The sequence below is a fragment of the Sinohyriopsis cumingii genome, unplaced genomic scaffold (assembly GCF_028554795.1).
Source record: "Sinohyriopsis cumingii isolate HCF-2022 unplaced genomic scaffold, ASM2855479v2 utg000622l, whole genome shotgun sequence".
Taxonomy (NCBI): Eukaryota; Metazoa; Mollusca; class Bivalvia; order Unionida; family Unionidae; genus Sinohyriopsis; species Sinohyriopsis cumingii.
Genome location: NW_028315918.1, coordinates 1 through 53,817, shown reverse-complemented (window position 1 = coordinate 53,817; position 53,817 = coordinate 1). Strand labels below are relative to the sequence as shown.

The window sequence follows — 53,817 nt, the reverse complement described above, 5'->3', positions numbered from 1 at the left end:
CGGATGCCCCGTCTGTTACCCTGATCGTGGCACTAAAAATCAGTTTTTACAACGAACCATGGAAGACTTGTACCAGGCCACTTGTCAGCGACGCCTAAAGTTAGAACAGGAAGGATACCGAGTGGTGGAAATGTGGGAACACGGGTACGATCACCGTTTGAAAACCGATCCCGAGTTTAAACGCCTCGTGGAAAGTTACCAGTTCATGGACCCCCTGAACCCGAAAGATAGTTTGTACGGAGGAAGGACCAATGCCACCTGTTTGCTGTACCAAGCCGACGAAGAGAAAGGAGAAGAAATCAAATACTTGGACGTGTGTTCGCTGTATCCCTACGTGTGCAAATATTGTCACTTTCCTGCAGGACACATACAATTGCTAACGGAACACATCGACCTGAAAAACATTCGACAATACGAAGGCTTGATCAAGTGCAAAATTTTGCCTCCCACGGACTTGTACCATCCCGTCTTACCTCACCATTGTCAAGGCAAACTGATGTTTCCTTTGGGCCGTACTTGTGCCGAAACGTGCAACCAAGATCAACCTTGTCAGCACACCCAGGAAGAACGGGTCTTGATGGGGACGTGGATCAGCGTAGAATTGTTCAAAGCTTTGGACATGGGATACCAACTGTTAGAAGTATACAAAATTTGCCACTTTATCAAGACACAACAATACCACAAGGGTGACCCCACGCAGAAAGGCATTTTCGCAGACTACGTGGATGCCTTTTTGAAAATGAAGCAAGAAGCCAGTGGCTATCCGTCCTGGTGTCACACTCCCGAAGACCAAAATACATTTAAAGAGAAATACTGGGCACAAGAAGGCATCACTTTAGATCACATCGAGAAAAACGAAGGCAGGCGATCGTTTGCCAAAGTGATGTTAAATTGCTTGTGGGGAAAAATGGCACAACGACCGTGTTTACCCAAGACAGAATATTTGACAGAACCTTCCCGCTACTTTCAGATGATTCACGACAAAACCAAATTCATGAAACACGTGGACGTCGTTCGCGAGAATTTGATCTTAGTGAATTACGAAGAAGATCTGGACTTTGTACAAGACGACTCCTTTGGAAATGTCATCATTGCGGCTTACGTGACAGTTCTTGCTCGCTTAAAATTGTACGAAGCATTAGAACTGTTAGGGGAACGCGTCCTGTACTTTGACACGGACAGTTGCATTTACATCGATCACCCGAGTCAACAGCACCCTGACATCGAAGGAGACCGTTTAGGAGCCTAGACAGACGAGCACCCCGACGACAAGATTCTAAGTTTCGCCAGTGGTGGTCCAAAAAATTACGGCTACGAATACCGGGACAAACAAGGAGAAGTGCACACGAAGTGTAAAGTGAAAGGATTGACTCTGAATTATCGTACCAGTCGAGTGGTGAACCTTGACGTATTGAAAGAAGCCTTGCAGTCTAGAGAAGATTAACACTTTAAAGTGACCACCTATCAGCCCAACAAGATTGTACGTTTACCCACCCACCACATCGTCAGTCGACCCTTGGAAAAAGTCTATCAAATCGTGTACCAGAAGCGAGTGCGGCTTCCCAACCACTTTACATTGCCGTATGGACATGTTGGTATAAAACATTGGTTGTAAGAGGATAGCCACCCACCAGAAGGATGACTTCGCCACAGCAAGAATCGAGTGAGAAATCCAGTGAGAACTCCAAGTTCAAACCCTACCATTTTCCGGTTTTCTTGCCTGACTATTGTTATTGTGCCCGTCGATTGGACACGTTTCAAAAATGGCCTACGGATAGGAAAGGATTACCTACTTCGCATGTTTTAGCTAGAACAGGATTTGTCTACTTGGGACCTGAGACTGAATTGGGATACGAAGTGCAGTTTTTCAGTTGTGGCCTGAAGTTACGAATAGATCTATGTATCTATAAAGATTCAGCTATTCTGGAACATACTCGATGGTCTCCGCACTGCCCTTACCATTCTATGCCCTTTCCACCCATTACACTACGGTACAATCATGACGGTACCTTAGAGACGGTACCTTCCAAAACAAGACATAAAAAAGGAACGATGTACAAGCTTGAGACTGCATTGCGACTAGTATAAAAAGGGGCTATGGTCAAGATCGATAGTTCATTGTGACTACCAAGACCAAGCGAACAAGATGAATACTTTCAGAGAAAGACAAAACAAGTTCAGACAGGCACAATTCAAGTTTGGGGCATCTGAAGTGGAATGCGATTGTGAGCCTTGCGATGGGTCGGAACTTTACGACTTTGAAAATCGTCTTCAATCGTTCAAAGGAAAATGACCTAAGTATCTGGGAGGACCGACCCCCGAAGAATTAGCCAGAGCCGGATTTTTCTACTTGGGCGAAGGGGATAAAGTCAGGTGCTTCAGTTGCGGTGTGTCATTTCACCACTGGGAACCACAAGATTCGGCCTACCTAGAACATGTTCGTTGGTCACCGAATTGTCATTACTTACCCTTAGTGGGACCGAGACATTGAAGTAACTTACCATGTCGTTGAAGAAGAAACCAGATTGGTTAGGAGTCAAATGTTGGACATCACCGAGACCAGTATTTAAACTTCATTTCAAAAACGATATTGAATCATTACCTAAAGAACTGCAAGAGAAGATTAACTAGGAAGTTTGGCAGAGGCTTGCCAGAGTGAAATCTCAATGGGTGACTGTAGAACTTTTGTACCGAGAAATTCACAAGAGGAAAGTGAAAAAAAAATGTCAATCAGTGTGTTAGATTTCTCTGGGTCAAGGGTGCATTCATCCTATTATATTACTCTAAACCGTTTACATCAAAAGAGTTCAATGAGATTCTTGGACGTTACCCTGAGTGGCAGTGGTCAGAAATTACTCACTATGTGGATTACTTTTGCTCTAGGAGAAGATTGTGAATTGTATGGACTGACCTATTCATGGATACTTTACAAGAGAACATTCGTGCTTTGCCTGTGGAGTTGAGAGAACGCATTTACCGAGAACTGGTCAAAATACAAGTGAAACGTAAAGAACAGTTGCATCAGTTACATTACCGGTGTCTGAACCACTGGTACCTGAATGCTATACAAGGACTGATTCATTTGAAAGTGTTCCATTGGACAGACATTGATCAACGACCCACTGGTTTTAAAAAGGATTGGTTTGCTATTGATGATTCTATCTGCTACATTGTAAACTTACTGCATCGAATTCCAGAGGAAGAGTTAACGAACTACCAGCATCTTTTACACAATGTCAACTTAGTGAAAGAGGAAACGTCTGAACGAATTGTAAATTAGTGATTAAACGATTTAAATTCGACACTGAAGTAAAACCATGTCTGTGCAAACGGTACATTTCTTGTGTCAGAAAGAGGATTTAGTATGACCTATTCATGGATACTTTACAAGAGAACATTCGTGCTTTGCCTGTGGAGTTGAGAGAACGCATTTACCGAGAGCTGGTCAAAATACAAGTCAAACGTAAAGAACAGTTGCATCCGTTACGTCACCAGATCTTTAACCACAGGTACCTGAATGGTATAAGAGAACTGATTCGTCAGAAATTGTTTCAATACTTCCAAGCCACCGATGATCCACGTGTTGATAGTTTTGGTTACTTCGAGATTCACCTAGTGCAACACATTGAGGAAGACAAGTTAAAGGATTACCAACATATTTTACGTGGGTACGCATTGGCAAAACCAAACGCACTTTCGACAAAGGTTACTTACCTAACTGGACGACCGAATTGTTTCGTGTCACTGGACGAGTACATGGCCGTGATCCTGACGTCTATAAATTGGAAGACATGTACGGAGAAGTGTTCAAAGGAACGTTTTACTTACCCGAGTTAGAACGTGTCACCAAAAAAGAAGACGACGTGTACGACATCGAAAGTATTCTCGAACGCAGAACCCGTAAAGTGGACAAACGACGTGTCAAGGAAGTCAAAGTACGTTGGAAAGGATATCCATCCAGTTTTGATCATGCTCTTTCACACAGACGCAGCTACTACGGCTACCACTCCTTCACCCAGTTCTTCTCTGCAAGATTTACAAAAACAACTCTTGTGGATGTGGTGTGGAGAACGTGTGCCTAAAACGCAAATCGTCTTTTTCTGCCAAACCTTCGTGGTGTATTGTGTCATCGGGGCAGCCATCGCCAATCTGAGTTTGCAACAAGGAGACAAACAATTGTGGACCATTTTATTGAGCAGTTTCATCGGTTACCTGCTTCCCAATCCTTCCCTGAAATTCTCTTCCAACGGGAACAACGGGAACCTTGTGTCCAGTGCCAGAGTCAGTCACCACTCCAACAACAACACCAACCCTATTTTGGGCGGAGACACTCCTCTGACGTCCAGTAACCGCTCGGACAGTCACAGAACTCTGGAATTATGAGTCACCAAAACCAATTTTACTTAACCTTACCCAGTGACAGTTCCATGGAGGTGTTTCCCAAGAACACGTTGTGCTGTTACACGGCCAAATTACCTCAGGCCATCCAATTAGATCACGAAGCCCATTGGGAAGTGGCTTTAGTAGAAATGATTACCCTACACAAATCCAAAACATCACTAAAAAGCAAAACACTTTTGAGGTCGAAATCATGAACGAACAATTGCAACAAGCCATGAATGAAATCGGGTTTTCAGGGGACACAAGACCATCCAACAATTCACCCTTCAGTATCTACACTTTGAAAGTTTCGTCAGGGTTTTATTTTAGTGGCCAACATTTGGTGGATACCATTGCTTACAGGTTCGAGTCAGCCTTTGGCAAAGCCCTGAACAGAATCAAAAAAGTGTCACCCTGGAGTACCATAAAGTGGCTCGTCGCTTACTGATGATATTTCAGGATACCCAAACGTTTTCCATCAGTTTTAATCGTGACTTGTTTGATATTTTAGGTGGAGACACAAAAATGGCTCCAAATTTTAAACCGAAGATCAACAGCAATACGGAATTTTACAAGTTTTTTCGATTCCCTGTAGAACTGAACCAAGGACTGAATTTGATCTTTGTGTACTCCGATGTGGTGGAGTACAACGTGGTGGGACACACCTCCGTACCGTTACTGCGTGTCATTCCTTTCAAAGTGGATAGTGCCACAACGAATGACCAGGAAGGTGGAAACACCTATCACGTACATCGCGAATTTGTAAATCCTCACTATTTGCCTGTCAGTAAGTCGTATTTGGACACGGTCAACATTGTTATAAAAGGAGATCTGGGACAAAATATTCCATTCACCAAAGGGAAAGTCACGGTGAAACTCCATTTTAGAAAACGGTTCTCTCACGATTCGTAAGTCATGTATCCAGTGTACCGAGGGGTTGCTCGACAGCGAGGACACGGTTTAGGAGATATGCTAAAATCGGCCTTTCGTTCGGTGGCCCCAGTCTTGAAACCCATTGTGACACGCGGATTGCACGCCTTGAAAGATGCCGCACTGACGCAAGGCAAAGAATTTCTCCAAAATGTCATCATCGACAAACAAATTCCCAAAGAAGCCTTCATGAGGGCAGGCAAAAATGTCTTGCTGCAAACGGGTAAAGACCTTTTGGGCCGACGAGAAACACCTATAAATGCCCTGCACGCTACCGAGTCAGGCATTCAGCAAGGACAAGGCAGAAAGAGACGACGAAGAAAATACCTTTTCACCAGACTTCACACGTCTAAAGCTAGAAAGACAAAGAAAAGAAGAACCGTCCGAGACTTAGACGTTTTCGATTATTGAGAAACAGAAAAAAATGATGCACCGAGAGTCTTGCGCCTGTTCCAAGTCGGAACTGTATCTGTTTGCCATGGCCCCCACCATGATGACCATGCAAGAATCCCAATGGGTGGAATTTCACCCCGTCTCCTCTTTGACAGATTCCGCTCCCATCGAGTTTGAAATCAAAGGACAGCCCGAAGATTACATCGATCTGAACAGCAGTTACTTGTACTTGAAAGTCAAAGTTCTAGATAAGAATGGAGGTGATATAGACACTGAAGCAGTAGCTTCCGTCAACAATTTCATGCATTCCTTGTTCAGTGGAGTGGACTTCTACTTGAATAACAAACTAGTCATTAGCAGCATGGATACTTACCCTTATCGCGTCTACCTGGAAAATCTCTTGACGTACGGAATAGACGGCAAGAACACTCATCTCGATGCCTGCGTGGTATGGGAAGCTGACGATTCAGGTCAGTTTGAAATATTGGAAACTGATGATAAGAAAGAAGACAATGAGGGATTTGTAGAACGAAGAAAGAGAATCATGGAAGCCAACAAAAGTTTAGAACTGATGGATCGTTTGCATTTGGACATGTGGTTGCAAGAGAAATATTTGCTGAACGGGGTGGATGTTCGCTTTCGACTGAATCGTAGCAGTACCGCTTTCCATTTAATGGCTGATATTGACGATTACAAAACCAAAATCCAAGAAGCCAGACTCTACGTACGCCGTGTCGAAGTGTTACCTAAAGTGGGAAACGACATTAGTCACACGTTGAGCATAACGACCGCCAAGTATCCGATCCGACGCGTGGAAGTGAAAACCTTCACCATTCCCAAGGGGCAACGATCCATGATCGAAGATCATCTGTTCCAAGGACAGTTACCCAAACGTTTGATCGTTGGTATCGTCGAGAATACATCCTTCAACGGAGCTGCCGATAAAAATCCTTTCTACTTTCAAGACTTTGGCGTGTCCAAGATCGAAGTCAGTCGCGATGGCAAAACCTTGTGTACCCGACCCTTCGAACCTGACTTTGACAAGAAGAATTACTTGAGGTCGTACTTGTCCCTGTACAAAGCTACCGGACAGTTAGGAACCAACACCAGTCACGGCATTACGTACGAAGATTATGCAGGAGGCTATGCTTTGTGGGCTTTTGATTTCACTCCAGACCAAGGCAGCGACGAGGGACATTTCCACCCAATAAAATCCGGCCAAATTCGTGTGGAAATTCAGTTTGCAAAACGAGACCCTGATGAAACGGTGAACGTCCTCCTGTATGCAGAATTTGATAATACCATAGAAAACAACAGTTTGAGAGACGTCATTCTAAATTATTAGAAACCATGGAAGACTGTTATCCCTCTTTACCTAGTGGAGAAACTTTGGAATGTGAGGAGACTGTGGAAGAAGTTATCATGATGAAGTCAAGATGGCCAAAACAAGAAGCCCATTTAGTCTCCTGTTTTGCCAAACACTTGGTCGAAAAAATTACGGAACTGATCAAGAAAGATTGCTATGGATGTCAAAACGATCATCCCAGTCAAATTCAACACGATAAATGCCTGATGCTGAGTCAAGAAGGAAAATTGGACGAGTATCTGGACGAAGCTTGGAGTCTCATCTCGGACGAAGTCGTGTTGCATCAGTGGTATAAAGACTTGCGTGAACATTCTTGTCCACCATTAACCACTCAAGAGATCCATCGTATCGAAGCTCTCCTGAATCAGAGTGGGGAGACGAAGCGAAGAAACGGTTATTTGTCAGACATTTTCAAGCAAAAAGTCAGGATCGAATTGATCACTTATCATTACCTGTGAAGAAGAAGAAAAACACACAAATAAATGGATACCTGGGAACTTTATTACCTTTTGAACCACAGCTCGTACACGGCTTCTTGGAATCCTGTCGTCTGTGCTAAAGATGAATTCCCTCATCGCAAACACCAAGACCATCAAGCTTATGTGATCAACACGGACGACAGTCATCTCCCAGGAAGCCACTGGGTAGCCGTCTACTTTCCTCAAGAAGGATGTGTGGAATATTTCGATTCGTACGGATTTCCTCCTTTGGAAGACGATATCATTGACTTTATGAGAAGAAATGCTCAGACCACCCGATTCAATAATGTGAAATTACAGGGCACAGATTCCTTGGTGTGTGGTTAATATTGTGTGTATTTTCTGCATCATCGCAGCCTGAGCTATTCCTTAGAACATTTAGTGACTCATTTTGATCCTCGTTCTTCTTCTAGAAACGATGAAAGTAGATAAATGGTTTTGTGACCATTATGCTTATCTTTTGTCTCAAGCTAGGAAACGTAGTGTCCATCAATGGCCTAATGACTTCCAACAGTGGAAATCACAATTTCATTCACAACGTTGTCAACCTTGTCCAAAATAATGTGTTAGTTGAAAAAAATGTTTATGATTTAAAAAAAAAATGTTTGATGTTATATTGTTGGATTATTGTTAAAAATGTTAGAGTTGTTTGTTAGTGTTAAGTGATTTTTGAATAAAAAAATGTTGTGTTTTGAAAAGAAATGCCTTTGTGGTTTGTTTGGCTATAGGAATCTTGATTCATGCTCTTTGACTTCTTACTATCCCTCTCATGACACTCATTGAACATTCCGGCTCGAAAACCGTGGAGGGATGTTTTCCTTCACGTCCGCGCTTTGACTTTAAAGCCGGGGCAGCCTCCAGTCTAACCATCCATTGTCGACTCATCCTCCTACGAAGATGTGCTCCAGACTAGCTAAGCTAAACGAAGCCTACGTGAATTTTCATAGGGTCAGACACAGTCTGATACCGAAGCAAGCAGAGATAGAGAATGTGAGAATGTTAAAAGTCACTGAAGACCTGATGGAAGAGCTCTTCAGAGAAGAAGTGAACAGGGAGAAAGAAGAATGGACAGAGAAGTACAGACTTCAGAAACAACAGAGAGAGCAACAACAGCAACAACAACAGCAGCAGCAGCAACCTGAACCTGACAGAGGCTTTGTCGACTGTCGTATCGACACCAAAGAGTTCTTCTTCTCTTTCCGAAGAAGCAGACCTATCGTCAGAAAGTCTATCGTCAGAGGACGTCGCATTCTTAGAATATAAAAGATCGCCCTAGCTTCAACTTCGCACACAAAAAACAGCCCTTTTCAGGGCTACCCCAACCTATAGAAAAGAAATAACAATCGATTGCCTATAATAAGTTAAAACATAGAAGTGCGTGTATAAGCACATGAATTATTTATCTTGCTTAGAAAGTGTGTGATTGTAAGCGCTCACGTACGTTTGTGTGCATAGTAGATGATGATAATGTTTTTTGTTGTTTGAAGTGTGGTGATAGTAGATTTGGGTTTGATTTGACTGCTTTACGTATGTGGATAGTATATTATTTTTAAATGAAAATTTTTAAATTAGTAATGGGTAGTCAAAAAAGTGAGTGAGTGTTTCTTTTAGGTCCGCGCGTTGTTTGGTCATGATCTAGGTAATATAAGTTTTGTTTTGGGGGTGTTTTCCTTCACGTCCGCGCTTTTAGTATAAATTGAAAACTGATCGTCAGTTGGGCTCCCCATCGTCGACCTGTTAACAGCAAGACAATGAATACAAGGATTGTGAAACTTCTAGAACTCCAGATGCACCTGGAATATGCCAGGCGTATAGTAAATGAACTGGCCGCTGTGGCCATAGTAGAAGAGGGAAGGATAAAGAAGGAAGAGGAGGAGAGAAGACAGAGGGAAGAGGAGGAAAAGAAAATAGGAGAGAGGATGTCTTACAAGATACCAGAGACAGAGGATTGGGGTGATGAAGCCAATTATCCTCCCTCTGCGCTCCCAGTCAAAAGAAGAGTGAAAGGAGATTGGAGTAGAAGATGTGTGTGTGGAGCCAGGCCTGGAAGGTGCCATCATTAACCAGGTGCCCTGGAGTTCAAAACAAACGGCCCTTTTCAGGGCTACCCAAACTTTTAGAAAAGAAATAGTAATCGATTTGCCAATGTGTGTGTGTAGAGTAGTGTGAATATAAACACTGACTCTTTTTTCCTTGTGTGAGTGTATGTGTTTGTGTTTGTAAGAGCTCACGTACGTTTGTGTGGATAGTAGATTATTGGGTTTTGTAATCAATCACGTATGTTTGTGTGGATATTAGATTTGGGTTTCATTTTAATGCTTTGCGTGTGTGGATAGTAGACTTTGGGTTTGTTTATTGCTGATTCACGTATGTGGATAGTAGATAATATGAAATGAGAAAAGTAGGAATGTTTTCCTTCACGTTCGCGGGTTTTAAGTGATGATCTAGGTAATATAAGTTTTGGGTCTTAGGGGGATGTTTTCCTTCACGTCCGCGCTTTTCGTATAAGAACCCACAGTATTCGTCTTTCAAACCATTCCATGGAATAAACAAAGAAGATGGAGGTGACAAAATTATTCAATCTATTAAGAGATATCTATTTCTGGATAATGGATGTTGAATATGTTGTAGGAAGAATAGAAAAGGAATGGAGTGACGGAGATAGGCAAGACTTGTTAACTATTCAAGTCAAAGGACTAAAGGTAACCAGAGATCTCATCGCAGGGATGATAGAAGACGAAGTCAACAAGTCAAGAGGAATTATTGACCCACCTTGTGTCAGAGTGGGAATTTTGAAGGAAGCACTGATCCATGTCATCCAGGTCAGGTGCTTCCTAGAAAAAGTAATGTATTGGATGGAGTGGCGATACGTAAAATGGGGGTTCGACCAGTTGACAAAAACGGAAGAAGTAATGAGGAAAGTGCTGACGGAAGAGGTAAAGAACATCAAAGAAAATTGGTCTAAGGAAAAGAAGAAGAAAATAGAAAGAGAAAAGAAAGCTTTGAGAAACTCAACAATAACTGGATAAGAATACAGGAGAAATTCCGAGCGATAGGCCATCCTGACTGGATGCCTGAGTCAGAAATAAAGAAGACAGGAATAGTGGCAAAAGTTAGAAGATGGTTGAAGAAGTGGAAGAGTTAGAAGAAGAAAAAACCCAAAGGCCCTTTTCAGGGCCACTCATAGGCCTCTGAAAGACCTTGACTTTCAATTGCCTACCCCTATTTTTTTATTTTTTGTTTAAAAAATAAAAAAATAGAGACCCTCCCTGTTTAAATTTTCGCCTGTTCCATTTCCATAGACCCATATTAAAATAGGGTCCCGACCCTGTTCCATTTTCCCCTAGTCCCTAGACAGTCCCACGATTTATTCCTCATGTTAAATTCCCTTGAGGCTAAACAGACCCAAGATTTTTCGTAATGTTAAATTCCCCTTGAGGCTAAAGTGACCCAGGGGTTTCCGTAATGTTAAATTTCCCATTGAGGCTAAAGTGACCCAGGGGTTTCCGTAATGTTAAATTTCCCATTGAGGCTAAAGTGATCCAGGGTGGTTTTTAATGCTAATTCCCCTTGAGGCTAAAGTGACCCAATTCACTACTAATATTACTGACTAGAATTACAAATAGCTCAATAATAATGGACTAATGTACAAGTCACATAACTCATGTACGCGCTCGAAGTCACTTTTTTCAGCTACATGTGTCATTTTGGAGAATTTGATTACACACACCTTTAAATGGGGGTTATTAACTTTATTTCGTGCCTTTTTGATCAAAATTCTATCGAAGATAATTCCTCGAAAAATGTTTCACTCCACATTCAGTGATAACGTACTTCGACACTTTTAGTCACAGTCAAGCAAGCGGGGTGATTTCTTCAATTCAGACTTATTTTAGTTACATTTTACATCATGTTAAATTATCGTTTTGAAGAAATGTCATATAATAGCTGCCGTTGTTGCGATTCTCGCCACACCCAGACCAACGGTGGATGCAGCGGAGATTCTGCAAATGGCGTTCCAACAACACACGAGTTTTGTATTTTACGAGTAGCGCAGTTTTCGTGGTCATCTTGCAGCTGTTGTTCTGTATAAGGTATTTTTCACGTTGGTTATTTATTAATAATGTGATGGCGATGTACATGCTCGACAGGTTGGCGTACTTCTGGTGCGCCACGCACACGCAGTTCTGACGATTTTAAAAAAAACCTACTAGTGCAATGTTAAACAGTCATAAAATATATCGTGGAAACATTTAAGCTTCCAACAATTATGTGTTGCTGGGGTCTGTCATTACGTTCATATTGAACCATACTGATTACTCCTTCAAATGATGTCCGAAACGATCGTTCTCGTCTTCGCCCCAAACCTGATTCACGGATATGCGTGTCCTTTTTGAACAACAGTCGACATCTTTCTTTTCGTCCCTGAGTCAATGACGGTTTAACATAATCAATGGGAAATGCAAGATTGCAAAACACCTGGCTATGATAACACTCTGTGACCCAACTGTGATGACAAACGCTTTGCCAGAAGCCGAACGAAGCATACCGTACGCCTGTGAACGCTGCTGGGGGGTGGGGGTGGGGGTGCTTATAGGGCTTACGATAGATACAACACCACTTGAACAAAGACGTCGCTCCAGCACGGCAATTACGAGCTACTATGCAAGCACAAGCTACGGTGCAACTGCACGATGCAGCAAAGCGTCAGCAACCTCCACCGTGTTGCTGATCTAAGCAAAAATCGCTTTCAGCGGAAGGAATGGCGTTGCGGGCGGTGTTTGCAGAGATCAAGTTTGCCTACGACGCACTAACGTTTCAGCAGCTTCATCAAGAGGAATTTAGGGATTCGGCAAAAGAAGTTTACGGAGAAGGTTGCCTGATCAAACTGCCGACGGTAGCTGTCCTTCTCCGAGCGAACAGACCGCGGATAACAGCGACGGTAAACTTGGCAGTCATGAAAAGTCTGGGTAAGAAGAATGAGGTGGAATTGCACAGTATGATGATGACATTTCTGAGGCTAAAATGGAACAACTGTTAAGAAAAGAGAACGAGACGATAGTGCTCGCGATAGTGAGCGCGTATGATGAAGACCCAGGGGCAGTCTGTTGAAGCAAGGTGGTAATTCTGAAACCGATGACATCATGTTTGCGTTGCGAGCAACGCTAGTATTGCTAAAGCTGAAGACCAGACTCCGCAGCCAAGTGAGGGACTAGAGAATAGATATTTGCTAGACATTTGTATCTCGAGGACTGTTGGAACGGAGCGTGTATTGGAACAGCGGTCGGTTTAACGAAATCGGTAAAACATTTGTCTGACCACTTGAAAGATGGCAGCACGAATTTATGGCGTCATGATTTTTCATACTGGCATTACCACCTTCCCTAACCGGTTAATCAACGGCTCTATGGTTCTTTTTTTCCATCTGTTGTACAAAGAAACGGCAGAGCAACTTTTACAATAACGATCTTGACTGTACGGATTTAGCGGTAGAAACAAACGATCCTATCGAGAGCTTCAATAGCTCTAGGGACCCAGGTACCTATGTTCGAAAATGTTGCCGAGGCGTTTGCTATAATGCACGTAATAAGCTGCCCGACGCCCACCGACGATCTTTACATGTATGAATTGCCTCATAACTTGTGGCGGACCCTGATATTTAGGATGATTCAAGATTCGTGTTGCATAGGTCTAACAGATTTCTATCCTTGTATGTCGGCGTGAATTTTAGTGGATATTTAAGATTCAAGATCCTTGTCTCTTTCTACGTGTACCTATTGCAAGAAAAAAGAACACATTATTTCTAATTGCTACAAATTGAAAACTAGGCATCAGAATCAGGACAGACCTATTCCAAATGCTCTTATTTCTAATAGGTCAAGCTCATGGTCATGTTTTGAAAGCAATGCATTTGTTGGGTCTAACAAGCCCCAGTCTGATTTTATTATCGAGAATTATGAATCATTCATATCGAAGGGTTCTATATCACTCTTGCGTGATTGAGCCAATCCTATCCCTATAAATATTTTAAGGGACACAAGAGCTTCTCAGCGTATTTTTATTGTCAGGTACTTTGCCATTTTCTGAGAAGTCTTCTTCTAATGAAAGTGTTCTTATTCAGGGAGTAGAGTGCGGCTTTGTTAATGTTCCTCTCCATTGCGTAAATTTGTCATCAGAGTTAGTCTCAGGACACGTGACATTCGGCACAGTGTCTGTTTTACCCTCTGAGATCATTCATTTATTACTAGGCAGTGACCTAGCTGGAGACAAGGTTGTGGTTAATCCACTTGTAACTGACAAGCCTTGCTTGGATCAGAAAGTCGATCCAATTGTAAAAGAATTCCCTAATTTATTCCCAGCTTGTCCAGTTACTAGAGCTATGGCAAAGAAAGCGCTTGAGAATGATGTAGATAAGGAAAGTATTCTTTTAGCTCACACGTGTATTGGTCAGGATTTTGATGAGGTCACTTTCGCTCCTTGTTTGGATAAATCAGAAGGTATTGATCACAATGATCCTCTTTTAACTACATTTTCTCTTTATTTTAAACAGCGTCATAAACGACAATCACTTGTCGTTGAACAGGAAAAAGACCTTGAGATATCATGTTTGTTTCAAAGGGTTGTTAGTGAAACTGAAGCTATTAAAGATCCTGTCTGTTATTTAATTAAAAATGGAATTCTTAGGGGGAAATGGAGACCTTTCGAGGTACCTGCTGGCTCCAAAACCTTACAGGCAGGAAATACTGAGTCTGGCCCACGAAACTCCATTGGCTGGTCATTTAAGGATCAATAAAACTTCTCACAAGATCTTGACTCGCTTCTTTTGGCCAAACATCAAACGTGATGTTGGTAAATACTGTAGATCTTGTCATACCTGTTAAATGGTAGGAAAACCCAATCAGAAAATTCCCAAGCTCATCTACAACCTATTCCTGCCTTTGACGAACCATTTAGTAGAATTATGGCAGATTGTGTTGGTCCCTTATCTAAGACCAAGTCAGACAGATAACCTATACCTGTTGACCATTATGTGTGCGTCAACAAGGTTTCCAGAGTCAATTCCCTTGAGGAATATAAAATCTAAAACAAAAGTGAAAGCTTTGATACAGTTTTTCCCCCCCAATTTTGCCTCCCCAACTCAATGGAATCGGGTCAAGGGTCAAATTTTAGGTATGGAACTTCCCAGCCTATTATGCTTGAATCTGGCACTCAGCAATTCAAGTCAAAAGTGAAATTATGGTTTGGCATAGCTACAATGGAGAGAACTTTTGAGTTTTTTTTAATAATGAAGTTCTGTCTCTCTTGCTAATTCTTCAAAATTTTCTTCAGATTAGATATTACGGCCCTTACAAGGTTAAAAAGAAAATGAATGACTTAAATTATAACATTAGTGCTCCTGTGATCTAAATAAATTATAGGAGCACCAGTAAAGAGATAGCCAGGTTAAACAGGCAATTAGTTTAGTTTTACCTGTCCCACTCAGTGAAGAGTTATGTAAAGGAATATCATCGGATTCTACTGATAGTGGAGTGACAAATCTTCGGAATTCAGAAATTATGAACCATAAACTTTCACATTTGCAAGAGCAAGAAAGAAATTAACTTAAACAGTTATTATTTGAATATGAGCACTTATTTCTAGATGTTCCTACAAGAACCAACAAAATTTTCCATGACAATGAAATTGTAAATTCTAAACGTGTGAAACAACACCAGTACAGATAAACCGTCTCAAACAAAAATACCTGAAAAAAGAAATTCAATATTTGCTGGAGAATGATTTTATATATCCTAGTAAAATGTGACTGGAGTTCACCATGCATACTTGTTCCCAAACCAGATAAAACTTTCCTTATGTGTACTGATTATAGGAAGGTGAATAATGTGACAAAAAAAAAAAACAAAAAACAAACAACAGATTAATTCCCATTACCAAGAATTGATAACTCTATTGATAAGATCAGGAATGCCAAATATGTCACCAAATTTGACCTTCTAAAAGGATATTGGCAAATTCCTCTAATGGAAAGAGCAAAGGAAATATTGTCATTCGTGACTCCAGATGGACTTTACCAATATAAGGTAATGCCGTTTGGTATGAATGTGTCGCCAAGTACATTTCATAGTCTCATGAATATGATTACCTCTGGTCTAGACAATTGTGATGCTTACATCGAATGATGTCATCATCTGCAACGACACATGGAAAGAACATTTGGCAACAACTCTGAAATTCTTTGACAGACTCACAGATGCAAGTTTGACAATTTATCTAAAAGTGAGTTTTGCCGTGCTAGTGTAACTTTTCTTGGACATATCGTGGGACATGGACAAGTTAAACCAATAGATGCTAAGGTCAAGGCTATCTCTGAATGTCCCGTGCCTGTAAATAAGAAAAGCAACTGATGTGATATTTAGGTATGGCCTGATACTATCGAAAATTTTGTTCCAATTTTTCTATAATTGCTGAACACCTGACAAATTTATTAAGTAAGAAAAACAAGTTCCTTTGGACTGAAAAATGTCAGGAGGCCTTTGACAAGCTGAAAGCCATTCTTAAAAGCTCGCCAGTTCTTACAGCTTCAAATTTCAGCCAATTTTTTAAATTGTCCGTTGATGCAATTGATGTTGGGGTTGGAGAAGTTGTGATTCCAGTGTGCTATTTTTCTAAAAAATTAATTAAGAACCAAAGAAATTATTCAACAATCAATAAGGAAAGTTTCGCTTTGATATTGGCATTACAACATTTTGAAGTTTATCTTAGTTCAGCTCCTTCTTCGTTTAATATGTTTAGTGACCACATCCCCTTTACTTTCATCGGCAAGAGTATTAAGGTAGAATTTGTTGTTACAGGAATATAATTTTGACATCAGGCACATCAAGGAAAAAGATAAGTTAAAGCATATGCATTTTCCAGTGTATAACAATGTATTTTTTATGTAGACTGTGTGTAATTTATATGAGTTCATTTTAACCCCACGCAAAATTAGTCTGTGATAAAAACTAAGCTTTATCATATAAATCTTTCTTTTCTTTGTGGGGGAAGTGTTATGTATATTTGATTTAATTATATCTGATTTAATTGTTTGTAAGTTTAAAAACCTTTTTCTCTTAAAAATTTCATTATCTCTCAAATAATGTTTGCTAGAAACTCATACTTTTTTCCAGAAAATAGTTTGACCGTGACTGTTCATTTTAATAAACACCAAATGTTGACCTAGATCCTGAAGTTGATTCAAAATTAGTAGCAGCCACATAAATAAGTTCTATTTTTATTTTAAAATGATTGGTTGTCGAGATCATGATGGGACTTCGTCATTTAGGATGTAAACAAATTTTTTATTTTTTATTTCTTAGAGGAAAATGATTGGTTTTCGTCATGGTCATGTTAGGCTACATGATATAAACACGATCACGTGACCCTCATCGATTTCGCAACTTGGGGATTTTCGAATCTGCGTTTTAGAATACGATATAACCTTTGTTTGGAGAAATATTCTCAGCTGGACTCTTACACTGGAAAGTGTATGTTGTGCCGTTTGGAGTTATTTCAAATTATTTGGATTCAAAAGGATAAATTCTTTTTTTTCCTGGAGATATACGTGTGCTCATACGAAATTCTTCAACGAGGACAGCTCTTATAAAAATATATTCGGATTTCCAAAACTGGAGTGATATTTCTTCTTTCTACAAGGAACTGTAGACTTCAACACACTACAGGTAACATCAACTGTTCTTTCATCTTGGATTCTTCGTCGGGATTCAATCTTGAAATCAATAGAACTTTTTATTATTTGGACTTCTAAAATTGTATTCGGGGATTAGTCTTGGATTATTCTTGGATTTGGTTCTTAAAACCGTAAGTTCATATTTTTTCCCTTCATTTGTACAGTATATTTCCAGGGAAATAAATTATTATATTTTTCAAAGCTTGTTGTTTGCACTCTTTCTTGCTTAAACACGTAACAAAAGAGTATGCGTAGACTCTGGTGAAGGGGATGAGGAATCTGCATAAATGTCCTCTAGTGTTGTTAGATCCTATCTGTTGGAGGTACTGTGCTGCTGAGATGTCAACTGGCTGGCGTACAGTACAGTACGTCAGCTTTATCTTGTTGGCATCGAGGTTGAAGCATGGTGAAGACTCTGCTGGTTAGTTGATAATCACCAGTAGTAAACCGTGTTGCCCTTCGTTGTACTGCTTCAAGTTTGACAATGCTTGACAATGTTTGACAATGTTTGTTTTGGTAGATGGGTCCCAAATGGTCGACACATACTTCAATTGTGTGGGTACTAAAGATTTATATCAAGGAACCTTTACTTGTTTGTAGCATGTATACATATTTCTATGAAGGAATGCTATGGTGTTGATTCCCTTCTTTGTGACAGAGTCATTGTGGCTGTTCCATGACAAGGTGCTATCAATGGTGACTCCCAAATAGTTGGCCTTGGATGTCATCGTCAGTGTTTGACCATGGATGGTCTATATGGCTGGGACGACCCGGCTCTTGTTGGTGATTCGGATGACCTCATATTTGTCAGGATTTAACTCCATTTGCCTGTCGTTTTCGCATCTTTGTAAGCGGTCTAGATCTGCTTGTAACCGTATTGCGGCCTGGTCCGATTCAATTATTCTCTACAGCAGGCTGTCGTCGGCAAAAAGTCTGACTTGGGAATCGACTCCCAACGGCAAATCTTTAATGTAGATCAGGAACAGCAGAGGACCCATGAACGTCCCTGGGGGGTGGGGGTGGGGGGTGTGTGCGCCTGAAGTGACGGGGTTGATGAAGATGACTAGCCATCAAGCACAACCTGTTCGTTTCTTCCATCTAAAAAGCTGTTTGCCCATTCAAGGGTCATGCCGCTTACACCACATTGATGAAACTTGGCTGCAAGGCGCTTATGATGAACTTTATCAAATGCTTTGCTGAAGTCGAGCAGGATCGCACCTATTTGTTGTCTGTTGTTTAGACTGACTGCTAAATCCTGTAGTGTGATTATAAGTTGGCTCTTACATGACCTCTTCTTTCTGAAGCGATGATGTCTTTCGTATAGAACGTTGCCAAAATCAAAGAAACAATGCTTATAGGTACATTGTCCTGTAGTTAATGCTATTCTATATGTGCATTACGTCCACACGTAGAAGACTTCATCTGGCTTTGATCTCTTGCTGCTCCACTTATGGCTTAATGCAGCACGAACATTGAATCCCGTCTTAAAATTCGTTGTTCCGCACAACGGTCATACTCCCTTTGTCATTCAGACACACTCCAACACGTGAAGAAAAGTATTTCTTCCCATAATGACAGACTACACCAGTTAGCAGTTCACCAAAGATTTACAACTATTGGCAACTTACATACAGTTTTCCCGCCAGCAAGGTAGACTCGTGCTTTTCGTACGACCCATGCTTCTTACTCTGGCAATGATATATCTATACTTAACACTAAGACAGTAAAAAAGGAAACAAAATATATACAGGAAAAAAAAGGGTCCCTATCTCCTGTAACAATGAAGTACACCCATTCTTAAAACAATTGGGTTCTCTAATTAGGTATGCAGTATCAGGAAAAAAATCACATATATCACTAAGGTAACGAGATTTGTAACGGTCCTACATTCAAAATTGAGGTCACCCATGATAAGGTTACTTTCAAGAAGTGTATGTAAAAAGTGTTATATTACGATCCTCTTTTTTCGATTGGATAGGGAATGATAACAAATCTTACAATATTGCTTTAATCGTCATACTTCAGGTACCCATTTTTTTGTGTGCGAAAATAAAGACCGATTGAATAGCACGATTGTGCTGGTTGGGAAACATTGAGTGATCCGGATGGACCAGAAAATAAGCTGTGGCCCAGCCAATCGAACATTCCAGATCCGATCATGCGCAGAAGAAGCAGTATATTAAAATGGCGAGTGCGGGAACGAGAGACGAACTGTTACCAATAATTTTTGACTACATCAACGAACATTGCAAAGATATTTCACCAGTTTTGAAAAAATTTAACATTGTAAGTATTTCTAATCGATATACTAGTCTTTAAAGACTGCTTTAATTAAGGAAAACGCATTTGCAAGGGCTAGAACAGTCATTAATGTGGAACACGTGCTTCCAGACTACTATAGGATTAGTAGGACATCGACCCCACGGGTGCTCGACGCGAGCTTGATGTTAAGAAGGAAAAAAAACAACAACAATCATCTAAAGGAAAAAAATCATACAGAGTGACAAAAATACCTTAGATTACCCCCATGACCCGTGCTGACATAGGACCCTATCATAATATACAGCGAAGGTACGGAACTGCCAAATACTTTGCTCCCATGACCCTGATTTCCATTTGCTATTGCCGTCATTAAAGACACACGACCATACTATATGGTTATTTTACTCCTGAGATATTTTTCTAGGCATCAAGCGATCATTGACTTTTCTGCGTTGTACCAAACTGATGTTACACATGTGAAAACCGGTGACCAGTTATATGGACAATGTTTTAAACTATGGTGCGTCCCTTCTTGAATTACAGAACAGTGCTAGATGCAAAAATAAGTTTTTTACTTACCATTAACTCGATTCAACTTTAGGAATCCTGTTCCATGCAAGAATTATACATTGTCTTCTTCACTGCACAACACATCGTAAACATGCATATCTATTTTCAAAATAGGCAAATTATGCGGCACTAACGTCAACGCCAAAATATGATTGGCTCAAAAGGTTATACTTATTATTATAGGAGCACGGACTTGTCTCAGCAGTTAGACTTCGCAAAAATGCCACGTTTCGGAGCCCGTAACTTCAGTTTGGTACAACGCAGTTAAGTCAATGATGGCTTGATGGATAGAAAAATATCTCAGAAGTAAAACGCACCGAAACGCAATAGAAACACTGAAACACACTTAAATTATATTGTTGTTCTAGGGGTTAATGCCACCCTTAAGCACACAATATATACATGGTGGCCAATATTAATAGTGGAGGAAGAACCCGAGAAAACCTAGGAAGGAAAGAACCACAGACCCATGAGAAGCAAACTGGCAAGCTTTCTCGCATACCCACAGTGGCTGAATCCTAGACTTGAACCCATGCAGACAGGTGAGATGGCAGTGATCCGTAACGGAGAGTGCTTTAGACCACTTGGGGCCCCAATCAGTTAAATCATATATACCATAGTGTAGATTGGTTGTGTATGTATAATTCATGTCTGACATTTAATATTAATGATATAATAAATTAATATGTACTTTCTTTTCTGCAAGTGATGTAACATCAAACAGATTTTGCCGACAGTTCATAAAGTAAAAAAATTTAATATTAACAGCGTGTACTGCCATTTATACACGAGTTTAATACTTCAGCTATCAATAATATAAACACATTAATATTGATTCCTTAAGTTGATTATTATATTGTGGTTATTAATAATTACATTTTTCTTGTTATCTTATATATATGTAGAGAGAGAGTATTAGTCGGAATATGAAAATGCTTTGTTAGATTTACGAGAATGTATTTTTATCATGTATATTTTATTAAACACTAATAGTGTCCAACAGAATCTATATATTAAAAAGCATGTCTTCCATGTGGTACAAGAAATGACTGTTTGATAAGTCCTATATTATTTTTGCTTTCTTCCACTAATTGCGGAAATTCAACCTTTAAAAACCAGCCAGCATTCATTCTTGCCTTCCTGCATTGAAATAAAGATTATTTAACCAGTAGCCATTGGAGTTCAATACACTATCATACGTACTTAATCCGCTAATCATGTGGACTTGTACTGCATGTCATTTTACTCAAATATACCCATTAAATATATCTTTGGTGGTATGGTTTTTATTCAGTAATTGCTGAATATAAAGCGGCCACTTTCCCTGTTGTAGATTCATTGCGTCATTTGCATTCAGGTTCTACTAAACACCGAAAGGTTAGACATCTGTACAATTTTTTATTATGTGTATATATTTGCATGCATTTATATATTTATCTAAAGAAATTGGTGTTCATTATCCTTATTGTGAAAAAAATAGCCAATTGAAATTATACATCTTTTTTACATTATAATTTTTTTTTTTACAACTTTGTGTAAAATTAACTTAAAAAAATTTGATGGGAACTACACAGCATTAAAACGTCATCCATCGTATAGGAAGCAGGTCATGTGTGTGGATGGTTTAATGGACAGAGATGTTGCCATTGTTCAGTCTACTGAACAGTATGCTACATTGCGTACTAGGCCCATTATATGTTCGGTCTTTTCTTTCGGTCCACGATTTATGTGATAGTAAGGTTGATGTAATGTACATTTTTGTTCAATGGCGATAAGTACAGTCTGAGACTTTTAATATTAAAAATGAATTCTTTGAGTGTATTTCAATATATTTGAGTGTCTGAAAAAAAAGACGCGCGCAGTCTCCTATACATTATAATAAAAATAATGAAAACGCAATGAAAATACTGTTGTTATTTATTTTGATTGATTTTTTGTAAGAATAATTCAATTTTGTTTATTATTTGAAATAAAGAAGCAGTTGTTACTGAATTAGTTTGAGGAAAATATGATCTTGTTATACATGAAGACAATACTTTTTAATGCAAACTACATTCAAATAGTTTGAAACTTTATTTCATTGAAAACATTTACTAAAATGAAGACTAATTTTATACTAAATAATTTTTAAAAAAATCCTCTAACCTTGATAAAGCCAGTCCAGCATCATACTCATCACTTTCAAATGCACAGGATTTGCGGAAGAATTGTAGTGATTTTAAAGACCAAGATATAAGTTCTTGCTGAGACATATCAATACATCTCCTGTGGTAATATTTACAATAATCTGAGTGCTGAATGGTCACATCCAATTTACACTTGCTACAGGGAAATTCAGCACAGTGTTGTTTCACTAATGAACATAGCCAACTTGCCAAAAATTTACAGAGCTTAAACACTTTTATATGAAGAAACATGCCATTGTCATCAATTCATATTCTGAAATAGCACATATGCCCCGACTGCAAAGTAAACATGCCAATATTGGCAATATTATCCTCCATAATTGGATCTGGAGACGCCTTCATATCATTACACTAGAAATGTGTATAGGATAGGTGATTAGGTTAATAAAGGATGGTACCAAACTCCATTTACTTAATGTTTGAAAGATTAAAGAAGTCAAATACTAATTGTGAAAGAAAATATTTGAAGTAAAGCAAATCATTAATATCTCTGTTATAAATATATAAAGACTATGGTTCAGCAGGCCTTACTCATTATGGCCTTTTGTGCTTGCGAATACCAAATGGTCATTAATTGCGTTTATTAGGAAAATGTGTTGATTGCTATATGGTAACTATGAATTTCATAATCAAAACTTAATGATATAAATAATTAAACGATGTTCATTTTTAGTGCATTATATTTGCAAATATTAATAATAATCTGCACACCTTTATTCATAATTTCCAAGCCGGTGTTTCTCTAGTGGAGATCAAAAAATGTACAAAAGAGCTGGGTAGGCAAGAATATTGGAGCTGTGTTACAGCTCGAGATTAAATATGTGGCTGTCAGAAAGTCTCATAAGATCAGAATATTTTATTGGATATTCAAAAAATAATCACATACACATCTTAAATTGCATGCATAAAGCCAAGTCCAATTATGGAATCAAGAACTGGTGCAGCAATGTAACATCTGTAAGAAAATTACATGAAAGCAATCAAATTTCTTTCTACTGTTGGTCCAACAGCCATAATGTGATCTATGAATAATGCGCATTCATCAAACAGCATACATTTTCTCTTAGGTGTAATGGTTTAAACACAGATTATTTATGTTGAAACAATACGGCAAAGTGTTCATCATATACGTACGTAATTCAAGGAATTTATTTTCAATATCTTCATCTTCAGATGACGTAAAAATGTTTCAGTACGAACACTAATTTGAAAGATACATAAATTATCCATGTAGAAGTTACACAAAATATCAGAAAACAGAAAATAATACTTTATTAAAAGATACATAAATTTGAAATAAAAGCATAAATGATGATGGATAAAACATTACGTGTGAAGGGAAAAAAGCGTCATAAGTATCATATTATCTGAAGTTGACCGATAATCACTTTGCGAAGTTCAGTCTGGAGTGTCTCAGTAATCACTAAAAGAAATGTTAAAAGCGTATGACACATCAAGCTCTGTTGAGACTGGATGCATGGGAATGTGATATGATTGCAGAGACTTGTAGTTGCGTCTCAGTTGGGATTATCAAAGTGTTGTGACGTAATAAATACTGATTATACAGAAAACATGTAAATGAAGTTTGAAATGCACAGTGTGATCGGTGATTATTTCCTGTTACTGACACTGTAGTCTGTATAATAATTATAGTGTGTTCCGATGTCGGTTGACATTGGAACGAATAGTCAATGTTTTAAGTATATCTCACACAACTGGCAAATTTGACTTTTGTTGCAATGTTAGTCAACATCAAAACAGGCTTCATAGCGCTGTTAGTTGGGCAGTAATTTCCAGACACTGAAAACATAATATCAGCGTCAAGCTCTTATTGTAGGACTAATGGTTAGAATGAGATGGAAACCAGGAATGCCAAAATCGGATTAGATTGAAGAAGTTTTCTTTAACAAAACAAACACAAATGTACAAATATTAAAGAAAGTGTTTGGATACCTTTGGTTTTTTCAAGATATTTATCATCCTTTTGACTAATTTTGGCATTCTCAACTTGCATCACATTCCAGAAAACTGAAATATAGGTCAGCAGAACTTGAAAACACGTCCATTTGTGTGAGAATTTGAATTTGAAAAAAATTTCAAGACATCATTTTGGGAGATTCATGTGTTTTGGAGCAGCCATTCTATTTTGTTGAGATCATGTGAGAACATGTAACTGATCATGTTATTTTTAGAAGGTTTCTTGACATCTTTCGAGCTTGTCTAAATCCTTAAATTACTATAACATTATGCATAACAATGACCAAAAAATGTCAAATTACCTAATTACAATTTTATACCCATTCGAAATAACTTGTTTGTTGTCCACTGTCTGATGAATAAAATCGGTGACTTCTTATCTCCATCCACTTCTCATTTTGTTTTTCCTTTGAAGCCCATTAATGAAATAATTATAAATTTTGCTGTTGAATTTAATGACAGTTTCTTGTTTTGTTCTTTCCTAATTTTTATATTGAATAAAGAAAAAAGTAATACATTGAAATTAACGTATTTTTTCAGCAAAAAATTATTTTGGTTCCTTAAAATTTATATAATTTTAGAAATGAAACAGTGTTAATCTTTTCTAACCGTGTCATTAATGCGTCACATGCCAATTGCATGATTTTCGGATTGGTAGAAAACTGCCTTGTTGTTATGACTAAGAAGCTTTAAAAAGAAAACGTACATAGATATTAAGGAAAAGAAAATACTGACATTAAAATTATTGTTATATTTGCCATTGTTGCCATTTCCTGTGATTGTACATTTTTTTCTCATCTTTAAGATGGCTACTAGTGACGCTGTGATCAACCTCTTTGAAACAGATGATGTTATAAACAAGGAGATCAAAACATACTTATAAATAAACGGTCACGGAACAAATGTTTGCAGCCATGAACCGTTTGAAGTATTGAATTTTATTACAGATATAATGATGATTCACAGTGTAAATGAACTTTTATTGAAACGTGCATTGTTTATAAATTATTACATGATTTGTTCTTAAGGGCTCTAAAACCTATACCGTGAGGATACATTGGAGTAACTATAGTCAGTCTGAATCTATGTGGCTTTAATTTGGGGAAAGCCTTCAGTATATGCTGTGAAGTACTAGATATTCTTGAAAATTGTATCTCATTCCCAACTCGTTCAAATTCAGAACACATTACATACAGACATGATTTTTCTCTGTTTTAAAGCTGAATTCCACTTTTCTCTTGACGTGAATCAGATTTTTCTTGATATAGTCCATTTTTTATATCATCTCTGATCTGGTCTTTTAAAAAAAAAACTGTCCACTCCCATTCTGTAGTGACCCTTGTATATTATTTGTATAATGGAAACTGATGGCAATGGAAAGAAGAAGCATGCTTGCAAAATATGGCATCCTGAGTTTGTTGAGACCATGACACGAAAAGTTTACATAAAGGTTTAAAAAAACGTATGGAAATGGGAATGGCTGCAGCAGAAAGTTGATGGACATTTAGTTGGTCATTTTATAAGAAAACTGAATGCTAGAGGACTGACATTTTGTGACCTCTGCAGTAAAGATCTGAATTGCGGTAATCACGGTTGGAAGAGTTTGGAACAGCACCTGCAAAAGAAGCAGCATACAGACAAATTGAAGCCCAGAAGGCATCTGGAAAAAGTGCAGTTAATTACTATAAGTAGAAAGATATCTTGCATAAGAGAGCAGATGTAGCCCTCTGTCAGAATATGCTCACTGCGTGTCGCCAATACAAGCATCAGCTTGAAAGAAAAATGGCTCTTAGTTAGAAGGAAAAGAAACAATTGCACATTGCGCCAAAAAAAGGAAGTGGTGATAAAAAGGAAGGCTAAATAAATCTTTGCCAAAGCCGCAAAAAGAGCTCAACTGGCTTATCAACAGGTTCTGTCCATGGAGAAAAAGACAAGTGAATGTATGGGATTATTTGGATATAGTTGATATACTAGGGTGTTTATTTTACAAATTTGTTATGAAAAGAGAGAAGTATAATATATTTGCTGCAAGAATTGAGAAATTGTGATTTAATTACGATGTGAACTGACATGCACATGAAATAACTTCAGCATCAGTATATTGGAGAACAGATTCATGTGACTAAATATTGTAAAATTATTGAAGTCGAGTTGAACAGTTTTGGCAAGTTTATTAGTTTTTGAAATGATTATTTTGGTTCATTTTATGATCATAAGTTGCACCAGGAGCAGTTTTCTATGAGTGTAGAATACATTTTTGGCTGGCCAAACCATGACCCCACGAGATTAAGCGCGCTGCCCATGAAACCCCCTTAAAAATGTTTTATCTTCTTTTTTATGGAAGATCAAAACCATGTCTGTTCACTGTGCCATTTTTTAGGCATAGACTTGGCACCAAAACAAAAATGTGATGCGTATTACATTATAGGACTACATTGACACCATACACTGCCTAGTTCCACATAAGCCGAGGACCGGTATAGTTCTGTAGTGTAAGTCACTTCTGATATTTGTGGGTTTTTTTTATGGGGGGGTTCTGTTTTGCTGCTAAAATGATGGTGTGCTCTGAGGTTGATTAATGTCAGAATGAAGTCTGATTTTTGAGGAACATATCACACACTTTGCAGCCCATGTCAGTGCTTTAAAAACTCTCATGTTGGAATATTTAATTTGACTTACAACCCAGATAACTAACAACATAAACCCTGATCTGCTATCATATTTTGGAATGGTATATACGGTTTTGTGTTGCTTGCAGTTGGTCCCAATTCAAAAGATTGTAGTGCCTGTGCTAAATCAGGTGGGGGTAACACTTTATGATGTATTAATTTGTAAACTATGCATGATACTTTTTTAAGAAGAGTGGATATGGGGTTTTCAAGAATTGGAAATTTGTAAATAAGTTTGTACAATAACCATCCTGATCTCACACCTTTGATGCCACCTGTGCTTCATGATTTCTTGTGTCCTTATTTTTCAGAAAAGTTCACCCGAGGCTCCAAAGCTGACAGATTTGTACTTGGAATGGAACAAGTAAGTTTTTTTTTTTTTGTTTGGGAAAATAAAATTTAGTCACCTAACTTAAGTATTCACATTCTCTCTCAGTTTCAAAGTCATTATCTGGGAGCTTGAGATGTCAGTCAGAATTGCTTTATAATCTAGAAGGAGCTGTAAATTTTAAATTGTACAACTTCTATTCCTGACAGAATTGGAAGAAGTGGTTGGACAGTAGGGAAGAGTGGGCAAGATTAAATTCAGAATATAAAGGAGAAAATGAAAAATTTGAAAATAAGTATCTGTTTTAAACATGACATATGCTTGACCGCAATCTGCCATTGCACATGTTTGCTCACTTTGCACTAGATTTTTAAGTGATTATGTCTGATAATTGGTAGGTATGATAATTGCTAGTGCTCGCACGTAAATTTTCTCGCCTTAAATGTGGAAGATGAAGTAATATAAAACTTCATTATTTTAAGTTCATTTGATCATAGACCAGAAGAACTTGTGGAAGTGTGCGTGTCCATTATCCATTGGTCTATTAAATTGTCCAAAGTACATTTGTTTGTTAATGCTGCTCTTACACTGGATTGCTGTGAACCAGTTGAACTGAAAATGGTGCAGCTTTAATATCCAATATAGCCACCATGGAAGCTGTCTTGAAAATCATTGCTACTCTTCCTGAATGGATGGTCATTTTCTCAACTGATCACCACATCTTTTTCATAAGGGTTTTCTAACCTAATTTTTTAATCCAGGCATTCCTGACTTGCAGTGTTTACTTGGTCCTAAATGGAAATGGTGCTAATCTGATGTCCAGTATTGTCACCAGCAGCCATCTTGAACTTTTTTTATTGCTATTCTTCCTGAATGGTTTATTATATCAATTTATAATGATATTTTGTTTTCACTAAAAGATTTCTTATAGTGTCTAATTTGGCTGCCATTAAAAACCTTGTTATTGCAACTTGTTCTGCATGGATGGTCAGATCACCATAGTTTTTGATAAGAGAATTGTTGTGTCTGGTTGGTCTCGAGTGAAATGGGGTTGATGTGACTTCCAGTATGGCCCCCACAGTAGCCATCATCAAAATTGTCTTACTGCTACTCCTATTTTTATGATCTTATCAGAGTAGAGTTTTCACTGAAAGACTTCTTTTGACGTCTAGTTGATCCTAAATGAAGACATTTCTAATGTAGTGGTCAGTATGACCAGAACAATGGCCAGCTTGAATTTTTTTATAGCTAGTCCTTTTTGGATGGTTTTATCAACATGAGGTTTTCACCAAAAGACGTACAAATGTTTTTTTTGGTTCAAAATGAAAATGGTGCCTAATAAGTCCTGAAAAGATGGCCATGACAGACGTCTTGAATATTTTGTTATTGCAACTGAAAAGACTTCATGTGATGTTTTAGTTGGTCCAAAATGAGCTATAATTTTAAAAAAAATCTTGTTTCTTTTTGGTTTTATATAAAAATTGGTGCCAATCCTATGTCCAGTTGTATCTGTTCTGATCTCACATGGATGGCTTTATGAAAAGGGTTTTTTTACGAATTGACTTCTTAGGATATAGTTGGTTCTAAATGAGGATGGTACCAATTGTATACCCATCCAGTATGAAGGTTGTCTTTAAAATCTTATAGTCTCTACTGAATGGATGACACTTGTGACGTGGGGTTTTGTTTTCTTTTTTTTGAAAACACTTCTAATGATGTCACTTTGTCGTAAAAGAAAGTGGTACCAAGCTGACAGGTATGTGCACCACAGCAGCTAATTTGAAAATTTTGTTTTAAATGAAGACTATTAAAGAATATTTCAAAATTAATAGTTAAATAGAATTCTTTTTTTCTTCAAAATACTTCTGATTATCACCACTTTTTCATAAATGAAAGTGGTGCCAGGCTGACAGCCAGTATGTGCACCATATCAGCTAATTTGAAAATTTTATTTTAAATGACTATTAGAGATGATTTCATCATTAAAAGTTAAGTAGAAGAAAGTTGTTTTTTTGAATTTCTGGAAATCATTTTTGCATAGTCGGGTATCTGTCATAGGAGTTGTCAACCTAAACACATTTACAGAAATAAAGTACACATTTTGTGTCTGAAAAAGGACAGAATTTAACTTATTTTGACTCAAACGCATGCAGACATACACATACACACACATCCTTTTACAATTCCATACCTGTGAGTGTTTAATATGGCCCGTTTCCTAAAATTGTAAACTGTTAATGTTTCTAGGGTACATGGGAAAAGGAGCTTGAGCACAAGTTCAGCATCACCAGCCAAGAGAGCAAAGAGAGACAACTCCTCATCTGATTCCAGCTCTTCAAGCAGGTGAGGTCTAGGGAAGATGCTGGATCCTTTGGCAAAGCATTATTTTATTTTATTCATTTGCTTCTTGCTGCAGTGCTGATATGGTGCCCATCCACACAATAAAAATTGTACCCTGCTTTTATACTTGAATTTTGTCATCTATGGCCATGCAGCTGTTTGAGAACAAAGGGTTTTTGTTGTGGATCTCAGTATATTTTTTAGTTTTTTAATTTTTTTTATTAACCCCGTAATAGGTTGACCAGTGGGTCGGGGAACCATCCCAAGGTCACCTTACAATTAAACTGTTTGATTGTAAGGATCTCAATATAGTTAGGTATTTGAAAAAAGACAACCTGCATAGGGTCTTGAATCCACAGCTACCAGATTGTTCAAGCTAACCACCACATAGTGATGTCTCTGAACCTTTTGCTATTGTCGAAAGAAGGCAAAGGCATTGTAAGAGCTGCTTTTGCTTGCCCACTTTAAGTGTAATGTTTTCTAATATATAACCAAATGTCATTCTTTCTTTCTATCAGCCAAGAAAATTTGTTTTCAAACATAATACATTAATCAGTGATTTATATTTTCAGTGTTGGTATTTTTACATGATAGCAACCAGGTTTATGGTCAGGTTATATCTTCTGGTTTATAGTCTGGTCATCTTGCAACTTGATTGGACTGGGTACTTCATTTTATCAAGGATTTTGGAGAAAAAGATTAATCTCAAATTAAATTCAATTTTTTACCTCTACTAGTTGTAGACAATAACTTATGATAGCATGTTATTTATTTATGTTGTCTTTCCATCCATTTGCATTTCTTTTATTGTCTGGAGGATGTGCCATGAAACTTGTTCAGCACATTTATCCCATGGTATAGCTGGACCCAATTGATAATGGGAACCATTATCAATTGGGTCCAACTATACCACGGAATAAATGTAATTTCTATATGGTCACAGCAGTGGCCATCTTAAAAATTGTATTGATTCTACTTGACCTGAATGGATGGCCTTATCAAAATATGGATTATACCAAAGGACTTATTGGTCCTAAATAACAATGCTGCCAATCTTAACATGCATTATGGCTGCTACAGTAGCTGTTTGGAAAAAAATTGTACTCACTACTCTTTCAGCAACAATTGCCTTATTGAAATGTTTTTAAAAAAAATAAATCAAAAACACACATTGTGATACCTAGTTATTCCTAAATGAAAATGCCACTCATTCATCCAGTATGGCTGTCTGGAAGATCTTGTCGTTAATCTTGAATTGATTGCCATAGGGCTTTCACTAAACAACACTGATATCTAGTTTGGTCTTGATAAGAAATGATACAGATCACATGTCAGTATGATTTTTTTTATCACTTCAGAATATCTGAAATGGTTTCAGCACTGGGCATTAAAAAAGATATAAGTCATATCCTGGTAATTCTTTTTAACCAGTGGAATGAACATAATTTCTAAAAATGAAATAATTAGTTATAAAATAACTTTGATCTAAAATGTAAATTTTCAGTGTTTGGAGATTTTGCTTTTGCTTTTGAGGATAGGATCTTGACTGCCATCAGGCCTATTAGGAGTTTCTCATTGTTCATTGATTCTTGCTGGGGTTTTTCTTCATCATTTCGCCACCAGTTATGCACAGCCTATCTTGTGTTTAAAAAATGGCATTAAACCTTAAATAACATATTTGGTATGAACAATAACAATATCACAGGATATCATGGTGTATTAACGTAGAGATTCCATAATAACATGCACAGGCAATTCATGAGATGTTATGAAGTTATCAGGAGAGAAAGCTTTTCAAGATATAGTTCACATGTATCATTGGAGTCTGATTAAAACAGAAATTACCAGCTTAGACTTCTTTTTGAATTTTTTCTATGAAGCATATTTTTTGCAGTCCTGAGCCATACTTGAGCTACACCTGATTTAGGTTAAAGACATAGTTCTTGTCTGTGTATTTAGTTCACTGTATGTACATTTGAGAATTGGCAACAAAAACTGTTGAAACTTACTGTTGTTGTGTGCACGAGTTTTACTGAATTGAAATCCAGTGTATAGATGCTGTAGATGAATATAGTGTAGAAGTAAGAATAAAGTATTACTTGGTGACAAGGAGGAAATTGAGATTTTGATTTAATACATAGTAGTGAATAACAAAATTGTCAGGGTTTTGCACTTATTTAAATGTTGTTATTTAATAACAGTAAGATACTACCCTTTAGCCAGCCCAAGCTAAATATTCCCGCATCCATTAGTGATTGGAGGCCAGAAAACAATAGAACAATGTTCTAGTCTGATTCCTTAGTCGTATCTTGAGACGTTTTCTCTCTTTTTGACCCACATGCTCATACATGTGTGTCAGGACACTCGATGAAATTTACCTTTGTTGCTGTCTTTGGCTTGGGGCTAAGCATATCCTTTTTGGTGGTGTTTTAATCGTTTTCTTCCCAGTTCTTGCTTTATTGGTGTGCATCTGTGACCCTTTTTTTAATCTGTGCCTGTTATTTGTATTTATCCATGTCTGTCATTTGTGTGTACATGTCCCTTTTTGTACATGTGTGTCTGTGTTCCTTTTTGTATCCACATGTCCCTTTTTGTATCCATTTGTGTTGTGTATATCAGTGTACCTTTTTGTATCTGTGTTTGTTATTTGTGTGTATCAGTGACTTTGTTTGTCATTTGTGTGTGTGTCCTTTTTGGATCTGTCTGTTATTGGTGTTCAATTAATGAAATTACTCAAGCACCACTCTTTCAACCAGTTTGATTGATTAATCAAGTGCAAATTCAAGATTTCTTATGGTACCAATAAATTTATTGAATTATTATTACTACTGAGTTTGAATAATCCCCAAATAAATATATAATAGTTATCAAAATTTATAGTATAGACCGTACAAAAGTTTTAACAATACAAAGAATATTTTGTTTGATTCGTGCTTTTTATACTTTTCTGAAGAAAAAAAATTCATCTGTAATATAAGCTACCCACTTTAAAAATGGTAAGCAGAAGTCAAAGTGAACATTCTGAATTTTCTGGAAGAAACGATAAAAAATGGGAGCCTGCTTTGGGTTCCAGAGGAAAGGAAATGGTCCAGCAAAAATAAAGAAAATCTTAACTTGATAAGTGATTTGCAAGTTGCAAAAACGAACATGCATTCATTCAGGTTAGTAGAACACCTGTGTACATGATCTTGAACAAAATTATTTTGATTTTACGATCTTATCTTGGTGAGTCTTGCCATGTTATACATAAAAAAATCAGCATAGATAAATATTGTATTTTTTTATTACAAATAAATATTGTTTCGTATTGTAATATAGGCCTAAAGAGTCCATCACACTGCATTTACTTAACCTTTTTATAAAAACGATCAGTAGAAAGTGTCCAAACAAAAGAAAATTTGAGTCAAAGGGAAGTTTTGACATGTTTTATATTCATTTCATGGTTTGAGTTGGGCTTCAGATAAATTAAGTTCATTGAAGTGGAATCCTCTTCCTTGAGGATTTTCAGTCAAGCAGGCAATCTTTAAAAGCAATCTCGAATTAAACCAGAAAATGGATGTGATTGTTTTCCTCCATTAGAAAATTAAGTCAGACAGGCTTGCTCCAAATGTTGATTGAATGACTTGGCTGTACTAATACGTATTACCTTAGTTAACATGTTAAAGACTCCTCAGTTCAGTTTTGAAAATTACAGAATTTCTAGTTACAAAAGACTACTGTTAATGTTAATTAAATCTCATCTAATTATAATCATGGCTAGATGGTTCTAGTAATTTATCTACTTTCTAGTCATTTACATCATTTACACGAAAAATGATTTTGCCTTTTCATCTGTTAAGTTCTTGTCAACAAGTAATCACAGTTTGTTTTTTATTAACTTGTTCTTGTTATAAACAAATTACACAGTTTTGATATTTTCTTTTTATTTAAGAAAGTCTTATTAACCAAAACTTTGACTATATACCAGTTAGACCCTAGCTAAAATTGACTATTTACTTTGGTCCTATCATATGGCAGCCATATTTAATCTATTGCTAATTGATCATTTATTGGTTTATTAATCAATAATCGATCATGAAATTTCAGCCAATTCCCAACACTAGTATCCGTTATTTGTGTATATCTGTGTATCTTTTGTGTTTGTGTCTGTCATTTGTGTGTATCTATGTCCCTTTTGGTATCAGTCGTATTTGTGCATTTATATCCCCTGTTGTATCTTACCTGTGTCCTGTTTGTCATTTGTGTGATGCGTCCCTTTTTGTGTGTCTGTGTCCCTTTTTGTGTGTCTGTGTCCCTTTTTGTATGTCATTGTATGTATCCTTTTTTGTATCTTTATCCGATTTGCATGTATTTGTGTACCTTTTTGTATCTGCATTAATTGTATGTCTCTCTTTGTATCTGTCATTTGTGTCTATCCATCCATTTTTTGTCATTTTTGTACGTGTCCCTTTTTGTATCTGTGTTATTTGTGCATTATGTGTCCATTTTTTATCTGTGTCATTTGTGTGTATCAGTGCCCCTTTTTGTATGTGTCCCCTTTTGTTTCCTGAAGGAATGTTGTACCTTACCGTGTGATTTTTTTTTTTTTTCCTTTTAAATTATGTCACAAGATTTTCAGGAGGTGTTTCTTCGTGTCCACTTCTTTCTGGCCTTTGGAAATTGGTCTGGATTAGGAGGCAAGTCCATTTCAGGCCCTTTCATTTGGCATTGCTGTGCATGTGGAGCCTTTACTATGGTAACAAGAGTAATGGCAATTGTCTTGAATTCTTTAGTAGTCCCCCATCCTTCAGTACTTTGATTGGTCATTGCACAGCATCCTCAGACATAGTTGTCTCAAGGACCTGCTTCTCTGTCGCTCGGTGATGATTTGTTAGGGTTTGATCCTCAACCCAGGTAATTCAGGTCCTGTCCCTCATCGGGACTTGTGCCTGGAGATAAATTTTCTAACCAATACGTGGATGGCTTGCATCTTCTTGATTCTGTTCCTGATAGGAGGGTCTTTTGCCTTGATTTTCTTTTTGCAGGCATAGAATTTAAACAAATCTTAAGCTAGAAGAATTAATAGATTAGAAATTTACTGGTCTTGCTGAATCTTCATGAGTCTTTCTCACAAAATATTTTGGGACAGCCTAAATCTTTCTAGCCATTGGACTATTTTAATAGGAAATTTACTGACCTGGAGCTGCTGATTTGCTTTTCCCTCTTTCTCTTGTGAGCTCTGAATGAAGCTACAGATTTGGTTTCCCTCGAGAGATTTCATTTGTTTCCTGTCCATTACCTGCTTATACACAAAGATTTAGAACCTTCAGGCCTAGCTCATAAGAAATGATCCGCCAAGGTTTCCAACTACATTGCCCAGTTGTTTTTGCTCACTGGAGAATCATTTGTAATTGGCACAGAAAGAAATGCATTGATCCTATTTGTCCCCCTTCAGCTGCAGTTGCAGATTTTTTCTTTCTTTTTGAGGCAAGTGAACGTTCTCTATCCACCATTCAGGGCTATTGGGCAGCCTTTTCTTGTACTCTAAAGTTTTCTAAGCTGACTACCATTGGGTTGGATCATTTGTCTTTCTGCTTTCGTAATGCATTTTGAGCTCGAAAGATTCATCATATTGTTAAAGTGCTATACCCTCAGGATGCTTGCATGATTATAGTTGTAGCTTTCTTGTGAGTTAATTTCTGTTCTTTTTGTTAGCAGTTCCCTAATGTTTCCTGTCGCTATCAATGATTGGGGTAAGTCCTAGCCTTGTTATTCATCTCTTGATTTGTTTGTGACGTCCATTTTAGTTTACATTTAATATGAGATCATTTAATTATAGATGTGATGATTTTTAGACTTTCCATAGTGGTCTTGTACCATCATTATCTTCTGTTTGTTCAGTTCATCACACCCAATCGTTTATAATTAGTGTTTTGTTTGGTTCAGAACATTCGTTGATTCATTTATTTTCCTTTGAGTTTACTGTTGGACTTTTAACAGTCTCTTTCATCTTTGTTGTAGCACAGTTATCTGTGTCTGATTTAGATCTTTTATGTAGCTTTAACAATTTTTTTAGTCGTCGCTATGATGTCTGCAATATGGAAGTTTATAGTGATGTGTTGCGTCGGGGCATCATGCCACAGACAAGTAACATCATGCCCTACCAGGCTGACCAGTCACAAACCTCTTAATGCTGAACACCAAGTGAGGCTGCTGGTGGTAGCATTTGTATAAGTCTTTGTTATGACTTGGCTGGGGTTCAAATCTGTGCTCTCCTAGATCCAAGTGGATGCTCTAACCACTTAGGCTACCAGAGTGGAATCTACTGGCAAGCTTTGTCACACAGCCACATTGGTTGAACCCAAGTCATTAAATCACAGGGACGAACGTGAGATGTGAGTGATCTGTTAAGGCCATTCATAAAGAAATAAAAGAAAAATCTTGATTAACTTGCCCCCAAAATGATTGACATGATTGACAAAAATTGATGAAATATCCTATTCTGAAGGTCATTCAGATTTATAAAAATAATACCATTTTCTATCACATTGACACCATCGCCTGAAAATTCACCGAACTGAATTTGACCAACTCAGTTGACTAGATGCATCCTGGCAGATGGGTCTTTTCAATATTTTAAAGTTGTGCTGACTTTCAAATATGGATGAAGATACAGAAACCTAGCAGAATTTGTTTTCATAACCTATGCAATCAGCAACACTGGAAAAAATTCAACAGAATGTATCTACTGACCTATATTTATTTGCCAACTGTTCTGACAGATGTAAGGGAGGTGAATGATCTCAGGTTGATTTGGGCCTCTTGTTTTTAGTTCAGAAATGTAAAATCAGTGGGCATTGTAAGGTAAACATCATCAATTAGTATTTTAACATTTAGTATTAGTCCTTATGTCTATTTTCATTCCCTGGATTATATAATTTTCTGCTCTTTACATGTGTGTGTGTTTGGATTTTGAACGTAGCTTTAACAATTTTTCAGTCATATCACTACATTGTCTGCAGTGTGGCAGTTTATGGTCATGTCTAGCATTGGGATATCATGCTGCAGCCCAGTCACGTTATCCTGACACCAGGCCTAACACTAACATATTGATGCTACGTGCCTAACAAGGCATCTGTTGGGGTATCATTTTTATGTCTTTGGTACGGTATGACTCAATTGGGGTTTGAACCCATGAATTCCCACACCTGAATGAATGCACTAACCACTAGGCCACCAGAGCAGTAGATGTAGTTCCAGAATATTGGACTCAGATGAGGTTCTGTGTACTTGTTTGATATGATTGATTTGATGTTTTTTTTATTTTACAGTGATTCTCAGTCTGATGCTGGCAAGAAATCAAATCCTGCAACTGCTACGAAAAGGGTCCATCAGTTGAACAATTCTACGGGAAATGGGCAGAAATTGGAAAAATTGCAGGCTAAGAGGCTGAAGTTAGACAATTCATTGGCCAGCAAGAAGGCTGGTAGTGGGACTTCTGATTCTGATTCCGACTCGGAGAGCTCAGTATCTGATAATAAAAATGGCACGAGTAAGCAGAAGCAAAATCCAGTGACAAAAACGGCACATAGTAGAGGAAAAATTGCATCAAAGCAGTCATCTGATTCCAGTAGTTCAGAGAGTTCCCAGTCCGATGAGAAAACAACTTTACAGAAAAAGATCCCCAAGAAGACTCCATCATTGTCATACAATAATGTACCGCCACCTGCCGAGTTGTCTACCCAGAAAAAAGGTACTGCCAAGGCAAAGCAAGCAGACACCCAGCAAGACTCGTCTAGCAGCTCAGACTCATCGGGTTCAGATGATGACAAACAAAAAAAAATAATACAGAAGATACCCACAGGTAAAGGTGGCCAGGAAAATAAAGCTGCAGCAAAAACCACACCTGCACAGAAAGGAACACCAACAGCTAAAGCTCATAAAGACTCCAGTTCTAGTTCTGATTCTAGTTCAGAGGATGAAGCTCCGAAGAAAGTCACAGCAAAAACCACACCTGCGCAAAAAGGAACACCAACAGCTAAAACTCCAAAAGACTCAAGTTCTAGTTCTGATTCTAGTTCAGAAGATGAAGTTCCAAAGAAAGTCACAGCAAAACCCACACCTGCACAAAAAGGAACACCAACAGTTAAAGCTTCTAAAAGCTCAAGTTCTAGTTCTGATTCTAGTTCAGAAGATGAAGTTCCAAAGAAAGTTGCAGCAAAAACCACACCTGCACAGAAAGGAACACCAACAGCTAAAGCTCATAAAAACTCGAGTTCTAGTTCTGATTCTAGTTCAGAGGATGAAGCTCCGAAGAAAGTCACAGCAAAAACCACACCTGCGCAGAAAGGAACACCAACAGCTAAAACTCCAAAAGACTCGAGTTCTAGTTCTGATTCTAGTTCAGAAGATGAAGTTCCAAAGAAAGTTGCAGCAAAAACTACACCTGCACAAAAAGGAACACCAACAGTTAAAGCTTCTAAAGATTCTGATTCTAGTTCAGAGGATGAAGCTCCAAAGAAAGTCGCAGCAAAAACCACACCTGCGCAGAAAGGAACGCCAGCAGCTGAAACTTCAAAGAAAGTTGCAGCAAAAACCACACCTGCACAGAAAGGAACACCAACAGCTAAAACTCCAAAAGACACGAGTTCTAGTTCTGATTCTAGTTCAGAGGATGAAGCTCCAAAGAAAGTTGCAGCAAAAATCACACCTGCACAGAAAGGAAAGCCAGCAGCTGAAGCTTCAAAGAAAGTCACATCAAAAACAACGCCTGCACAGAAAGGAACACCAACAGGTAAAGATTCGAGTTCTAGTTCTGATTCTAGTTCAGAGGATGAAGCTCCAAAGAAAGTCACAGCAAAAACCACACCTGCACAGAAAGGAACGCCAACACCTAAAACTCCAAAAGATGCAAGTTCTAGTTCTGATTCTAGTTCAGATGATGAAGCTCAGAAATCTACAGCAAAAACCATACCTGCACAGAAAGGAACGCCAACAACTAAAGTTTCTAAAGATGCAAGTTCTAGTTCTGATTCTAGTTCAGAGGATGAAGCTCCAAAGAAAGTTGCAGCAAAAACCCCACCTGCACAGAAAGGAATGCCAACAGCTAAAGCTGCTAAAGACTCAAGTTCTAGTTCTGATTCTAGTTCAGAGGATGAAGTTCCAAAGAAAGTCACAGCAAAAACCACACTTGCGCAGAAAGGAACACCAACAGCTAAAGTTCCTAAAGACTCGAGTTCTAGTTCTGATTCTAGTTCAGAGGATGAAGCTCCAAAGAAAGTCACAGCAAAACCCACACCTGCACAGAAAGGAACACCAACAGCTAAAGTTCCTAAAGACTCGAGTTCTAGTTCTGATTCTAGTTCAGAGGATGAAGCTCCAAAGAAAGTCTCAGTAAAAACCACACCTGCACAGAAAGGAATGCAGGCACCTAAAACTCCAAAAGATGCAAGTTCTAGTTCTGATTCTAGTTCAGATGATGAAGCTCAGAAGAAATCTACAGCAAAAACCACACCTGCACAGAAAGGAACGCCAACAACTAAAGTTTCTAAAGATTCGAGTTCTAGTTCTGATTCTAGTTCAGAGGATGAAGCTCCAAAGAAAGTTGCAGCAAAAACCACACCTGCACAAAAAGGAACACCAACAGCTAAAGCTCCTAAAGATTCGAGTTCTAGTTCTGATTCTAGTTCAGAGGATGAAGCTCCAAAGAAAGTTGCAGCAAAAACCACACCTGCACAGAAAGGAACACCAACAGCTAAAACTCCAAAAGACTCGAGTTCTAGTTCTGATTCTAGTTCCGAGGATGAAGCTCCAAAAAAAGTCACAGCAAAACCCACACCTGCACAAAAAGGAACAGCAACAGCTAAAGCTCCTAAAGACTCAAGTTCTAGTTCTGATTCTAGTTCAGAGGATGAAGCTCCAAAGAAAGTTGCAGCAAAAACCACACCTGCACAAAAAGGAACACCAACAGCTAAAGCTCCTAAAGATTCGAGTTCTAGTTCTGATTCTAGTTCAGAGGATGAAGCTCCAAAGAAAGTTGCAGCAAAAACCACACCTGCACAGAAAGGAACACCAACAGCTAAAACTCCAAAAGACTCGAGTTCTAGTTCTGATTCTAGTTCCGAGGATGAAGCTCCAAAAAAAGTCACAGCAAAACCCACACCTGCACAAAAAGGAACACCAACAGCTAAAGCTCCTAAAGACTCAAGTTCTAGTTCTGATTCTAGTTCAGATGATGAAGCTCAAAAGAAATCTGCACTTAAGTCAACACCTGGTAATAGCAAAGTTACCATAACGCCTAAAGCTAAGCTTGATAAAGGTTCTGGTTCTAGTTCTGATTCCAGTTCTGAAGATGAGGCTTCAAAACAAGAACAGCCTAAAGTAAATTCTGACAAAAGCACACCAAAGGGCACTCCCAACATTACAAAAAGTAAAGACTTCAGTTCAGGTTTAGGTTCTAACTCCAAGGATGGGCAAGGAATAAAGGGGCCCTTGACATCAACCCCTGCTGCAAAAGTTATCAATGGGATCAATGGGGGATCTGGTGAAGACTCAGGTGTGTCATGTGCTTCTGACAAAGCCAGTGGCAAAATGCCCAAAGTAAGTATGCTGAACTGTATAATCCATGTCACCTGAGAAATTAGATTTCTAGAGTTGAACATGGAAGTAGAAGAAAGAAGAAATAAAGAAAAACGCATAGTATTATATACATGTTGATGGTGTGCATGTATTTGTTCTGGTATGTGTTATATATTCTCCTAAAGTTGAAAAAACAAAGAGAAAAGAAGAAACAAATATCCATCCTATAATTATGTTATGGATGTTGGGAAATTGTGTGGATCAAAGAAGTTTCATTAGTCTATATTCCAATTAGCAATACAGAATGTGGTCACAGGTAATTGCCTTCTTTCCTACCAAAATTTATTAAATGTAGGAAAGAAGAAAAAAAACCATTATAAAGTGGATCAAACAAGTTCTTAACCTGTCATTTTAGCAAAGAATTTTATTTTTCTTCTTCAAAATGACAAAGGTGGGTGCATACTGTATAGCATCTTCATGTGGGAAAATCCTTCCACCATGTAAATATTTGGTTTTGTATTTTTGTCATTTTAATTTCTTGGGTTGGAAATCCAGGTTTCATGATTTTACCTCATCTGGTGATCAGTATGTGTGAATTAATGGGTTTACTATTGTAAACGTTATTGTTAAAGGAAAAGATGACCAACTTTTACCAAATTTTTGCATGAAGGGCTTTAAAATTATACAGTTGATGCCAATCTGCCATCAGACATGGTCAGCATTACTTGAAATTGAAATAACTAGTAAGAAATACTGGAGTAGATGTAAAATGGGTGCTTAATAACAGTTAAGCCATTTTTATTGCATAGCTTACACTTTCCAGGATGGAAAATACCGTCAGCTGTATGAGGATAATTTCTCCATGCATAGGGTGACTTTTGAAAAAGATCTGATGTCTAACCCAAGAACTATGTTTACTAGCCCTCATTTATTTTCTCGGTCACAGCCAGCAATATTTTTGCCTAAAATTCTTTCCTGATCTACCTGCCATTATGTTATGAGGCATGTATGTCTGTTACCAATTTGGTTCTGCACATTAACTTTAGTTGTCCATCATCGACAGCTATAAAACTTTGTGGATGGATTGCTCTTGGGGTTAGGGAGAATAATATTGAATTTGGTGCTTTAAAGGTCAAAGAGCAAGGTCACTGACTGGAAGAAGAAATATAGTTTATGCACAATAATGCAAGATAACTATCTTCTACAATTGCATAGCTGCCAAGTGTCCCAATTTTTTCCTTATTTGTCCCTTGTTTTTTGACCTGAATATGGGTGTACATTGTTTTTAGAAAAAAATGTTTGTTAGTTTTAAAAAATAATACATTTCCTTGCAATTTTCAGTTTAGAATGGGTGTTCAGATAGAAAATCACACAGAATTGACATCGCCAATGAAATTTGGTACATTGGAATCGATAATGATTGGGAAGAAAAAAACAAGGTGTGGAAAAGACTCCTATAAACAGCCTGTGTCTGAGTGTGTTGCACTCTTGTACCTTCTTAATGAGCACCCAAATGGAACATGGTGCCTGTCCAGAAGGTACAACTGTGCAACATATGCATCTTTGACATTAAATAATTATGTAAGGCACTGTCATACATTACTGATGGTTGTATATGTTGTAAATAGTTACATATGCATTACAATATCTGAACAAGTCAGTATTTTTGTACTTGGGGGTTGGCAGCTATGTAATTGCCAAACCCTACATGTTTTGACCTGAAAAGTCATTGAGTGGAATAAAAAAAAGGTTTCTGCACAATAGCTAAGTTCTTGATCATTTATGTTTACCAGTCTCTGCAGGTGAGTTTGCACTTATTGCAAGAAAGCACTCCATTGATTTTCAGGTGAAAAGGTCAGAGGTCAGTTCAGTAAATGAAAGAAGAAAAATGGGTGTCCACACAATAACATTAATTCTACTTCACATACAAACACACTTTGCATTAAGTATGAAGGCTTTTCATATTTGTATCAAAAGGTCCAAGATCACTTTGGATGAAAGCGAAAAAATATTTTCTGTGCAAAAAATGTATCTATCATTATACAGGGCATATAATATGCCATTTTGTTCACTGAAATTTTGATTCAGTTTCACTACAAGCAATGTTTTCCACCTGGTAATTATGTGTCATCCAGTACCCAGTTGATCTGGCGGTGCCCTTCTTGTTTACTCAGAATTTCTGAGTTTTTGGTCATACACATCCTGTTATTGTAAATGTTGGTTTGTTATTGCAGAAAAGTCCAGGCACACCATTCAGAAGAGTGAGAGTTGAAGAGGTAGAACTTGATCCAAGATTGCAAGACAACTCGTTTGAGGCAAAGGTAGGTTTTGTCTTGCATCAAAATGCATCTGTGCTTTGAAAAACATATGAAGTGTTTTTGTATAATAATGTGTACCTCAGTGCAGTCTGCATTAACCCAGATCTGCCATCACCCATTTCATCAACAAAGCTGGGAAATTTTATTCTCATGGTAATGTCCTTTTTTATGAAATTTGTTCTAGCCATGCAACGCAGATGAACTGATTTGTTACAGTATCGATTCATTGATTATTCCAATGATTATTACAATATAACTGCATTGATTAGTGAATTGGTGTGATTTTTAAATTCTGACTGAATTGATCAGTGAAAAGGTTTGATCCTTACATTATGACTGCATTGATGATTGAAATGGTGCAATTATTACATTGTGACTGGATTGATTGTTGAAATGGTGTGATTATTACATTGTGACTGCATTGATTAATATGGTGTGATTATTACATTATGACTGCATTGATTAGTGAAATGGTATCATTATTACATTATGACTGCATTGATCATTGAAATGTGATTTTTACATTAATTATTGAAATGGTGGTGTTATTACAATGTGACTGCATTGATCATTGAAATGGTGCAATTATTACATTGTGGCTGGATTGATTGTTGAAATGGTGTGATTATTACATTATGACTGCATTGATCATTGAAATGGTGCAATTATTACATTGTGACTGGATTGATTGTTGAAGTGGTGTGCTTATTACATTATGACTGCATTGATTAGTGATATGGTGTGATTATTACATTATGACTGCATTGATTAGTGAAGTGGTATCATTATTACATTATGACTGCATTGATCATTGAAATGTGATTTTTACATTAATTATTGAAATGGTGGTGTTATTACAATGTGACTGCATTGATCATTGAAATGGTGCAATTATTACATTGTGGCTGGATTGATTGTTGAAATGGTGGTGTTATTACAATGTGACTGCATTGATCATTGAAATGGTGCAATTATTACATTGTGGCTGGATTGATTGTTGAAATGGTGGTGTTATTACAATGTGACTGCATTGATCATTGAAATGGTGCAATTATTACATTGTGACTGGATTGATGATTGAAATGGTACAATTATTACATTATGACTGCATTGATGATTGAAATGGTGCAAGTATTACATTGTGACTGCATTGATCATTGAACTGGTGCAATTATTACATTGTGACTGGATTGATGATTGAAATGGTGCAATTATTACATTATGACTGCATTGATGATTGAAATGGTGCAAGTTTTACATTGTGACTGCATTGATCATTGAAATGGTACAATTATTACATTGTGACTGGATTGATTGTTGAAATGGTGGTGTTATTACAATGTGACTGCATTGATCATTGAAATGGTGCAGTTATTACATTGTGACTGGATTGATTGTTGAAATGGTGTGATTATTACATTGTGACTGCATTGATTAGTGATATGGTGTGATTATTACATTGTGACTGCATTATTGATTGAAATGGTGTGATTATTACCATGTGACTACATTGACTATTGAAATGGTATGATTATTTCATTGTGACTGCATTGATTGTTGAAATGGTGTGATCATTACATTGTGACTGCATTGATTAGTGATATGGTGTGATTATTACATTACAACTGCATTGATTAGTGAAATGGTATCATTATTACATTATGACTGCATTGATCATTGAAATGTGATTTTTACAGTAATTATTGAAATGGTGGTGTTATTACAAATGTGACTGCATTGATCATTGAAATGGTGCAATTATTACATTGTGACTGGATTGATTGTTGAATGGTGATTTTACATTTTGACTTGTTTATTTTTATGACTTATTTTGTTATGTTATGATTTATTTATTTTTCAGATGTCATGATCATTACATTCCTTGCTTGTTCAGATGTGATAATTACATAATGACTATTATTCAAAAGATGTAAAATTTTATGTTATGATTTCATTGATTATAGAATTACATTATCATTTCTTTGATTATTCAGATATGATTATGATTACATCATTGAATATTTAAACGACATAAATATTACAGTATTTATTTTTCAAATGCTGCAGTTTCATTACAACTTTATTCATTATTCATGACATGATTGTTACCTTGTGACTGTTGATTATTCAGGTGTGATTATTACATTGTGGCAAATAACATGGTCATCGACTTCATTTATTATTTAGTTGACTGTTACATTATGACTTACTTGATAAAATGTCTCCTTTTACTTTGGTATGTCGTCATGAAATTGGAGAGACCACATAATAGCGACTAAGGCTAACATGTCCTGCCGTGAAAATGAGATTTCTTTTTGTTGGCATTGTTAATGTTACAATGCCTATGTTTGTTTAAAGGATAAATCAGGTGGGTGATATAATGGTATAAGTTTGCATCCTGGTCCTATTCATGATGAATGAAAGTAAGTAGAAGCTTCTTCATACATGTAGCAGTCAATCTGTTGTAATTTGAGCAGTAATTTGGGTAAACAGTTTTCAGGTAACTGGAATTATTGTGGAATTTACTCATTTTTTATTAAATTAAGAATTTACTTTTTCTACCATTATCCATTAATGAAAACAACTCACATTTGGTATAAAGTGAGAGTTTTGCCATGCACGTGGACTAATCATATTTAAATGAAATAATTTTGTTTCGGTGGTTATGTAAACATGGTCATGATAGCTTATGGGATGGTCTCTCATCCATCCATCACTTGGCACAAGTTTCTGATCACAGCTCCACTGAACTGCTTGGTGGATTACCGTGAATCTCTGCACACTCCTTGATTCCATGTTATGAGATGCTGCTGCTTGGACATCACAGGCTGCCATGTAGAAATTTATGTAACTACATATGAATATCATCATCTGGTTTTCACTATAAGACTTCTTATGTCTGGTTGGTCCTAAGTGAAAGTGGTGCTGATCTGACATCCATTATGGCAGCCACGACAGCCATCTTGAAAATCTTGTTATTGCTACTCCTACTGAACAGAAAGTCATCTTGAACACTTGTTGGTCCTAAATGTATCAAGCAAATAGCCGTAGTCATATCAAAATGAAAAGTGGCTGTGGATGGAAGAGTTGCCTACAAATCACACATCTTACTTCTGTTTGAGTTCAGGTATTGGCGTCACCAAGATGGATTTGTGAGAAAGCTTCCAGTACTTTCCCATAGGTCAAAGGTTCTTTCAGGTTTAAAGCCTGCCATATATAGCCCATCATGGGAAGAAAATAGTTTTAAACCCCACAATACAAACTAAACCAAAAGAAAATGGTACCAATCTAACATCCAGTATAGCCACCATGGCAGCCATTTTGTAAGTCTTGTAATTGTTACTCAACCTTGGAGAAAGTCATATTGACAAGGGGCTTTTTACCAAAAGACTTCTTGTGATGTAAATAAAAACAATTCTGTTTGAATGTCCAGTCAGGCCACCACGTCAGCTGTCTTGAAATCTTGACTGACCTCAGATATGACTGCCACATGGAAGAGGTTAAAAATGTTGTCATTATTTTTCCTGATTGTCACAGCAACTTGTGTTTTCATTAAGTATTCTAATGGTGTCTAGTTTGACTCAAAGTAAAATGGTGCCATTCTGGCAGCAAGTATGGCTCCCACAGTGGCTAATTTGAAAATCTTGTTGTTCAAGAATAGCAGAGAAATGGCTTTAAGAAATGGTTGCATCGTGAATCCTTGGAAATTCTTTTCTGAAACTAGAGGGTCAATTGCTTTGATGGATTCTTTCCAGTTGATTTGAGGTTTTAACTTGATTTGTTTTATTACCATAGTATTGTGACCAGTGATGTGCTGTTAACAGCTGACAAATATCAAACTGTACCAGAAGCAACTTGTGTCTTGTAACTTATTGTTGCCTAGAACTTTGATTTGAGAAATTTTAATATCGGATGTTTCAGAGTGGAGCCCAAGGATCATGGGGAGAGAAGGCAAACAAGGACTTGAGAGTCACTAAAGGCAAGAGTTTTCGCCATGAAAAGACCAAGAAGAAACGAGGTAGCTACAAGGGTGGAGTGATCGATACAAGCTGCCATTCTATCAAATTTGATGATGAGTAGACGGTAAATGCAAGGGTTGAATGGAACTGCAAAGAATGAAAGAAAAAATGATCACAAAAGTATAAATAACCTATGGATATTCTTCATACTATTGAAGACAAAACATTACATTAGCAGTGAGACGAATACATGGTCCAAGCGTGTCTGAACCATTTTCTTCTGAAGTACTAGATACAGCTGTATGGGGCATTGGTGGCTGATCAATTTAAGTAAAGGTTACTCTGGTATGTGCCATTAAAACAGAGGTGTTCCAATTAAGAATGCACAATAGATTTATTTTTGTCTGGACATAAGTGTTCATGGTTTTGTGTAAAACCCGATGAAAAATATTGAATTCACAATATTCATTGTTCTGTTGCAGCCATTAAATTGTTTAATTACCTCAGGCTTTGTCATTTATGCATATAGGAAAGCCAGTTAGTGGAGACAATTGCAGTGCTTGAAACATTTTTTTATGTAGAAAATTTTGAGATAATTTATGGGTGACACATAGTTTTGGTTTTAATGTGTTTTTTTTCTTCTGTTGAAATAAACAGCATGTAAAAGAGAACAGCTCCATTAATTTTCATAAACTTTATTTTGCCTTTGCCTACTTTATTCACAGTGTTACCTTTGTCTTTGTTCATAATGTTCAGAAATCATGAAATTAAGCTAATATTTACCAGACAAGTGCTGAAAATCCACATAAAGCAGAGGTCAAGGCCAAGCGCAGATGTGTGGGTTTTGTCATGTAAAAAATGTGTGCAGCATTGTCATGTGTCTTTAATTGGAGGTTGTAGACAGATGGTGGTTAGACCCAGTGAGAGTATATGTTGATGCTTTCAATTTAATTTTTGTGATAACGATTACGTTCGGCTGAAGTAAAGTAGTTTTCACGCACTGATTTAGAGCAATAGGTTTTTCTTGAATATTTTTGTATAAGGTAATTTGTTATTTAATTAATCAGATAATATGTTCTTCTGCTGAATATTAGTCATTCAACCTTCAAACTATATCAAATATGCCAGAAATTTATAACTGAAAAGGGAGCCACTTGGACTTGGGCATGGCTCACAGTGGTCAGCTTGACAGTTTTGTTATTTGTTTTTCTTAATGGATGGTCACACATTTTCACCAGTGACTTGTGATGTAAATGAAAATGGTGCTGGTTATTTCTAACACAGCAGTAACCTTGTTATTACTGCTCTTCTTAAATGGAAGAAGTCGTATCAACATAGGGTTTAGCCAGAATTTATTTTTAAGTCTTATTAGTCCTAATTCAAAGTGATGCTGATCATACCTCCAGTGTGGCTACCATGATAGCTGTCTTTAAAATAATATCGAAAGCCCTACTTATGGATAGTCATCGAAGATGGAAGTCATCTTGAAAACTATGTTATTGCTTCTCTCTAAATAAAGCAAGTAAGATTGATAAGGGGTTTTCACAAGAAGACTTTCCGAGTTGCTCCTAAAAGAAATGTTGCAAAAGTGACATCCAGTATGGTTGCCAGAGTGGTCATGTTAAAATTCATATTGATACTCCTTCTGTATGGATTGTCATATTGGCATGGAGTTTTTGCCAAAAGACCTTTTATGATATCTGATTGGTCCTAATGTAAAATTGTGTCAATGTTACATCCGGTATAACTGCAAAATTTGCCATGTTGATAATCTAGTTATTGTTTCTCCTCTGGAAAGAACGGTCATTTTCACATGTGATATTCATCAAAAGACTTCATATGGTTTCAGGTTGGTTCTTCATAAAAATAGTTGTTGTTGGGTTTAGCGTCATTTTTCAGCACACAATATGCTGTACATGGCGGCCGGTATTAATGGTGGAGAAAAAACCCGGAAAGAACCACCGACCCTCGAGAAGTTACTGGCAAGCTTTCTGACATACCCACATTGGCCGAATCCAAGACTCGAATCTACGCAGACAGAGGAGAGATGGTAGTAATCCGTAATGGAGATCTGTTTAGACCACTTGACCACTCGGGGCTCCCATAAAAATTGTAATAATAATAATAAGTAATCTATGTGGAGGCCCTTGCACAAAAGAGCAAATTTATTTACAAACCTACAGGTGTACACATATACATACAAATAGCAGCATGCATTTTTTTACCCACCTGTTAATGCCTAAAAAGAACCCATCACAGCATAATTTTATAGAAATAGTTACAATATGTGGGAATTGGAGACAAGTAATAGTTGTCTCCACTTTTTATTAAGTATTATTAAGTAGGACACCGTGAGCCAGCTTTCATGTGCATCAAATGCTCATCCCAAGATACACAAAAAGTGTAAATGTTGATGGACGTAATGGTTTAAAAAATGCACCACAGACACTAAGGATGGACCCAATTCTTTTGTTGCAATTTTATGAGAAAAAAAGGGTAGAAAAGAAGATTACAGTGACCCAGTTTTTGTTTGAAACGTGTCCATCCAGAGTTGTACTATCAATATACGTTTGGTTGAAATAGGTGATCACCTTATTGCATGGATGTGCACTTTTTAAGCAGTTGTTAACAGTGAACCAATATGCATGCAACATATGTTTATCCCAAGATATACACATAATGCAAGTTATTTTAAATTTCAGTGTTTTAAAATTAAGGAGCTACAGCCCAGAAAGGATGAAAAGATAATTTTTAAGCACTTGGATAAATGTTGATACTTTGAAAAAAAATTCCCTATACACCATGACTAATGAATAATTTGGAAGCTGATTCATATTTGGCCCACCCCCTCTTTAGCAATGCTTCAGTCATAAACTTGCCCTTACCCTCTTGTGAAGATAATGTACTTCCCCCTCACCCAATCCAATTTGGTTGTATTCATTTGCCCTGAGAAACTTATAAGATGGCACAAAAGCCACTCAATATAAGGAAATGAAATTTGGATTGCATATTTGTTTGCAGATGTCGATGACCTAATTATATTTTAAGACCATTCGAGCAATTTGTCAATTATGTATGCATTTATTTGATGCCTACCATAAAGCAGAAAATGTCATGTCATGATATCCATATCAAACACGTTTGGATTCTGCACAGTAATTTACATGTCCAACGTATGCAGTTACCAAACATTTTGGATGGGAGGGGGGGTAAGGAAGACTCCTATCATTCTTGGGCTCAAAAGCTCACAGGTCACAGTCACTAGGACTAAAAGAAGGAAAATGGTTGACAAAAACAGTTGTCTACACACCATATATGGTTTCCACACTTTGTGCATAGATTATACTTGTGGTAAGGTAGAGCCTATAAATGATAAGGTACATAGGTCAGGGTCACTCATTGGGACAAGAAATATAGTTTCTGCTCAATAACATTGGTTTTATGCCACACTTGTCTCAGATACAGTGGATGGATTACACTTGGGATAAGAAAGCAGCATATTAAAGGTTAAGTTCACTCAGACTAAAATTAGGAAACTGGTTTCAGATATATCCATGGAAGACTTAAACATGCAGTAGATGTAAAATGATACTCGTGGAGGGGTGTATAATGTCTCATTTATGGTACTCTGGTTTAACATGGAGTGGGTGTATAATGTGTCATTTATGGTACTTTGGTTTAACATAGAGTTGGTGTATAATGTGTCCTTCATGGTACTCTGGTTTAACAGAGTGGGTGTATAATGTGTCATTTATAGTACTCTGGTTTAACATAAGAGTGGATGTATAATGTGTCCTTCATGGTACTCTGGTTTAACATGGAGCAGGTGTATAATGTGTCATTCGTGGTATTTTGATTGAACATGGAGTGGGTATATAATGTTCTATTTGTGGTAGAGTTGGGGTATGTGTCATTCATAGTACTCTGGTTTAACATAGAGTAGGTATATAATGTATCATTCATGGTACTCTGGTTTAACATAGAGTAGGTATATAATGTATCATTCATGGTACTCTGGTTTAACATAGAGTAGGTGTATAATGTATCATTCATGGTACTCTGGTTTAACATAGAGCAGGTGTATAATGTCATTCGTGGTATTTTGATTGAACATGGAGTGGGTATATAATGTTCTATTTGTGGTAGAGTTGGTGTACGTGTCATTCATAGTACTCTGGTTTAACATAGAGTAGGTATATAATGTATCATTCATGGTACTCTGGTTTAACATAGAGTAGGTGTATAATGTGTCATTCGTGGTATTTTGGTTTAACATGGAGTGAATGTATAATGTGTGTCATTCATGGTATTTTGGTTGAACATGGAGTGGGTATATAATGTTCTATTTGTGGTACTTGTGGTTTAACATGGAGTGAGACAACTAGTGGTTAGAGCATCTGTCTTGGATGTGGAAGGTTGGTTCGTACCCCAGCTGAGTCATACCAAAAATTTTATAAAATGGTATTAACAGCTGCCTTTAGGCACTCAGCATTAAGAGGTTAGTGTTAGTACTGGTCCTCCAGGTGTCAGGATAATGTGACTGGGTGGGACAAAATGCTGCATGTCTCTGGCATGATGTCCCAGTGTTAGACATCATTATAAACTGCCACACTGCAGACGTCGTAGCCATATCACAATTTTTTTAAAGCCACCTTAAAAAGGCAAATCTCACAGACACACACATGGAGTGCATGTGTGCTGGTAATGTACTATACATAGAGTGAATCTCTAATATATTATTCATGTTATTCTGGTTTAACATGGAGTGGGTGTATAATGTGTCATTCATGGTATTCTGGTTCAAAATGGATTGTGTGTATAATGTGCCTTTCGTGGTACTCTGGTTAAACATGGAGTGGATGTATTTTGTGTCCTTCATGGTACTCTGGTTAAACATGGAGTGTATGTATTTTGTGTCCTTCATGGCACTCTGGTTTAACATGGAGTGGATGTATTTTGTGTCCTTCATGGTACTCTGGTTTAATATGGAGTAGATGTATTTTGTGTCCTTCATGGTACTCTGGTTAAACATGGAGTGTATGTATTTTGTGTCCTTCATGGTACTCTGGTTAAACATGGAGTGGATGTATTTTGTGTCCTTCATGGCACTCTGGTTTAACATGGAGTGTATGTATTTTGTGTCCTTCATGGTACTCTGGTTAAACATGGAGTGTATGTATTTTGTGTCCTTCATGGTACTCTGGTTAAACATAGAGTGGATGTATTTTGTGTCCTTCATGGCACTCTGGTTTAACATGGAGTGGATGTATTTTGTGTCCTTCATGGTACTCTGGTTTAATATGGAGTAGATGTATTTTGTGTCCTTCATGGGTTTTTGGTTTAAGATGGAGTGCATAATGTACCATTCATAGTACACTGGTTTAACATTGCTTTGACATTTTTGTTTGCATATCAAAATGTAAACATTGGGGAGGTATGTGTATGTTTTTTGCAAACAATTTTAAAAAATATTTTCTGTTGTCTACTTAGTCATACAAAGTCTAAAAGTGCTTAATTGTTTTGGGTGGGGTGATGAGTTCAGGACTGCATTTTGTTGTGCAATTAAGTAGTAAGTACAGAACTGGGACATGATGAAGGTTTTAAATCATAGTGTTCAAGAAATACATTTAGTAATCTATGTGATGTACTATAAACTGTTACTCCATGTGTCTTTTAATACCAGATAGTTGTTGCTATAATCATTGATTCTGACATTGAAATTAATAAAAGAATCTAAACTATAATTTTGTCTATCATTTGTTCCATTGAATTTATAAAGTATATCATTGTACTTGAAATCTATAGCTTAGTGCAAAAAGTTTTTTTTATAAGCCTTTCAACATTTTCATTCACCTTGCATTTATAATCTGCTTTTGTATGTTCTTCCAATACACTGCCTGATTATAATATGATGGGAGTCTTTCCATTGATTTGAGAAAATGAAGAAAGCAAAAAAAAAAAAAAAGAAAGAACCATGTTTCTCTGGCTTATTTATGGAATAAAGGTGCTAAAATGTTTGCCTAAAGGAATTAACATTTTGAGAGTGGTCTCCCTTGATATAGGGATTGGTACCAAAACCCATAATTTGTCAGTTAATGTTGGAGTAAAAGTATATGCTCTTCCAGATGTGTAATAACCCATATTTGTCAGTTACAGTGGATGTACATGGTCATTCAGGGATGTAATTACAGACAGAGAGGGCTTGGCACCCAGATCCATAATTTGTGTTACTTATGGCTTGGAAAATACAGGTGCTTTCAGGGATGTAACAGCTGGGAGGTAATGCCCATGTTATGATTGGTTAATTATTGTCCAAAAAAACCCGTTTATAGTTTTTATGGTACATTCCATAAGAATCCATATCATGAATCAATTTTGTTTTCTTTTTCTTGAAATACATGACCCAGTCACCATGTGTTATGAAATATGTAGACGGAGTTGCATCTCCTTATTTTTGGAGTTGGCCCAGGTTTCCCAATATATTGAATGCAGCTGCAAGTCATTTGTGAGATATGGACTTTAGGCAGCACAGATTGTTGGGACCGCTCCGGTGGCCTAGTGATTAGAGCGTCTGCCTTGGAAGCAGGAGGTCGTGGGTTTGAACCCCGGTTAAGTCATACCAAAGAATTACAAAAATGGTACTAACAGTTGCCTCGCTAGGTGCTCAGCATTAAGAGATTAGTGTTAGGACTGGTTGGCCTGGTGTCAGGATAATGTGACTGGGTGGTACATCATGCTACGTGTCTGCGGCATTATGCCCAAGTGCAAGACGTCACTATAAACTGCCACACTGCAGACATCGTACCGATATGACTGAAAAATTGTTAAAGCTACATTAAAAATCATAATCACACACACACACACACACACACACACACACACACAGATTGTTGAAGAAATGTAGCTTTTAGGGGGAAACAGGTTCACTTTGTAAATCCAGGAGAAGTAGTAGTTGTTCTGGGTTTAATGCCATTTTTCAGCACGTTATAGGTTGTACATGGTGGCTAGTATATCGGGGGGTGGGGGGAGAGAAAGGGGAAAAAATACTGGGACCACTGAGGCTTCTGGCAAGTTGTTTCACATGCTCATGCTGGCTGAGCCTGAGACTCCGGCCATACCCAGGTGAGACGTGGATCTGTAAAAGCGAGTGCATGGACCACATGGCCATCTGGGGCCACCAGCAGATGTTGAGCAATGTGTGTTCTTACAAAGTCTCTGAGGAACCTTGAAGCCTGCACCCCAGTAGATCAAATGGAACGTTTGAGGTGAAACATTTCTCAGACAGATGATTAGAATGTTTTCTCAGACCGCCATTACACAGTTTGGATAACGTCAGTCTGGGGAGGAATTTTTTTATACTTGAATGCTAGGCTTGT

The 53,817-nt window shown here is 37.4% G+C and overlaps 1 protein-coding gene across 1 annotated transcript; it reads left to right on the top strand.

The window, feature by feature from the left end:
- The first annotated feature begins 19,441 nt into the window (after window positions 1-19,441).
- Window positions 19,442-46,943, top strand: LOC149773630 (uncharacterized). Its single transcript, XM_089946177.1, has 6 exons — window positions 19,442-19,561; window positions 27,251-27,303; window positions 29,515-29,610; window positions 36,918-40,185; window positions 42,399-42,485; window positions 46,404-46,943. The coding sequence occupies exons 1-6, from the start codon at window positions 19,460-19,462 to the stop codon at window positions 46,560-46,562; spliced, it is 3,765 nt and encodes a 1,254-aa protein (XP_089802303.1). The 5' UTR covers window positions 19,442-19,459; the 3' UTR covers window positions 46,563-46,943.
- Window positions 46,944-53,817: the final 6,874 nt, after the last annotated feature.

Bases quoted from the DNA above. Each gene is read 5' to 3' on its own strand.
- LOC149773630 (XM_089946177.1), top strand. From the start codon at position 19,460: ATGGCGAGTGCGGGAACGAGAGACGAACTGTTACCAATAATTTTTGAC. The intron at 19,562-27,250 runs GTAAGTATTTCT...CTTATTTTTCAG, and splicing joins TTTTGAAAAAATTTAACATT to AAAAGTTCACCCGAGGCTCC. The intron at 42,486-46,403 runs GTAGGTTTTGTC...CGGATGTTTCAG, and splicing joins ACAACTCGTTTGAGGCAAAG to AGTGGAGCCCAAGGATCATG.